At 46.1% G+C, this 72,089-nt stretch overlaps 1 long non-coding RNA gene across 1 annotated transcript; it reads left to right on the top strand.

Moving 5' to 3' along the window:
- The first annotated feature begins 16,703 nt into the window (after window positions 1-16,703).
- On the top strand, window positions 16,704-20,667 carry LOC117067535. Its single transcript, XR_004430773.1, has 3 exons — window positions 16,704-16,860; window positions 16,951-17,011; window positions 20,257-20,667. It is a non-coding gene; the product is annotated as an uncharacterized LOC117067535 (long non-coding RNA).
- The last annotated feature ends 51,422 nt before the right edge of the window (window positions 20,668-72,089 follow it).

The following is a 72,089-nucleotide window of genomic DNA, read 5'->3' on the forward strand; positions in this document are numbered from 1 at the left end:
CAGACAACACATCTCGTTTCTCAGACCCAGCCTCAGGCTCCTTTGTAACAACCTTCATTTTCTGGGCACAGCTTGGTGGCAGCTGGTTTGGGAAGGGATGTGGAAGGGAGGAGAACAATGTCTGAGGTTAGAGAGGTGAGTGGCATCACACCTGCAGAGTCAGAAAAGCCATGCTGAAGTTCCCTTGTGAGGACAATATCTGGCTTTTACATCAAAAGGATCCTAATGGCTATGGCATCTCAGAACAACAGTCTAAAAATCCCTCCTACTGAGTTTTGAAGGAAGCACAATGAAGTTTTCAGGGAGAGAGCTAGGGGTACTAGGGGAAGGATGTCTATAATCTAATTATTCTAAGGAGAGGAGCATTTTCTAGGATGGAAGACCAAGCTATGTGTATCTGATTGGGAGTAGACCAGAATCCTAGAGAAGAGAATCTTAGTGGCCATTGATTGGTCATTGGTACAGCCATTGACTTCAAGTTTGACTTGACAAAGGTAGCAGTTTTTTGTCTTGGGTGTCTCTTCCTGTGAAGGTGTTGCTTCTCCACAGCCCCACAGGCGCTGCCTTGGCTCATGTCCTCATCACTCCTCCCCTGGACTAGAGTGAGTCCTAACAACATCCTGACCTCTGGCTGCAGCCTCATCTAGCCCTCCTCCCCACAGCCACCACCATCAGAATCTAGCCCTGCTCCCCACAGCCACCACCATCAGAATCTTTCTGGAATGCAAACCTGATTGTGCAGTACTCTCCTGCTCAAAAATGTTCCCTAGATAACATTTTCGTAATGCTAGATCAGCATACATATTCATGAAAAAGCATCGAAAAGACATCCGACCAAATGTTAACAGCAATTATTTTTTGTAGTAGGTTTGCGTATGATTGTTTTTTTCTTTATACTTTCTTGGTATTCAAGTTTTCTGCAGTGAGTTTAAGACAAATATTGTTTATTTTCTAGGCATAAAGATATCATCCAGAAAAAATAAAAGAAATCCTCCTGCACAGAACAAAGTCCAGATTTCTTAGCTTTGCATTAAGCCCATCCAGAGCTTCAACACATCTTTTCATGTTCTTGTTCTACTACAATTCACGGGTCAGTCACACAAAAACGGTTTCCTACCTAAAATGTAGTCCCCTCTCCACCATCACGACTATCACTTTCCCTACTACTTATACTCCCATGCTCGTCATGGCTTTTTTTGCTTATGAAACTCCTAGCCACACACTGAGGGCCACCGCAAATGTATCTTCTCTAGAAACCATAATCTCTTTACTCAGTAGTTGTTATTTTCTCCACTCTGGGTTCATCATACCTCTTGCTAATATTCTCTCCATTAGATTACAAGGGATGCAATTATCCCTTCTCTAACTGAGGAATCCAAAGCCCAGTAGTAGCCAGTAGGTGATACAGCCAGGACCAAACTCAGGGTGTCTGGCTCTTCAGCCTCTGCTTTTTAACTACTACACAATAGAGCTTTAAAGAAGTTGCTACTGTCCCAGAATGTAAACGAGAGCTATCCCAGTATGTGAATTAGCTATGAGGGTCCCGTGACATCACTGCAGTTGTTTACTGTGATTTGTCCCACCCTGTTCACATCACACATGGTTAGCCCTTTCTTCCCATGATATCGCCTGCCAGTCATTGTCACCCAGCAGAGCCCACCAGCACTCACATAGTAGACCACAGCAGTTACTGTGATCGCAAACTTGCAAAGGAGATATTGCCTTAAAAGTTGACTTTAGAACAACACTGCTTGTGATCCTTCCAGTATATGCGCTCCTCCATAAACTATTTCTGCAATATACACAGAGTAGACAAAGTAATGCTTTATTACTATCTGGACCTCTGGCCCCAAATGACTGTGCAGAACTCCACTGAGCTGGACTGGACCCCATGGAGGGCCTGATTTATCTCAGCTCTTACCTATGACTCTGAAATTCGAATTTCCACTCTGCTGGGATAAGGAGCTGCTCTGAGATGAAAAACCAGAAACACAGAGCCAAAGAAAGCATCTGTCAAAATGCTGGGGGTGAAGCTGTTCCAGGCCTCTGGCTCAAGGCTATCTCAGTGTCCTAGGTTTAGCTGACCCATGAGAAGGGCAGGGAGGTGATAAAGCCCATTGTCACCCAAGTCACTGAGGTGGAGGAGGAAGAAGTGACCAAACACCATGGAGTGAGGGAGGCAGAAGCATTAGGGAGGAGGATGACCACCTCTTTTGGGGAAGAAGATTTAAAACCTGGTCTATCATCCATTATGTTGGACAGATTTCCCTAAAGGAGGAAAGAACAGGACTGTAGATTTAGAACCCAGGAAAGTATTTTCATAATGCCAAGGATCTGAACTCTTCATTTGAAAAACAAGCGTGCCCACCCAACAGCCATAGGCAGCATCTGTCAGCCACGATCTAGGCTAATTTGCAAAATGAGCCCTGAAAGGAAGGTCTTGGTCTTGCTAGAATCCCGTGAAGCAGGTTGATGAAGCAGGTAAGAAAAAATTAAGGGAGGAGGTGAGTTTTTAAAGTGATGACCCCATGATTATAGCTTTGAAAAGGAGAGATGGATAGGAATCCTGCTGATTCTTGAGAACCCTGGAATTGCAGACCTGCATGGACCCCAGTCCACAAACACTTCCTGAAAGATCATCATCAGCAAAGCTTTGCTGAGGGCCAGTAGGGGGGTTCCTAAAAAGTGCTAAGATGCACTCTGTCTTCTGCAGCCTGTGTGTTTCTCTTGGTTCTCTGCATGTTCAAAGTATCCTAAAGTGTTGGCGCTAAAAGGACCTTCAGAGGTCTTGCTCCACTCCCATTTTTATTCATTTAATTAACAAACACTTATTGCATGCCTGCCATGTCCCAGGCACTGTTCTAGGTACTGGAGCTGCAATGCATCAAGGAAACATACAGTTCCAGCCTTCGTAGTATACATGTTCAAGTGGAGGAAACAGACAATACAAGAAACAGACAAAACAAGTAAACAAATAAGTACCCAAGATAATCCCATGGTGTTACATGTGGGGGTAAAATAAAGCATTGTGATGTGATAGAGAATAAGAAGGCAACACTAGATTAAGTGGTCAGGGAAGCCCTCTGAGAAGTCATTTGAGCTGAGTTGTGAATGACGGGAAGAAGTCCCACACGAAGCTTCAGCAGAAGAGATTCCAGGCTGAGAAAATGGCAAGTGCAAAGGTCCTATGGTGGTTATGACCTTGAATTGCTTAAGGTACAGCAAGGTCAGCATGGCTAGAGTGGAATGGGCAAGGCAGAGAATCTTGGAAAAACAGCAAGGGCCTGACCATAACTGACCAGATAGTAGGGATTTGGAATTTATGCAATGGTAAGGGCAGCCGTGAGCTGTTTTAAGCATGGTAAATACCCATGGCGAATTGAGAGCAGAGCAGGAGAGGAACGCCCTGGCCTGTAGACTCCCAGTCCAGTGCTCTCTCCCACTTCAATGCATGGCCAGTGTGCAGTAATACCCCTCACTTGCTCGCTCTGACTTCCATTCTAGTTTTCTAGAATTGCAGATTGAAGGACTTTGTCCTTTCTTCTAATTAAACATTGAGCGGAACAAGCAAGGAAATGTACTTTTGCACAGAGCCATGTCTCCTCCTGAGCATATCTTTAGCCCATAAAGGGGAACGAAATGTGATAATTAGTAGCCAATTAATGTGCATTTCAACAAACTATATTTTAATTATTCTGTCATAGGTTGTCTGCCTGTGAAGTATTCCATGTTAATTAAATCCTTTTAATAATCCAGTGAAAGCACCTATTTTCCTTGATGTGCTGCTTAAAAGGGAGACGACAGCAGACTCGGCTCATGTAATTTGAGTTAATGGCATGAATCCCGCTTTGAGCTTTCATATGCTTATTGAACTAGTGATCTCTTAATACTTGCTAAACTTTTTAATATATAATTATCACACAATTTCCCTGTTATGTCTGAGAGACTGCATGCTGATAAGCTCCAAGAACTTTGCTGGAGAGACACTGAACCTGTATCTTGTGCCTGGCTGTGATGGCTGGCTGCATCAGCTGCCACCTGTCATTCCTCTTTTCCTGAACTCTTCCTCAGAATTGGTACCTGTAGTTTTGATTTTAGGCAACGAGCACCTACTATGTGCCTGGGAAGTGCTGGAACTGAGGAACTGGGTATGAGGTGAGGAGACTGATCTAGCATTCTGTATCCTAGCAATCTAGCATTCTGCAAGAGGACTGGGGGTTCTCAGATGCAGGTGCAGCATGGGCAGAAGCTGATAAGGGTAGCAACCGGGGCAATTAATTAGCATGGGGGGATGAGTTGTCCCAGTCAGGGAGAGGCCAAAAGTCCTCACTCCCAAGTCCAGTGGGTTGGAAGTCACTCTAGGCTTCTGCAGAATGGGGTGACCATCCATAGGTTCAATGGCAGACAGCAGGAGGGCTTGTAGGAGATCAGAACTCTCAGTTTCTGAGTAATGGCCCAGAGACTCTTGTGATCAGATACTTGGGAGGGTATGAGGGACTCCAAAGCTGGGTCCAGATCAACAGGAAAGACAGCCAGCAAATGGGCAATGCAATGGGTCTGGACTCCAGCCTCATGAATAGCTGGAATAGTGCTTTGAAGGATAGATTAACCCATTCTAAAGTATATAGACTCACCAAAATCTATAAATTCTCAAACACAGTAAAAGTTTATTTCTTAATCATTTAATAGTGGCAGATGAATATACCTGATTGACAGACCCACCCCCTCTGCTGCTCCATCCATGGTCATTAGGTACCTAGGCCCTTTCCATGTTGTGTCTGTGCCGTCTCCTAGGACAGTGCTTCTCAAACTGTAGTTCCCATACCAACAGCACCAGTGTCACCCTGGAACTTGTTAGAAATGCACAAGCTCAGGCCCCTCTCTGGGACTACCAGATCAGAAATATTGGAGGTAGGGCTGGCAACCTGTTTTAACAAGCCTTCCAGGTGGTTTTGATGCACCCTCAAGTTTGAGAAGCACTAGCCTAGGTCCTAGTTGTCATCTGCATTCAGCCAGCAAATGAAATAGGAGACCCCGGAGAGGTACTTGCAAATTAAAAGACTTGACCCCAAGGTAGCACCTGTCACTTCCATTCACATTGCTTTAGTGAGAACCAGTCACCTGGCCATGTTGAGCTGCAGGAGGATCTGGGAGTGAGGTCCTGTGCTAGCAAGTTGCTTCCCAGCTACATGTATATAATCTGGAAGAGGAGAGAGAAATTTTTCAAGCCCTGTCTCTGCCACAAAACGTGAAGCAAGGGCAGGAGGAGAAAAGGTGAGGGACAGAATTGCCCCACCCATGAGGACTCAGGAAGGCACTTGGCAGTTTTCCCAGCATTTCTTCTCTATGGAGAAGGGGTTCCACAAGGTGTTTGGAGGGCTTACATTGGCTCAGGACCTTCAGGAAACACAAGTCAAGGAGGTTACATTTTATGCCCAAGGTCACATAGATAGAAAGTGACAGGACTGCAGCTTGTCTCACTATTGCCTGATGCCAGGTTCTAGATGTCTTTCATCATACTCGGGTGCCTCCAAAATTCTAGCACTCTCAGTCTGTGTAACTGAATTAATTGTTGAAATAGGCCTATGCAGCCCTCCTGTCTCCACTTTACAGCAAAAGATGCTGCAATGGAAGGTACAAGCAGCTGTTGACATGAAGGAAGGAATCCAACTAAAAAGCACAAAGAAAATTCCATAGAGGACATAGCAACTAAGAGTGAATAAGATGAATGTATGTGATTGTGTCTATTTGTGCATATGTGTGTATACACATATATACATATACATATTTATATATATTTACATATATATGCACCTATATGTGAGAAAACTTTACCCATAAATGCATCATGCTAATACAACCAGAATGAGCATTATGCTTCATTTCTATGAACAGCCTTCAGTAGGAAGAGAAGGAATTCTAGACAAAAGCATAAACAGAATTCCAGAATGGAAAAGTCCCAGCAGGGGAAAGTCCAAGGCACGTTTGGAGAACACCAAATAGTTGGGTGTGCCTGGAGTGGGAAATGGTGGAGAATAATTCTGGGGCAAAATGTAGGACCCAGAATATAGAAGAAATTGAACGTCAAGCTAAGGAGGTTGTATTTATTCTTTAAATAATGAGTACCCAAGAAAGAGTTTTAGGAAGAAGAATCACATGTTTGGATTTGTATAGGAGCAAGATTACTCTGGGAATAATAAATAGGACTGATTGAAGGAGAAGACATTTCTAGAAGGCAATTAGAGAAGTGAAGAAGTTTTTGCAATAGCTATGGTAAAGAGAATGGGCATTGAATGAATGTGACAGAAGTGGGTAAGAAGAGGAGAATAATTGTGATTGGAGGTGGTTGGGGAGGAAGAAGTTGCCAAAAATGAAGCAGATGTTTCTCTTGTCTATTATGGGAATTTGGGGGATATTGAAAAATAGAGCACAGTAGAAATCCACGTCTTGGGTAAAATATGCTGCATTTAACGAGTTCTAGGATGCACACATTTTTTTCAATTTTAATGTCCCTAAAATCAGACTGTCTCCTACAAATGAAGACATCTTTCAATCACTGTCAGACAGCAAGTCACGAGGAAGTCATCACAGCCCATACGTGTGTGGACTGGGTCTCATGGCCATGAGTGTTGTCAAAACTTCAGTTGGGTTATGTGCATTGCTTAACATATAGAACCAACAGCCATTGAAGGCAGGAAAAATTGTCATATTTCTTTAAAAAAGAGATTAATGAAATTGTAAAGCAATAGAGGCTGGTGGGACTGATTTATCTATGGAGCAGGGCTATCTTTAAGGCAACAAATATCAATTTGCCAAAAAACATTTTACTAAATTTGAACAGAAGCTACTTAACTTCTGGTGATACATAATTCAACTGGGTGGGGAGAGGGGTGTAAAATATGAGTGTAGTCAAGTAAGACAGTTCCTAGCACTGAGATTTGCTTGAAAATAATTCTTGGAGACAGTAACAGAGCACTTTTTTAAAAATGCTGCACCATCAACAGGCTGATGGCACACAGGGAAACTCCGGAAGACAAAAATATAAATACTGAGGACTGGGAATCAAAAAAAATTCAGAAGATTCTAAAGGTGAATACGCATTCTAGGAATACCCAACCTATTTTTTTTGCGTTTGTATTTTCCATTTTATGTATGTATACGGGTGATATATGGGCTATTTTAATAAGTATGCAAAATTTTTTCTAAGTGATATAAAAGCATGTGTCATCATTTGTGAAATGCTTTTCTTTCTTAGCAGTATGTAAAATAATGGTGCATCTTAAAATTGATGGCATCTTAGAGTCAATGAAATGTAGCATTCATTATTTTCAACCTCCCGGCTCAGAATGAGGTAGATGTTGAGCCTAACATTTTTAAATGTAGCTGAACAAAACCTTTAGTGCAATGCTGATGAGAATTCAAAAAGCTACAGGAAGTTTGGAAAATGTTTCAGTAGGTTCTTGCAAAGGTAAACATACACTTAACCTGAGACCCAGGAATTTCCACTCATGTGTATTTACCCAGGATAAATGAAAACATATGTTACACAAAGATTTGTATACAAATGGTCATAGCAGCTTCATTCATAATAGCCACAAACTAAAAACAATCCAAATGTCCATCAGCTGGTGCGTGGATGAACAAAGTAGCGTATATCTTATTCACACAATGGTCTACTACTCAGAACTTAAAAGGAACAGACTGGTGACACAGGTGACCACATGGATGAATCTCAAAACCATTCTCATAAGGGAAAGAAGTCAAATACAAAAGACTACAAACTATAAGATTCCATTCATACATCACCCTAGGAAAGGCAAAAGCATAGTCACAGAAAACAAATCATTGACTACAGGCTCCCAGGGGTTGAGGTTGAAAGGAACAGATCGACTGTAAAGGACCAAGAGGGAACTCCTGGGTTAGGGAAAGGTTCTCTAGCTTTACTGTAGGGTGCTTATGCAACTACATACTTTCTCAAAATTTACTGGACTCTCCTCCCAAAAAAGTAAACTTTACTGTATATAAATTATTCTTCTGTAAGCCTGTTTAAAAATGTGACTGAAAGACTGAAACAGATCTGGGTTCAAATCCCAGCTTTTCCTTTTACTTGCTCTGTGCCCTGGGCAGCTATCTTAATCTCTCTAAACTGACCCCAGGCTCCTCATGCTTAGAGCAGAATAACAAGGTTTGCGTAATAAGACTTTATTGAGAGTACTAAGCGAGGTAATGTATGTAAAGTACTTGGGGAACTTGACAGAGAATAAATGCTCAATAATGGTAGCTCTCATGCTAGCAGGGACCACAGGCAGTTTCATTACTGATGAATTAATCAGTTGTTGGGATGACAGAATTGTATAGGCCAATAAATTGCTTGTGGCTGAAACCAACATTCTGGTCAAAACAATGTTGAAATAGGGGCTGCAGGGAGATGCAGCTTGAACCATTTATAGTCTGTGCTTTCAAGCTTTCACTGTTGCTTCTGACACTACCCTCACATGAAAGGGAGAGAGTGCTGGGTGAAAGTTATTTTGCATAGAGGCCCCAAAGACACTTGGGAGTCTGGGCACAGTCCCTGGCACACAAACTGAGGATTGATTTGAAGTGACTTTTGCTTTCCACTAATTGGAATCTACACACACAGCCAAAGGAATCAAGTATTTAAGTATACAACAGAGAATGTGTTCAGCATTTTGCACTCATTGGTCTTGTTGTCTTTGTTAGAACTCTATGAGATAGAAACTTTCAATATTCCCATGAAGCTGATGAGGAAACAAACTTAGAGAGATAAAGAAACTTGCCTAAGATCACAGCTTGTAAGGGAAGAGCTTGGATTCAAACTCCCCAAATTCTTGTCCAATGGGTCTTAACTCTGCACTAGACCAAGCAAAGGACCTGGGAAACCAGGTGAAGGATGCATGGAAGCAGAGCACCTGGGATCCACGCCTGGAGATGGAGTACCTGTAGCAGTGATGTGCTTGAGAAGTGGCCACTTGGGAAGGGGCACTTGCATTAGAGTCTCTGGGAGTAGGTAAATGCAGGAAGGCAGCTCACTCCTTTCCATGAGGCTTCTGGGGAGCCAGAAATTTCCAAAGTCCTGAGAAAGTGGAAGCCTTAATGATACAGTCCTCACCTTACTGCAGATAGGATATGCTTTGCAGCTAAGGCTCGAGTTTCCGTTGAGCCTCCCTGTTCCTGGGCTCAGCTGAGTCCCTGCTCCCCCATGAACCTCGTTTGCCCCAGTGGTAAAACGAGTGGACAGAGCTAGATGTTTGTTGGCTCCCCTGCAGTTTGGATGCTATAATATCACAAGCTGCACTTCATTTTCACGTGTCAACAGATTCGTCAGCCACTCAATCACTCTGTTCAGGGGGACATTCTGGGGTTCCTGATCTCCCATTTTGCAGAAGTCCAAAGACTGGGTCCAGGGCTACAAAATCCTGCTTTTCTCAGAGCAAACCTGTAGGAGTAAAATTTAAGAGAGAGAGAGACTCAGGCAGATCTTAAATCCTAGAAGTAGATCATTAAACTTTTACAAGCCCTAACAATGTTGGGGTTGAATAAACCCTGTCTTAAGTATTAAACTTGTCAACCTTAAGATGGCAAAACCAATTCTACTACTTCCCTCTACATTAAAGACACACAAATGAGTCATTGATTTTTTTTCCCTGAGAAAAAAAACAACATGCCCAGTCAGATCTCTTTTGTAAACCACATAAGACACAGGAGTCTGGACGAATGTAATGAAGGATTCTCTTTTTAAGAAGATGAAAATAACATTTCAGCCTGAGAAATCAAGAATATACATGAAGATATGCAAAAGGGATTGTGTCTGTTGCAACAACGATGTGAAATGTCTGAAAAGCACATATAAATGAAGGGACAGCTCTGCAGTGGGCTGATGCAGTAACTGACCTAAATGTGTAAGATTCACAAACACTTACTAAGCATGTCCTGTGTGCTCATCTCTGTGCTGGTGGGTCCCAGTGAATAATAAGACTTGGAAGACCTGGTGCCTATGCTCAATGAATGCACCGTCAAGTAGGGAAACCTATACCCGCCCACCTATGAAAGTGCTCTCGAGAGCCTCACCGGAGTGAATCCGAGACTCACGGGAGCGACTAACTAACTCTATGTGAGGGCAATGAAAACAGGTCACCCTTTGCCCTTATAATAAATTGCAAAGTCTTCATCATGGCTGAGGAACTCTCCCTAAGAGGGTCCAGGTAGACCGGCTAGCCTGACCTCCCCTTGTTGTCCTCCCCCTCAATCTTTATGCCACCTTCCATTCTTTGGGTAGCACTGTGATGGGTTAAATTGTGCCCCCCTCCAAAAGATGTTGAAGTCCTAACCCCTACTGCCTATGCTGAGTGTGACCTTATTTGGAAATAGGATCTTAGCTGATGATCAAATTAAAATGAGGTCATTAGAGTGAATCCTAATTCAATACGATTTGTGTCCTTAGAGAAAAGGGGGAAATATGGGTATAGAGACAGACACGTACAGAGGGAAGAGGATGTGAAGATACACAGTGAATGACATCCACAATCCAAGGAACACCTGGAGCTACCAAAAGTTAGAAGAGAGGCCTGGAACAGATGCCCCCTCAGAGGCCACAGAAGAACCAGCTCTACCGACACCTCGATATTGGACTTCCAGCCTCCAGAACTGTGAGACAATACCTGTCTGTTGTTGAAGGCGCCCAACCTGGGGTACTTTCGTATGGCAGCCCCAGGAAATGAACACAAGTGCTGAGTGCCTTCAGTCCTAGGCTCTTACAAATACTGTTTCTCGACCCAGAACACTCCTCTGTCCCTGCCCCTTCACCTGGCTAACTCCTCAGCCTGGATAGCACCTTTTCGAGAGAAGTCCCTTGTTACTCATTCCCACGACATCGCACGGGTCTCATGTTGTTCCCTGCACTCTCCCATGTAATTCCCTGCTATGTGTCTGTCTCCCATCTGGACTGCGAGCTACCGAAGGTCAGCACCTGGCACAGTTGGAAGCCAGTAAATACTCGAACTAGTCAAGGATTGAGCTGAGCTTCTTACGAGAATCAAATGAGAGAGCAGTTGTGAACATGCTGTGCAGGCGATGAGGGCACAGGCACAGGGGCTGGGTTTTAATTATTTGTGTCCGTACTGTTATGTGTGATGATGCACCATGGTTGCAATTCTGCAAGGCATTGAATATTAAAGTTGTCTACATGTTTCCCTGGCAAACAGGAAAGAATGTTCATTTGGGCCTTCAGATCTTTGCATTTGGAGCTGTCCTGCTTGTGCTTCCAGCTTTCCTGCCCTCCACCTTGGAATCCAGCCCAGAGCCCTGAAAGGGGCTCAGAAGGAGGAAGTTATTAGCATGGAAGGTGCTAGAACCATTGTAGGGCAAGAAAAGCAGGAGCCAACGGCAGGCGCAGCCTTGACTGGCCCCAGGGAAAGTCCAGAAGGCCTCTCCATCTGGCTGTCCATTTAGAAACTTGACCTCTTTGCAAGCAATAAGCATCTGGGGTCCATTAAAATGCAAGGCACCTGCTGGATGTCTGAGAAAGAATCTGCTAGTGAGAAATTAACCTCTTTGGGGGCATTGCAGGCTCCATCTGCAGGTGACAGGAGTGTGTACTACAGTAGCCAATAGTCACCCCTTCTCAGACTCTAGCTTAAGGCCATGTGGCTCATCAGAGGCAATTGTGTTCCCTCTCTGTGCCTCAGTCTCTTAAACTGCAAATGGGACATTAACCTCTTCCGAGTCCATCCACAGGCTTGCTTGCTGGGAGGAAGGGGGAAAATAAGAGTCTGAATGGGTTTTATGGGCTAAAATATACTTTATAGATTTAGGATATTGTTATCCTATTCCTAATAAGTATTCATTACTAGACTCAAATTTCACAGTTCTATTTCTAAATCTACCTGAGCCTCCAAGTATCTCATCCTCACAGGCTCACGCCATGGGCATGCGTCTCCAAAAGACAGCATGGATCTACCTTGCAGAAAAATCCTGCCCTTGAATTAATTCCATTCCACAGGCATTGGCTGAACAACTGTTAATGTGGATATACTAACAGGGGATGACAGATCACGCTCTGGAGCAGCTGATGCCCCTCTGGAAAAGCAGCTCCTACATGAGGTGATACAGGGTAGAAGGTGGAATAGACAGTGCTGGGCTGAGTCAGAAAAACTGGGTTTCTATAGTGGCTTTGCCAAGCGCTGGCCTTGTGACCTTGGTAAGTCTCCACCGCATCCCTTCTTGGTGTTCTCCTCCAGGCTGTGAGTCTCAGTAAAAAAGGCCTCCAGGTAGAAGATGCTACTTCAGAAAACAAATTGGGGATCCCATTGTGGATGTCATGGGGAATGAGGACTGTCCCCAGATCCTCCCACTGGCCATGTCTGTATGAAGGCTGTGATACTTCCTGCCCTAATCTCATTAGCCATCCCAACTCTGCCTACGGGGCAGGCGATGAGACCTAATCATTCACCGTTTTCACCTCTAAGTCCTGTTTAGCTTCCATACCCTGCCTCTCCTGTCTCTAAGGTCCAACTGAAGGATATTGACAATAAAAAGACTGATCATTTACAGGCAGGAAGGTTAAAAAGAGTATGGAAATTTGCAGTTATGAAGCATTTATTGAACACTTACTGCATGCCAAGCATTTTACTCGAGGCTTTTAATATTCTATTCCTTTAGTGCTCCAACCAGCAATAGGAGGTTGTTATTAATCTTTTCTACAAAAAAAAAAAGAGAGAATCAGAGAGGTTAACTAACTTGCCTGAAGTCACATAGCGAAAAAGTTATAGATAGGGATTAACTTTCTCTGGTGCCCTAACAAAGAGGCTTCAGCTAAATCTATCCAGATTCTATTCCTATTGCCCCTCCTAGACACACACTCTGATGTTTCATTGACAGATATTGACCTGAGGCTCAGCGTACACTCTTCCTCCAGGTACCCTATCAAACTTTCTGTTCTGTTTATATTCTTCCCTCTGTTTCCCCCTTCGCCCTGTGGTCCTTGGACATAGTCAGCCCATCCAACTTTTCAACTATCTTGCAGGCCCTGCTTTCCAGAACCTCCACCTACATTGTGATCTGAGCCTCTGCTGACTTGATCTGGCTACATTCAATCATGTCATATTGAAGATCAGATATGTGTTTGTCAATTTAGCAGTAGGCATATTGAGCATCTTCTGGTGCCAGACACCAGTTCGTGCACTGAGAATACAGTGAACAAAGAAATATTCCCACTCTTAGAAAGTGCATTTTAATAGAAGCAGCAGATTTCACTGGTAAACAGGTGAATACATGCATAACATAACTTCAGGAAGCACATGCTGTGGCAGGGTGGGTGGGAGGTGACTATTTTAGATAGCTCAAGGAAGGCGTCTAGGAGGAGGTGATATTTTAGCAGAGACCTATATAATGTAAAACAGCAAACTATATGAAGATCAAGGGGAAGAGCATTTGAGGCAAAGGGATCAACAAACACAGAGACCCTGACACCAGAACAAACTCACTATGTTTGTAAAACAGAAACACCACCACCCCAGCTGCAGACAAATAAGTGAAACAGGAGTGGCAGAGGCTGAGTCAGAAAGGTGGGCAGATGCTAGATGTGTAAAGTCCTGTAAACTACAGAAAGAAATTTTAATTTTACTCTAAGGGCAATGGGAAGGCCCAGAGAGGGCAGGGAAGTGATGTGGTGTCACTTACATTTTTACTTATTTATGTATTTATTTTTGAGACAAGGTCTCACTCTGTTGCCCAAGCTGGAGTGCAGTGGCATGATCAAGGCTCATTGTAGCCTCAGTATCCCCAGGCTAGGGTGATTTTTCCACCTCAGCAGCGCATGCCCCCTACCCACCCCCCCGCCCCCTGCCCGCCGCCCCAAGTAGCTGGAACTACAGGTGAGTGCTGCCACACCTGGCTAATTTTTTGTATTTTTTGTAGAGACAGGGTTTTGCCATGTGGCCCAGGTTGGTCTTGAATTCCTTGGCTCAAGTAATCCACCCACCTAGGCCTCCCAAACTGCAGGGATTACAGGCATGAGCCACCGCACCTGGCCTCACACTTTTAAAAGATCACTTTGGCTACTGTGTGAGGAGTTAACTGGGAAAGAGCAGAAAATTACAGGAAGACCAGTTAGGAGCCTACTGCAGTCATATATTCAAGATAAGGTGAGATGCTAGTTGCTATGACTTAGGTGCTAACAGTGGAAGTGGTGAGAAAAGGTGAAACTTGGAAAATATTCAGTGATGTGTTGGTGGGCATTTAACAATCTTCTCTCTTGGGAGCAGGGTGACCTTAGTTTGTAGCATTTGTCAATTTCCATAGTGTAAATACCTTCACCATGGGCCACCTAAAACTTTCAGTATGACATCAACTGGCTTGCAATATTCCTAACAATTTGACAATCGGCTCTCACAAGTTGACTTGAGCCAGTTCCAGCATCCTACTGAATTTATTTTTAAGGTAGAGTCTACAGGATTTGTTGAAAGTTAGGATGTGGGGGCAAAGGAAAGACAGAAAACCAAAATGACTGCCAAGCCATTGAGTAGTGCCATTTACTACTGGACTGCTAGTGCCATTTACTGAGATGAGAAGACTGAAGGGAGCGGTCAATTTTGGAAGGGGCTCAGAAGCACATGAACGTCACTCCCACATGCTCCCTAGGCTTCACAGGAGGAAAAAATACCAACACACTTTTGCTCTTGGACTTGGGAATAAGGAGAACATTTTCTACTGTCTCCATAAACTCAAGCAATCCCAAGGCCACTTTGTGGTGTAGCAGTGAAGAGAATGCACCTCGGAAGCAAGACTCTTCTGTATTAGTCAGGGTAAGGCTGGCTACTGTATCAAATACCTCCTGAAATCTCAACGACTTAGTCCGGTTTAAGTTGATGTCTCTTTTATGCATCGTGCAACCAGCAGTGTGTGGGGAGGCTGGAGTAGAGGTGGGAACTCGGTTTCATATGGTCATTCAGGGATCCATGCTGATGGACAATGCCCTCCTCCACACACGGCTTCTTTTTTTATTTTTTAATTTCAGTGTTATCTTTCTTTGTTCTGTTTTTTAGAAGCATTCTAGAATAAGTCTGTAAGATTGCAACACCACACATGGCTTCTGAAGTCAGTCTAGGGATTAAGTTCTATTGGCAGGAGGGCATAGAGAGAGACGAGACGGCACATTAGCTTCATAACCACTTCCACTAAGAAGTGACATTTTTATTCCCACCATATCCATTGCTAAGAACTGGTCAACATGGCCTCTTCTGATGCAGGGGACCTGAGAAATGCAGGTTTTGACCAGACAACCACTTCCCTACACAGCTTCAGTCTTTGCAAGGGAGCAAGAAACCTTGGTGGATGGCCATTCATCTCTGCCTCTGGCCTCACCCCAACTCTGCCTTGAGCAAGTTGCTTAACTACTCTGAGTCTCAGTTCTATCTCTGAAAAATGGGAACAATCCTAATACTTACCCACAGGATTTCTGTGCTGCTAAGGAAAGGAAAGGAAATGATACTCATAATGCACTTAGACTGGTCTGCCACTCTCAATGCATTTGAACCAGGAGTATTATTTGTGATCCATTCCAACCTCCTCATTTTCCAGATAAGCCCACCTCACATCAAGGTGCACTTCTTCCCTCAACTCTAAGCATTCATCTACAATCCGCAGAGAATGAGGCCAAATGATAGGAGCACTTTGAAAGGGATTTATACCTTAGAGGTGACCTCAGTATAGAGCACTGACTTTGGAGCCACAGGACCTGAATTCTAGTCTGAGATTTACCAGCAACATGTTAGGTCATTTGGCAATGTTCTAGAAATTCTCTGAGGCTCCCTTTCCTCCTTTATGGGATGATGGATAACAATAAATACCCGAACTTGCTGGGAGGATGAAGAGAAACATCATATGCAGAGGGCCTTGCATGAATGTCTGTTTCCTTGCCAGGATCTAAAAACACTTTGAAGGCTGCATAGGACATGGCAAGATGAGACACATCACCACACAGACCAATCTCCCACAGATCTGCATCATTTTAAAAATGATCTGTTTGGCAATCAGCACATACTGCTGCTGCCTCGTGAGCAGAGGGTTCTCATCGGCAGGAAGTTGAAGTTGTTCATTTTCTAAGACTGCTCCCTCTCAGCTTGATTCTGCCTGTTCAAGGTTGTCCGGGGTCCCGAGCAATCAGAAATGATTTGTGTCAAAGAGCGCATTACAAGAATCATTTGTCACTTCTGGTTCGCGTTTGAATTTGAAGAATGATGCTGGGGAGTGATCTGAAGACATGATGTGAAGTGTTGTTATGATGAGCAGCAAAACCGTTATGTTAACCTTCTTGTGAGCTGAGCTCTGGGGTTCAATTTTGACAGTGTGTAGCAAGGGCAGAAATTTCCAGCCCCCACAATGAGATGGACTGGGAAGTATTAAGAATACCTCCCCATGAGAATACCTTATGATTAAATGACAATCTTCTCAAAAGAAAATTAGTATTATAGCGGCACAAAGCAGCCTGGAATGATTTTTGGGAAACAGCTGGTTTAGCCCTTCACCTTACAGAGAAACATTGAGGTGCACAGAGGTTTTGTGACCTTGTGGCCACAAAGTTAACTTTTCTGTTGATTAGTGTCTTCATCTTGCAAAAGCTGACAAGTGGATTTAGGATATTGATCTCGGAATTTAGAACACCAAGTTCTAGGAGCAGTTTATTCTCCATCTGGCTATGACTACCGCAAGACACTCCACTTCTTTGCATTTCCGTCTGTCTCCCTGAAAGAAGACATTGATGAATCCCCAGGTGTGCTACAACCCTGAAATTTTATGATTCCAGGCAATCCATGGGGCAGACTTTTTATCCTAATTTGACAGGTAAGATAACTAAATTCCAGAAATCTGGAAAAGCTTCTCAGACAAGACCTTTTATTTGAATCTTGTGACACAGTAGATTTATTTTAATAGATAGAGAAGATGTCATGGCCCTGTAAGTCAAGAGAACAGGATGGCCAAAGGCAACAAAAGGGTAGGGCACTTTAAGAAAACTTCATGTACTTGATTATGGCTACATAATAGAATGCGAGAGACAGGACAGAGGAATAGCATACTGAAACACAGCTTTTCTTTCTTTCTTTCTTTCTTTCTTTCTTTCTTTCTTCCTTCCTTCCTTCCTTCCTCCTTCCTTCCTTCCTTTCTTTCTTTCTTGCTTTGGCTCACTGCCACCTCTGCCTCCTGAGTTCAAGTAGTTCTCCTACCTCAGCCTCCCAAGTAGCTGGGATTACAGGCATGTGGCACCACACCAGGCTAATTTTTGTATTTTTAGTAGAGACGGGGTTTCTCCGTGTTGGCCAGGCTGGTCTTGAACTCCTGACCTCAGGCGATCTGCCTACCTCAGCCTCACAAAGTGCTGGGGTTACAGGTGTGAGCCACCATGCTCGGCCTGAAACACAGCTCAGAATCAGATCATGGAGAGCCTTGAATATCAGCTTCAAGGGCATAATATATCTTAGCCAGTGGTTCCCAAATCATATGGCGTATGGCAATCTTTGGACGTATTTTTGGTTGTCACTACTAATAAGGATGTTGCTAAACATCCTACAACGCACAGGAGAGCCCCAGCCAACAAAGAGTCTAGCTCCAAATTGTCACTAGTCAAAAGGCTGAGAAATACTGCTCTAGGCAGAAAGAGGAGAGGTTCTCTGCAGAGTCCTATCGAGGCTATCTTGGGCTGGGGGAGAGGCAAGACCGGTGGCAGAAGGCTGCCACAATCATCTGGGGAAAAGATGATGCAGGTCTGAGCTGAGACAGGGTCAAGAGGACCAACGTCAGTGACATGGAAGAGATGGAAATGACAGATATGTGGTTTCCCCATCCATTGCATTAGCACCTTCCAGCTCCAAGCCATCTTTTCATACATCTTCTTTCTTTTCTTTCCTATTCACTTGCTCTGCTGTCCCAAGAGTCAGAGGGTGAGAGGAGATTTGGGACTGGATTTCACCTCCCAGATCTTCTAGTGGCCCATCATAGTAGCCTCACTTTTAATCAAACCCAGTCCTAGAAGCAGAAGGAAGGTCAGGAGCTGGCACATGCAGCACTTCCTGCAATTTTATTTTATAATTATTTGTGCCATTATTAGTTTAATAGTTTCTGGTACAAGATTGCAAGTTCTGTGAGCAGGGACCATGTGGATCATGTTCTTCACTGCGTTCCCACAGCCTGGCAAGGTGCATGATATGTAGGAGATGCTTAGGGAAATGGGTTTGATGAATGACCCTTGGCTTCATGGGTGAGGTTGGTTAGCATCAGGCACTTGTTGAGGGCAAACCGTGGAGGTGCCAGGTTAGTGGACTCAGCCTCACCCCTCTGGCTGAAGAATAGGCTGGGTGTTGCTTCTGGTTGCTCTCACTGCATCCAGCCACAGACACAGACCCACCTCCCTGGAAGCAAGAAGAAAGTAGAGGACAGATGGCCAATAAAAAAGACCTGAAAGTGTCTAGTATGATCGCTCAACCCCTCCCATACACACTCCTCTTGGGCATTCCTTCCACTATAATACCCTTTCCCTTTCCACGTGGCCCCTGTCCTCACCTGGAAAACTGAGTGGAAGGCTAAGGGGAGAACAAAGGGCTGGGCACACAGTTTGATCATTTCTGCTCTGAGACAGTCAGGGAAAGGCCTCCCAACCTCAAGCACCCCACCGTCAGAAACTTGAGACAGATTACCGGCACCCCCAGGTAATAGAAAAAGAAACTGGGAGTTGGGGATGTAGAGGATGGAGGAAAGAAGGGCCTCTCTCCTTGGCAGTGGGATGAGCCCTAGGACGTCGTGACCCAGTGGGAGGTGTGTGGATGTATGTAGCCACAAGTGCAATGGAGAAGTCTTTAAACATTGGCTTCCCTGCAATTTGCAGAATTTTTAGCAGTGACTCCAGGAACACCAACCCCACAGCTCAAGGAATCAGGCCAACCTAATTCTAAGAGACCCGGGCAGCCATCTGGCCCTAAATCCTCAGATGGCAACAGCAAGGGCCTCTGCAAGGTCAAACGTGTCTCAAGAAGCAGGGAGGACTGAGGTCCACATGTCTTGACTTTTCAGCACTCTTTCTGCCTGGGGCTTGGTCTGCTCAAGATGTCAGGTCGGCACAGAGGAAGGCAGCTTGGATTTAGTGTAACCCCACCCACTGCCCCCTGCCCAGTTTTATGTACCCCAAGACTATGGAAACAAAGTACCCTCCTTCTCGGTGGCACCTGGTACTGCCGGGAGTTCTATGACCTTGTCCTAAACCATTCTGGAACGTTTGACTTAAAGGACCAGGAGGCCATGCCTGTAAACTCTTTCTACTGATCGAGGCCTGAATCAGAGAGTCTATGGTTCAAATCCTGTCAAGCTGTGTGCTTTTGAGCTAAGTTAATTAATAAGTTAATGAATTAAGTTAAAAATTAGTAATTAATTTTTAATAAATAAAAATAAGTTAAAGATTTTTTCTTTAACTTATTTAAGCCTCTGCTTATCTACTGGTAAAATGGGAAGATAGTAGCTAACTCAGAAAATTCTTGTCTAGTTAAAAGAAATAAAATGGAACAATGTACAGAAAAGTACTTTATATACCTAACACAGAGCAGGGACTGGAAAACCTTTTGCTAAATGAGTGCATGCATAAACTAATAGAAATGATTGACTTTTATCGAAGCTATGAGAGGCAGTCTGCAACCCCTTGGTACTTGTGAGGTTGGTCCTGCATGACCTGGCAAAGCTGGGTCCCTAGGGAGGACTATGAGCTGTTTATTAGTATTTTAGGTTCCAACCTTCTCTCTCTTGAGCCTGGCAGCAACAGTCTTCTTGAAAAAAGTGCTTAGTGCAGGCCCAAGAGGCCTCATCCTCCCATCTTAGCCCCTGACCTGAGCAAAGGTGACCTGTACACTCACCTATGTTCATGCCAATTAAGTGATTTCATTAAAAGGGCTGGCACTGTCTGTGGGCAGCTCCAGGGTGACCCATGAATTAGGAGGGCATTGCTGCCATCTGCCAAGCCTTCTCCTTGCTTGCCATGGGGGGTAACAGCCAAGGGGACTGACCTCTCTCTTTTTTTTTTTCCAGCCCTAGCATGCTAGGAATAAAGGAAGTCTAGAGACAATCTCAAAGTCAGTTTTATTTTTCTACAAGCTCACAGTTTAATTAGGTCCATAGAAATTTAGATTTTGTGTTGGTTGAAATTGACCCAACACACAGAATATTCCATGACATATTTTGTTACCTGCTCTCTACTCACAGACACTGGAAGGGGCCCCTTCCTCCTTCAGAGAGCCTCGTTCTTACCCAAGGGCCAAGAAACAGGACATCTAAGGACTTGGAAGCCCCAGGCACGTGACCCCTGGCCTCTCTGTTCTCCAACTAAGGAACACTTTAAGGCCTTCACATTTATTTATGTATTTCCTGGACTTACTTTTGCTATGCCCAAGGAAGTGAGCTGAATAAGACCCAGCAGGGTTGAGAGACATAAAAATGGCTTATTGAAATTCAATACTCTAAGGGCTGGAGGAGATGGATGAGTAGCGAGCTGGAGAAGCACAAAGGCAGGAGTCCCGCTGTCTGCCTAAGGAATGCTTGAGGAAATAAGAATAGCCCATATTTGTTAAGCACATAGTACAAGCAAGCACTCTATTAAATGTCTTACATGATGTATCTCATTTAATCCTCATATGGAAGGGAAGGGAACCACACATATCTATTGAGAAGTGACTGTTCTAAGCACTGTGTGAAATGCTTAGCAGAAATGATTCTGTCTTCTTGGTAACTGTGGCATATACATATCATTAGTCTCATTTTATATAAAGTGAAACTGAGTTTCAGGGAAGTTGAATAATGTGCCTTAATGCTGGAGTAGAAATAAAACCCCAAATAATCTATTGTCTAAACTATTGCTTCTCAAACTTGGAGGTGAATGAGAATAAACTAAGGATCTTGCAGATTCTACTTGAGTAGTTCTGGGGTGGTGTCTGAGATTCTGCAGTTCTGACAAGCTTCCAGGTGATATTGATGCTGATGCCGCTGGCCCAGGGAGCACATGTGGAGAAGAAACGTGCTCTGTACCATCTTTGGTGGTTCTCAGCCCTAGGTGCACCAGAGAGTCAGCCAGGGAGCTCTTAAAATACATCAGTGTTTGGTTCCTACCCTCCGGAGATTCTGATTGGATTGGAGTGAGGTGGGGCTTGGGCATCACTGTATTTTAAAAGCTCCCCTACAGGCAGTCAGGTTTGAAAATAATTGCTATACTTTTAACTGTCATTTTAAAAGCGAATCTTAAACATTTAGTCCAAACCCAAGATGTCCCCAAAATTCACTCCCCCTGTGGCAGCCCCTAGCCAGTTGGATTCAGCCTTGGAAGCTGACTCATTTGGCCAAACTCTCTATTATTCTTTCCTCCTGAACTGTCCTGGAGTTTCCTGGCCACTCAGCTCTCTTACTGCCTCCAATATTTTAATCCCATTGACTCAGAGCCTGCCTCTATCCTCTTTTCCTCACCATTCCCTGAGCAGCAGGCAGAAGAGACATCCCCATGGCTATCGATTCCCAGGGAATTCACAAGGTGGCTATTTCTTTCTTAATTAAGACCTTCGTGACGAGCAGCTGGTATTGGACCAATTAATCAGCTCTCTGAAGGCACAGGGGGAAAGCAGCAACAAACAGGGTGATTCATACAATGGTTTCTCTAGTAAAAGGGCTGCAACTTGGCTAGATGTGGATGGAAGGGAGGCCTGAACAGAGCAGCACGGCTAGCCTTGCCTTGTCTTTTGCTTTTTTCTTCCCTTTTTGAGTTGGATGCGGGATGATATATTCTAAAGGCCACCTTTACCCAAGCATTATTCTCCCCGCCAGCCAATCCCCCTCACCAGCCACCATTATCTGTCATCAGAGACAAGACAACAGAAGATAATAGAAGCTTCCAATTCACGCTGCTTCTTTCTTCCATTCTCTGGGGAAATTATGTCGAACATCTTTTTCATTGACTTATTTATTATAAGTGTAGGAAATGAATTGCTTACAGGTTCGTGGTGGGGCAGTGCAGATGCTATCAGGGTTGCTGGTGCTCTGGCTGGAGGGAGAGTTCCAGGGGTCTGGTAGGGTATTAATTAAATGGACTGTCCTCCCTTTTTCCCCACAGGAAGCCCATGTGATGGTCCCAAGCTTTGTCTGGATTTAAAACAGAAGCAGTACTGGGAGTCCACTGGCTCCCTGCCTCTCCTGTCCTATAGGATCACAGCCAGAAACCACACACACACACATGCACACACACACATGCACATACACACACACATACACACATGCTCACACACACACACACACATACACAGGTCGGCCAGGCCCAGGTTCAAATCCTCCCTGCCATCTCCTACGGGGGTGTGGTAAGGACACTCACTAACCCTGACACCTTCTCACCTTGGACACATTGCTTAACCATTTCAGCATCACTTCCTTTTGGGGTTACCAAGGCATTGGGTCAAATGAGCATCTGCAATACAGTAGGGCCTCCATGAAGCTCCGCCTTCTTCCTCTTCTTCCCGCAGAAGATGTCAAAGCCAAAAGTGCCCTTGAAGATCACGTAATCCAGTCCTACCCTTTGTCCAATGGGAGTCAGAGGCCTGGATAGGGACAGTGATTTGCTCCAGGTCTCTCAGTGAGAAAGTGGCAGAACCAGGCTCCACGACCCCCTATCCAGTTCTTTCCCCTTCACCACAAAGCCTCTCTGAACCCTGATTAACAGAGGTACTTCATTTTAGGCGCATGTCCCTAAAATGAGTGTGTAAATGCAACTCTGGTAAGCCCACAGATACCAGGCATGTGTCAGAGGGTTCTCTTTAAAGGGATATTCCTGGTATTCCCTTTGTTCACGACGACCCTCTGTGTCACAGTCTGTTGTTTTTGATTCAGTTTTTCCAAGTATGATTTCCATAAAGTGGGACACACAACACCCCACTCCTGGTCGTTTTTCATTCACTGGAGCACTCTCCTCTGCCACCCTGGCTCTACCTCTCAGCCCAGAGTTGATTAGGCTTCTAGCATGGCAATTACTCCAGAGTTGGTTTCTGGTAAGTCACTTGGTTTCAGCTACTTTTGAGAGTCCAATTTGGAACATAAAGGCTTTAGCTGTTCCTTGGTCCTTGAATGGGTTTAGGGCCCTGATTCTGGCTTTCCTTGAAGACTCAGGTAAGCAGTTCTCTTTCCTTAGATCTGCCCACTGGACAGTGCACCCTACTGTCCATTACCTCCTCCCTGGCACACACATCTGTAGAAGAACAGTATCTCTCCTTTCCTCCTGCACCAGACATCCACCTGCATTCTCTATTGTTGGATCGTAGAAGGAAGTAGGCACACAGGGCACCCAGCCCTCCTGCACAGGTAGCAGGTGGGGGCTCTGACCAGTAACATCCTGAGCCAGCCCAGTATCACCCCTGAAACAGAAAATGACTAGCTGGAAAACAGAGATAATCTGTCTCAATTATGTTCAAGTTCAGCAAATTAAGGCCAAGCATGAGGAATCTGCCTGTGTTTTGATCAGGGAACAGATGCATTCGACCATGAGGAATTCTTACAAAAGCTTCCAGCATAGACATCAGATCTGACCTTTCCAGGAGACGCAGTCACAGAACTGTTTACAGTGGGTAATCTGGGGTTTTCTGGGGAGGGGAGGAAAAGTAGTGGGCAGCCCAGGTCTGGTTGACGGACTTTCCATCTCTCAGATGCTAGGCAAGCAGGGTCTCATAACCCGCCCAGAGTACCACCAAAGCCCACCCTTTTTCTGCCCTCATCAGGCCCTTACACAGCCAGGGCCAACCTGGCCCTGACAATGGACAATCCAGCACCCGTTCTCATTGAGTGCCTACTCTGTGTTGGGCACAGGTTTGAGCTAGAATGTATAAGAGAAATACGTGGAGAAAATGCCCCAAAGAAAAAGCAGAAGAGCCTGGATCTGTCAGACTCAGCTCCGGGGGACATGCTGGGAGATTGGAGGTGGACTCCTGGGTAGCCAGCAAGAACAGTCCTCTTTCCAAAGCAATAGAGGAGAAGGAGTGGCTTGATCAGAGTGAGGGAGACATGACTAGTAAGAATTAACCCCATCAAGATCATCAGGGTGAATGACGTCCCCAGCACCTGACTGCTTGGGGTTTCATCCTCTGCCGCTGTGCAAGAAGAAAGAAAAGCATCTCAGAGATCTCACTTAATGGGAATTCTAAGCCAGGATGTTGCCCCAGAAAAGGCTGGTTGGGTACCCTCCACTTTCAAATCTACTATTATTGCTGAATGTGTGCAGTCCCTGTCACATAAAACAGGGACTTGGTTCCTGTCATCTTAGGGCTCACAGTTTACTTGGGGCTGAATTCCTCACACTTTCTGGTCACCATATTGTTCTAGGTGAAGGCTCACACAATCAGAATCTTCAGAAAGAGACTAGAGATTTATATCTGTGAAGTGCAGGAAATTTTGACCTAGGACAAGAAGACACCCATGAGTGGAAAGATAACTTACAACCTAAAGCAAGACAGGACAGGCAGTAAATCCTGCAATAGCTCAGAGTCAGAAGTGACCACTGATGATTAGTGGGGTCTGGGAAAGCTTCCTGGAGGAGGTGAGACTTGAGCTGGGTTCCAAAGGATGGATAGGAGTCATAGGTCACCATCACCCACCACCCATGTTGATACCTCAATTCAAGTTTAGTAAGAAAAGCAAAGCTGCTAAGATACAGAAATAACAAGGTATCTGTTACAGAGACTTGACCTTCTGTTATTGTGGGAGGTGGTCAGTCCATCTAGGTAAGGCAGAGGTATTTGCATTTGATGCTGGATCTCCATGTCTGTAAGGCAGGAGGTAGGGAGGGGAAGATGGAGATAAAGTGAGGGATAACAACAATAAGCTGTACATATTTCCAAGGGGTGGTGGAGCAGTAGCCTCACACAAACAGCCAGCAGCTAAGTGACAAGGTATGTGAGCTACAAAGTGGCTGCTTCACTCTGCCCTCCACAACCCCCGCACGACTCTCTCGTGTCCACCCTACTCAGAAAGACCTGGCAGGGGAGAATGCTAGGAAGTGTCGCACAGTCTAGCCATGCAGGCACACGACTCTGCCAGCATGCACTCCTGTTCCATGCACATGACTGAGGCCAACTACAGGACTCAGCGAGGGGAAGGCAGCCCAAGTAGAGGGAATGTCAAGAATAAGAGCACAGAGACAGGAATGACACAGGTCTCAGTGACGGGGGAACAGAAGAGACTGGAATTCATATTGTTGGTATAATGAAGACGGCCTTTTAGGGGTCACAAGGACCTTTGGCTTTTCCTGTGCCCTGGAGAGCTGCTGGGCTCCCTAGGCGCTGTCTACACTCTCAGCTGGACTCACTTATGACTGAGTTAAATACTTCTGGGAGGAATCCCAGTGCTATAGTGTGCACCTGTAGTCTCTACTACTTGGGAGGCTGAGGCAGGAGGATCACTTGAGACCAAGAGTTCAAGGCCAGTCTGGGCAACATGATACCCTGCCTCTAAATAAACAAACAAACAAATAAAAAACACTTGGGAGGCAGGTGAGAGGATGGAGGTGGAGGGACTCAAACTGGGGACCTCATTCTTGTGAGCTGCAGCATGGCCCAACTCAGCTAAGCTGCCACACCAAGACAGCACCTCTCCACCATCCTTCTTGTTAGCCATATGCATACACCTAACAAGCTGTGACACCCCCTCCCAACCTCCTAATGAGTCTACACTTCACCCAGAACATACAGAAACAATACTGGTAAAAGATCACCTTTCTTGTTTTACATAAATTCTCATTTCCGTGATACCTGTGTGGGGAGGACTCATGATCTCATCTCCAATCAAACAGACCAAGCTCCCACTTCTAGTTCACAATTTGCTGGCTGTGAAATCTTGGGCAAGTCAGCCAATCTCTCTGAGCCTTCGTTTCCTCCTCTGTGAAATGGGAATAATAATACTTACCCTGATGATGTACTGGGAAGGCTAAAATGGAGATTGTATGTAGAGCGTCTCTATATAAGGAACCCAACAACTGTGTATCAGCACATTCTGACTAGAGGGCAAAGATTTTGGAGGCAGGGATTAGCAAGAACTGGGAAGAATCTCAGAGGCTGAGCCTGGGGATGGTGAGAGAAACTCCTGAGCATTGGCCCAGGGGCATGCCGAGTTGCTCCTGAAAGTGAAAGATATCTGCTCAAAGCTGAGAGGAGCTGGAGAAGGTTGAGGCTGACCCCTGAGTGTATGACTGACAGGGACAAGAAGGCCCAGGGGTCATCCGAAGAATTGATTTAGAGAGAGAAGGATCAGATCAATTTCCTGAGACTATTCTATGGATGAGAACTGCATGGAGACAGTGCTTACATCACAAGAGCGGGAACTCACCCTCCGTCCCAGCTGTTCTGAGACTGCAGCCCAGTGAAGGGTGAGCTTCCCCTCCCTGGAGCTACATCAACCGTGAGTAGATGACTGGTTGGCAGAGTGAGCACAGAGACAGAGCACAGAACTGGGTGTCTTCGAGATTATTTATAACAACGGGAAAGTGTCATTCTCTGAGTCAGTGTTCACATGGGAGGGGGAACCTGCCAGAAGCCAAGCCCTGTGCTAGGAGCCATGAATACATCATGCTACTTAAACCTCTAAGCAACCCTCTGCAGAAGGTTTTATGATTCTGGCCAGTCATGGTGGTTCACGCCTGTAAACCCAGCACTTTGGGAGTTCAGGTGGGTGGATCACTTGAGGCCAGGAGTTAGAGACCAGCCTGGCCAACATGGTGAAACCCCATCTCTACTACAAATACAAAACAATTAGCTGGATGTGGTGCGAGGTAACTGTAATTCCAGCTACTCGGGAGGCTGAGGCACAAGAATTGCTTAAATCCGGGAATAGGAGGTTGCAGTGAGTCCAGATGGTGTCACTGCACTCCAGCCTGGGTAACAGAGTGAGACTCCGTCTCAAAAAATACAAAAATAAAACATAAAGAAGGCTTTATGATCCTCGTTTTAGAAATCAAGAAACAAAGTTTCAGAGAGGTCGAGTACTTTCCCAAGATGACAAAGACAGTGAGTCTAGTGCTGGAATTTAACCTCAGAGCTGGGGTCCTTCATCACAGAGTGAAGAAAAAAGCGAAGGATCTTTTCCTTAAGAGAAAAGAGAAGAATCTGCAAAAAGAAGATTGAAGCCCAGCTCAGAAGATGGGTGTCCTGACACTTCTTGTCACCCACTTGCTGAGTAGATCACTTTCCCTCTCTGCGACCTGGCTTGACAGTGCGCTGATCTCTCTTGGGCTTGCAGTGGGTGGGGTAGGGGGAGCCAGGGGTTGCCCTGGCCTTTGTTCTGAGCAGCCCCAGGACTGCATGGTGCAGAGTGGGAGGCAGTTTTCAGGGATACTCCAATGCCGCACGGCTTCGGTGTCTGTGTCTGCGCTGGCAGTGGCACTCTCGTGTGTCCGTTCTTGTGGGAATTCACTGCACTGCAAATAAAAGTGACACTTGGATTTTCAAAACACTTGGATTTTCAAAGTTATAATCTGAGGCAGACAAGAATTCTTATTCCACAGATGAGAAAACTGAAAAACTCAATGAAAGAAACTGATAGTCATTAAGTCCTGTGAGGGACTCTTTACCGCATCCTCTCACTTAACACCCAAGGCAATTCTGAAAGATGGGAATTCTTGTTCCTATTACACAGATGAGGAAACAGAGGGTCAGAGAAGTTTAGTGAGTTGCTCAAAGTCAAAGAACTAGAAAGCAGCAGGATTCCAGCTGTGGTCAGAACTACTGCCAAGCCGCTGCCCCTAAAAAGACACCTCAGGGCCCCCTACGGGTGAGCCTCAGCCCACAGCAGGAGCCTGTGGGCCTTCAGGTCACTCCTGCAGGGTAAGACTTGGTTTCTCAGAGGAGTCCTAATGCTCTGCAAATGTAAGCTTTCAGGAACGGGGGAAATAATTCATTTACCCTTTAATATTCGATATCATATTAGCAGGAGCTAGAATGGGGAGCAGGTAGAACTAGAGGTTTGGGGGGCTGGCAGGGAGCCCAAGAGGGGGTCCTGAGCAGAGGGCACAAGGCCACCTGGCAGGGACAGCAATGACAGGAAGGAGTTGGGGGACTGGGAGAGAGGTGCCATGGGTCAGCATTTTGCCATCCCTGACCCTTCCTGAAAGGATGGTCCTCTATGCAGCCCCGGAACCCACCCAGCCAGCTGGCTTCGCTCAGCCATCCCACAGGCCAGGCGGCGGCTGCCCAGCAGAGGGCCCCCTAGCCCTGGCTGAACCACACTGCCCGCAGTTGCCAGAGAGCCTCCCTGCCCGCAGTTGCCAGAGGGCCTCCCTGCCTGCCCAGGTGCCAGGTGATGGGAGAAGGGGCCTGCCTGCCATACACACCCAGAGGAACAGCCTGGGCCCCCTCTTGTCAGGTGTCTTCAGAGACTCCACATCAGGGCTCTGAGGAACAGGGATGAGGTTTTACAACATGCAGCCTTTGATGGTAGATGATGACCCTGGGGCAAGAATGCTGGGCTTCAGTCCTAGCAGTGCCATCACTAGGAGTGCCATCACATGTGACTTGAGCAATTCCTTCCCCTCCCAGAACTCAAATCCACCCGCACTGTGGACTAGAAGATTCTCAGCAGTACCTCCAGCTCTGCCAGTCAGATCTGACGTCTTCCTTGCCCATCTCTGCCAGCCTCTTAGCAGGCTCTCACGGGACCCCTGCTGGGCTGTGGACCCTGCTGTGCGTACCCACTGGGAGAGGCTGACTCTTTGGTCGTGTGGCTACTTCTGTCTCCAGGATGCTGGGGGCCTTGGCCACATCAGAACTGGACCATCCCTGCCCTGCAATCACCATGGCTACTGTACCTCCTGTGTCCCCGCGTGCCACCCTCAGAGTGAATAACTGTCAGCAAGGCTGGCCCCGAGTTAATGGCTCATTATCCAGGGGCCTTCTTTACCTCCCACCTCCCCATGCAGAGCCAAAGAATTCATTCAATTCCAGCTAATTTGTATCCTTCAAAAGATATCCCTTGGCCTACTGCAGTGTTGAGCCCCTGCTTACCCAGGCCCAGGGGCCTTTATTTGCTACTTCTCCCCAAGAGGCAAAGTGCTGTGTGGACCCAGCCCAGTCTGAGTCCCAAGTCCCGAGACCCAATCGTCATGAGACTGCGTTGAGGTTATTGAACCCCGTCTGTAGAATTCCTGCCTGCCTGGTAGCATCAGGCCCACAGTGAGCATGGTAAGTGTCAGCTGCCTTTATGAAATAATAATAATTATTATTATTCCGATTCCTGGCTGCCATAAGCCAGCAATGCTAACATCAGCACCTTCTTTTTGAAGTTTCTGCTTTTCCAAAGTAGTCCAACATGATTCCAGCACCCACGCACCCAGACAGGTAAGGCAAGCATCCTTTAGCCTGCTGGTTCCACAGGCTTAACCCCAGGGCCTGAATGTCAATTTCCAAAATACCCTCTGTCATTTCCCCCTGGGGAAGAGGCAGATTCCCAGAAACAGAACCCCCTGCTATCTCAGAGCTCCAAACCGGAACACAGGTGAGGCCCAGGGATACATTTGTTGTGAAGCAAATAAAGTTGTAAGCTTCAGGGCTGCTCACTTGCTCCTACACCCTTCACAGCCCTGAGAGGGTCCCTGTCCGTGGATGAGGGGATCAGCCGGACTGTGGACTCACTGCCGCCCTCTCGTGGTCTCTCTCCAAATTGTCCCTCCTAGGGCTCCTCGTGTGCTGAACACAGCTGGGCCCCAAATTAATATGACTGTACTGGACCGGGTGATTAATAATCCCCAGTGGCCATTCACCAAACTATCCTTCCAGCTCCTCGTGTGCTGGACATAGTTAGGCATGCTAATTAAGACAACCTCCCAGTTAACCACTGGACCAGGTATCCCTCTGAGTAAATGCTAGAGCATGGTGTAGCTGTGACTCAAACACTGGCCAACGAGAGTATGTTCTGCAGGTGCAGACGCGAGAATGAACTTGCAAGTGATTTTCATGCTTCCCCACTGACCCTGTCTTTCTATCCCATATCCTCGTTTATTTCTTTCTGCTTGGACAGTGTTTCTTCAAGTGGAACAGCTATACTTCTAATCACAGCAGGATTATTACCCTGTGACTACAATGCATGTATTAATGACCCTTCCCCAAACCTAACAGACAAAGAGGCCCCTGGGGAAAGGCCATAATAAGCCAGAATTCTCGTTGCAAAGATACCTTCCGCTCATAATCAGCTCTTGGGTGGTAGGAATAGCAAGGAATGGCAATAATTAACACATGAATGTTTAACAGCATTTGTTTCTCTGATTCCCGGGCTGTGCTGAACAGTCATAAAAATTGTTTTCTCTCCGAACCATAAAAATGTTCTGAAATCACCTGGTGGGTTCACAGATGTGCTGATTAACTGTGGCCTGGAATGTCACAATGACCACGACCCAGGCTTCGCTCTTGGGCAGTTGAAGTTCCTGGCTAACTCTCGGTGACAACAACCTGAGTGGGTGGCCTGAAGTGAGGTCAAGTTTGACAGACGGTCTAGCAGTGCCTGGGCACAGAGATTATTCCCACTCTCCTTAAAGAGACCTTCCTTAAAGAGGCCTCCTCCTCCCTAAGGAAAGTGCTAAATCCAGGCCTTTCCAAGCCCGATGGTGGTGATTAAGCTGCCTACCTGCTCAAAATGCAGCAGTTTTTCCATGACAGTGAGCCGAGACCTACTTGTGCACTGATTAACATTGAGACTCCTGGACTCTACCCAGAGAGTCTGATCCCATGAACCTGGAAAGTGGCATAGAAATCCATATTTGAATAAAGCATCCCAGATGGTTCAGGTGCATGTGTTTGCAGAGCCTATGTAGAGAAATAAGGGGGTCACAGCTCAGCAAATGTCAGAGCTCAAAAGCAGCTCCACAAGCCCAAGAGGCCAACTGTGTTTAAGGGGGTACTCAGTGGAAAAAGAGGAAAGGAGAACGGTAACAAGCTGGGTGGCCTCCAGCATTCCTCCCTCACTTCCATCAGAGCCACTCTGCTTGTATTTGTATAGCAGAAGGGCCAAGAGCAAGGCCCTATGGTCTCCCTCCATGAGTTCAGGTTACTTACAAGCTGTGTGACCTTGGGTAAGCTACTTCACCTCTCTGTGCTGTGGCTGCCTCCTCTGTAAAATGGGATGATGATTAAAAAGAGTAGTTATCTCACAGGGCCACTGTGGGGATTAAATCAGTGAACATGTCCAAAGCATTTAAGAACAGCTTTAGGAACACACTAAGCATTTATTCTTGCATATTAGCTTTCATAATATTATCTCTTATACATAGTAATGAAGCAGTAACATTGTATTCACTTTATTTGTTGTAAGGTGTAATTTGGAAAATGGAGGTGCCATTGTTTTTTAAAAGCCTCATAAGTAGTGTATCAGTCCAACCAACTCATTTTATGGATGAGTAAACTGAGGCCCCAGGGAGAGAACAACTGGTGGAGGTCACATGGCAAATGGAAGCAGGAAAGGAACCCACCCAGATCTGATGGAGCTTAGTGTTCATGGCGCCCCAGCCCACTGCACCTGCTGCCTCCCTCAGGAAGTCATCTCCAGATGATGGCAAGGTTGGCCTTGCCTCCTACCACATCATGGAGGGGCTGGGACTCCACCCCATGGGACTCACATGGGCAGCATTTCTCAGTCTCTCCTTCACCCGCACTTCCATTGGCTTCAAGCGCCATGGCTATTAAAAATAAGCTCATGTCCTAGAGGTGTTTATTTCTATAGTTTACTCTTAGGTTTCAATTTGCAAATTTCTACAGAGTTCAGGCGTTATTAAGGAGCTCAGGACTGATAGCCAAGAGGACATTTTCTATTAGCCCTTCTCCAAAAATATCAAAAAGAGACCAGGATGGCACTCACCTCTTGCACTGCTCCCGCACATCACAGGAGCAAATAGATATTTGTGTTCAAGAGGATGATGATCAGCGGCTGGGACTGGGACCGGGACCGGGTGCCCTTTCTGGACTTCCAGGCCAGCTCCCAGCATGTGGCCTGCAGTAGTCACACTCCAATACATGGTTCTTTCTCCTTGTGTAGTCCCCATCCACGTTGCAGAAGACTTGGTCTAGGTGACCTGTGAAGGAAGTGACTATTATGTAGTTTTAAAGATCGTGGCCTCTGGCTTGGGTGCTCTCTCACTTGTGTGCATTGACCTTCAGAGTAGATTCTCCAACGCCAGTTAAGTCTTCAAATACTGCAACCCCCAGCTGGCATCTTGACTGCAACCTCAAAAGAGACCTTCGCTAGAATCACTCCACTAAGCTGCCCCCAATTCCTGACCTATAGAAACTGTTTGTTACAAGTTGCTAAAGTGTGGGGTAATTTAATACACAGCAAAAGGCCGGATGCCATGGCTCACGCCTGTAATCCCAGCACTTTGGGAGGCGGAGGTGGTCAGGAGTTTGAGACCAGCCCAGCCAACATGGCTAAACCCTGTCTCTACTAAAAGTACCAAAATTAGCCAGGCATAGTGGTGTGCGCCTGTAATCCCAGCTACTCAGGAGGCTGAGGCAGGAGAATCACTTGAACCTGGGAGACAGAGGTTGCAGTGAGCTGAGATCGCACCACTGCACTCCAGCCTGGGCAACAGAGTGAGACTCTGTCTCAAAATAATAATAATAACAATAATATGCAGCAAAAGGTATGACTAAGATAGAGGTTGTGAGGGTTTGAGAACCATGTCCCAAAGCAAAGACACAATGTCTAGAAGAAAAGAGAGGCTTCGTTAACTACCAGGGAGCTGAAAAGAAGGGATAAGATGTCCTCAGACCCATGTGGCACCAATACATTCTGATGTGTGAGGGTTTTGACAAAGGAGCCAAAGATAAGAATCTGGATCCTACCCTAGGGCAGTCCATTGTCTATTGAAAGAGACAGACAGTAAACAGGAAATCAAACCCAGTGTGGTAAGAACACAACACCTAACCCAGGCATGGGAGGGAGGAGGGTGATCAGGCAAAGTGACCCAGAGACGGGGACTCCTGATCCATTTACATGCACTCAGTACTAAGCCAGGCACCTCTAAGGAGAGGAAATAGATAAAACCAAATCCCTAATGCCAGGGAGCTGACATCAGTTGTTCCCAACACCAGTTGCATACTAGACTTACCTGGAAATGTTAATAGCACTAATAAAAGTAGAAAGCTGAAACTGGATCCTTTCCTTACCCCTTATATGAAAATTAATTCAAGATGGATTAGAGACTTAAATGTTAGACCTAATACCATAAAAACCCTAGAAGAAAATCTAGGTAGTACCATTCAGGACATAGGCATGGGCAAGGACTTCATGTCTAAAACACCAAAAGCAACGGCAGCAAAAGCAAAAATTGACACATGGGATCTAATTAAACTAAAGAGCTTTTGCACAGCTAAAGAAACTACCATCACAGTGAACAGGCAACCTACAGAATGGGAAAAAATTTTTGCAACCTACTCATCTGACAAAGGGCTAATATCCAGAATCTACAAAGAACTCAAACAAATATACAAGAAAAAAACAAACAACCCCATCAAAAAGTGGGCAAAGGATATGAACAGACATTTCTCAAAAGAAGACATCCATACAGCCAACAGACACATGAAAAAATGCTCATCATCACTGGCCATCAGAGAAATGCAAATCAAAACCACAATGAGATACCATCTCACACCAGTTAGAATGGCAATCATTAAGAAGTCAGGAAACAACAGGTGTTGGAGAGGATGTGGAGAAATAGGAACACTTTTACACTGTTGGTGGGATTGTAAACTAGTTCAACCATTATGGAAAACAGTATGGCGATTCCTCAAGGATCTAGAACTAGATGTACCATATGACCCAGCCATCCCACTACTGGGTATATACCCAAAGGATTATAAATTACTCTACTACAAAGACACATGCACACGTTTGTTTATTGCGGCACTATTCACAATAGCAAAGACTTGGAATCAACCCAAATGTCCATCTGTGACAGACTGGATTAAGAAAATGTGGCACATATACACCATGGAATACTATGCAGCCATAAAAAAGGATGAGTTTGCGTCCTTTGTAGGGACATGGATGCAGCTGGAAACCATCATTCTTAGCAAACTATCACAAGAAGAGAAAACCAAACACCGCATGTTCTCACTCATAGGTGGGAACTGAACAATGAGATCACTTGGACTCGGGAAGGGGAACATCACACACTGGGGCCTATCATGGGGAGGGGGGAGGAGGGAGGGATTGCATTGGGGAGTTATACATGATATAAACGTCATGCACATGTACCCTAGAACTTAAAGTATAATAATAAAAAAAAAAAAAAGTCCCAATGTCCAGGGTCCACTCCAGACCAATGAAATCAAAGCCCCTGCCTGAATATTGGCATTTTCAAAAGTCTTTCTAGGAGATTCTAATGTGTAGTTAGGTTGAGTGCCATGACTCTAACTGAAGGAGCAACAAGAGCATCACCACCCCTCCTCCATACACACACACACTCTCACACACTCACACACACTCTCACACACTCACACACACTCACACACACTCTCACACACTCAAACACACACACACACACTCATACACAGACACACACACACTCATACGCTGTGATTAATAACTTTGGTAATTTCCACGTGAGTGATGCAAACTGCAAGTTCTGAGTGTGTGTGAAGAAGGAAGACACCATGGGAGTTGTGGTGGCCTCGGGAGTATCTTTCAGCATAGCTCTGCAGTTCTGGGCTCCACCCAGCTGGACACTGTGCTCTGTGTTCTTGTTTTGTTTTGTTTTGGAGACCGAATCTTGCTCTGTCACCCAGGCTGGAGTGCAGTGGCACTATCTTGGTTCACTGCAGCCTCAACCTCTCCATCTCAAGCTACTCTCCAACTCAGGTTACCCTCCTACTTCAGCCACCCCCCACCCCAAGTAGCTGAGACTACAGGCGCACACCACCACACCCAGCTAATTTTCATATTTTTTTTTTTTAGAGACAGGGTTTTGCCATGTTGCCCAGGCTGGTCTCAAACTCTGAGGTCAAGCAATCCATCCACCTCAGCCTCCCAAAGTGCTAGGATTACAGGCATGAGTCACTGTGCCTGGCCTCTGCATTCTTCAGAACAGGGCGGAGGTTAGGACAGGAGTAGCAAGCGAAGTCGGAGAGTGGGCATCTGGGACTGCTGAAGCCTCAGAATTGGTCCTAGGAGTCACAGGCAGGAGTAAGTTTGCAGCTAAGGATCCAGTAGCCCCAGCCATGGGGAAAGGAAGCAGAAGCTGTGGGTCAGACAAGGCCTGGAAGAGGATGAGTGTCCTTAAAAATAAATAGAAGGGAGGAGAGAGGCACTCACAGGCACTGGACACTCTGCTAACACTGCACATTCCGTGTCTTGAGTTATTCCTACTAGAACACGTGGGTATTCTTATCTCCATTTTACAGAGGAGAAAGCAGGGCTGAAAGAGGGTCAACCCATGGGCCTGAAATACCCATAGGCCATGGAGTGAGGTTAGTGCCAGAGCTGTGCTGAATAAACCAGGCTGTGAATGCCCATGGCTGCCTCAGGGTCTACTCCTGAGGCCCACCTGAGCACCCCAGAGGAAGATCCAGAGCCAGCCAAAGCTGGTTGGGAGAGGCTAGGCAGGGCTGGGGTGTATGGGTATGTCCTGGGAATCTAAAGGGGTTTGGGACAGAATGTGCTCTCCTCCTCCAACCCCTCCCAACCCCAGAGCTTCAGGAACAGCAACGGAGCAATTCCTCTGCCCTGTCTACTTCCCTCCTTGCCCCATCCACCAAGTGCCAGCTAGGCAGCTATAATTCATGATGGATCCATTCATTCCTTTACTCCTTTATTCACTAAATACTCACTGGCACCTATGACAGGCTGGGCACACATCCATTGGCATAGTAGAAAAGAAAGCATGACTTCTCAGACTGTGGTGCTGAGGGCTGGCACAGAGGTTGGCAGGAGGTGAGAAAGAACATCTGGGAGAAAGGACTGAGGTCTTGCTCCTGGAGGATAACACGGGATGACTCCTTAAGGCCCAACAGCTTCTCTATGGCCACACAGCCAAGGGGCTGAGAAAGTCAGTGATTTAGGAAGTGAGCAAAGCCATAAATCAGGGAAGAGGGTGGAGTAGCCCAAGAGGTAGGGGACAGGCAAGGCCGCCTTTCCAAGACCACATGGCCTTTTTAAACTTTAGAATCCTGGTTCCTGGCAGCATGGCCATAAAACTCTTTAAATGATCTATTGTAATGGTATGGGATCCCATTCCAGAAAAAGATCCGTAATTCTTGGTCACTGGGGAAATGCCCTAGAAAGATCAATAAGGGCACGACAGAAGTCCAAACGGGTGACTCTGAAATGCTCGGCATGTAGGAGTCCATTTGTCTTGTTGGTCTTCTGTCCAAAAACAATGCTTTCCTTCTACAATCCCCTCCCCTTTGGCCTGCTCCTGATTCTTCCCACATTCCCCCAAATTTCTCAATTTTACCAGTTAGGAAGGCAAGGACCGCGATGAGGTTGAGGGAGTTGTGGAAGAGAGGATGGGGAGATGGAGGAAGGAGAGAATCAACAAGGCAGGGCCACGAATGTGTGCTTCTCAGTGGTGCTTTTCATTTCAGTTCATCGGGGCCTTACTGTGTCATGCACAGCTAAGTCCCTTGAAATTCAGGGCCTCAGTTCTCTCATCTGAAAATGCTGAGTGAGGAGTGGCAGGTGGGTGAGATTAGGCTAGAGTATGCAGCATGAAGGCAAAGGTTCGAAGCCAGAGAAATCTCTTTGCGTCCAGTTCCCAGCTGTGTACCAGAGAAAACTGCCTACAGCTGGGACTCATCTTCCATCCCTGCCAAATGGGAGTGATGTCTACCCACGAGGTACACAAGATTCCGTGTGTCAAGCCCCTAGCAGTGTCTCTGGCACAGCTGGTGCCCGTATTCGTTGATCCCATTATGTAAGGGCAGTGTTGGTTCCCTCCCTACACCTATGATGGTGTCTAAGGTCACCCCTGAACTGGGGTTAGAAGGAACACAGGTCTGTGCCTAAGGGAAGGCAGCCTCCAAAAAGCCTTGAGCAGATGTGGCTTCCAGCTACAGATGGGAGTGAGCCTTCTGGGAAAGTGCCACCTTTGAACCTGGGCAAAGACAGGAGCCAAGTGTAGGGAACAGAGCAGGAAGCAGTCTCTTTGGTCACAGCCTTAGTGGCAGGCAAGAAAAGAGACACTAAACTGAGGATGTCATGGGGTTCTGTTCCCCAACTTCTTCTCACCTCTTACTGCCCCAAATCCGTAAAGATAGGACAAAAATGCCCAACCTAGCTGGCACCAGACAGAAGTTGGGAAGTTGCCTTTAATTGCTTGTCTCTTCTTTGGCGCCAACTCCTCTTCATTATGTCTCCAATGGCCTCAAAACTCTTAACTACTTTGAAATTAAGAGATATTTTCCTAAGTAATCCTTGGCTCAAAAAAAGAAATAAAAACAGAAGTTATGCATTATCTAGAAAGTAATGAAAAGGAGAACACTCCACATCAAAGCCTATGGGACACAGCTCAAGCTGTACTCAGAGGACATTTTATAGCACTCAATGCCTCTATTATTTCTTGTGAAAAGCTAAAAATGATTGCACTAAGTAATCAACTTAAGAAATTAGATAAGGAATCATAAAATAAATGAAAAACAACACAGGAGAATGATTTAATGAAAATAAAAGCTAAAATTAGTGCAATCGAGAACAACAAAAGTATTCTACTCTTACTCTTACTAGTTTCTCTTCTTCCTAAAGCAGTCCTGCCATGCCAGCACCCTCATCATTTATACCCATCCCCAAGAATCCCATGCTAAAATTTAGCTTGAAAATTCCATTACTTTGTAGAATGATCAATAAAACTATTTCATATAATGCAAAGAGCACAAGACCAGACAACAGGATACATGTTCCTGGAGCCAAGTTCACCATGTTCACCTTGGCTGAGTCACTTCTCTTCCCTTCCCTGGCCCTCAGGTTTCCAGTTTGCACAGAGGCTGGGGCTACCAGCTGGTACTGAGAGATTGTCAGCTGAACTCCATTCATGGCCAAAACTCTTCAGAAGTAAGAGGTCACCGTCCCATGGGTAAATATTGGCAGGCTTTTTTTCTGGAGATGATGGTGTTGGTGAGTGATGGGAGCTATTCCAGGGGTCTGCACCATAGGAGGTCGGCAGGGGAGGCAGTGCCAAGTTGGAAGGATAAACCCAGAAACTGAAGGCAGCCTGGAGCAGCTTCAAGGTTGGACCCGGCTAGAGTAAGCAGGAGTGTAGATGTGATGGTACTAGGGTCCTTTCCCTGGTCTCTTTTTAAATCTGGTGGATTCACTCTCTTCTGAGACTCATTCATCTTCTTCTTCTCCTTTTATTTTTGTAAATGCTCATCTCTTTTCACACTATAACTCTGCAGGCTCAGTACCCAGTGGGAGCAATAATAATAAGTGGAAAGAAGCGTTCTCCTCAGTCTTAAAGTTCTAAGATCAAGGACAACTAATGCTAAGGGACAGGCTGCCTACAGCTATGACCAACTAGCCTTGGAACCTGGTCCAAGGAGAAGCTTCTGTCCCTGCTTTCAAGTCAAAATAATGATGACTCAGTTCTTCCAGGCTCTAGCCTCTAGAGGTGACTTTTTAAGAAATCTTGAGGAGCATTAACAGGTGCTTCTCTTTCAGCACAGAGAGTGACTGCAGAGTTTCACCCTGATCTTGGTCAGACTGAGCTCCTGGAACCATTGAGAACTCTCTGTGGAGGTTTGTTTAAAGAAAAATAATCTGATTTTTTCTGTAACCTCATTACAATACTACCTACTATTAAGCTGAATTTTCCCAAACTCCTCCTTTTACACAGGACACTGAAAATCAGAAATTAAAAGAAGATGTGCAATGGCCTTATTGCAATGACAAGGGCTGGGCAGCCCTCTTGATCTCTGTGGTTTACGTTACCACATGAGCTGCTTCCTGGAAGCCCCAGGCTTGGTTCTCTTGGTGACTGTGAGTTTTGTGGCAAGTGAGAATGCCTCCAAACCTACTGTACACAGAGCACCCACATCCTGCCTTGTTAGGGACTTGGGTCTTTATCTTAAGTGTTGAAAAGATTTTAAATATAGGCTGCCATGATCAGATTTGGGTTTTTCAAAGACCATGCTGGCTTGTGCAATGGGATTGGAGGGTAGTAGACTGAATGTGAATAAGGGGATCCCAAGTTCTCCGGCTATGGCAGGAGTCCAGGCCAGAGGCCGTAATGGCCTTGACTTGGATGTGGGCAGTGAGACTGGGAGGAAGTGGACACCTTCGAAAAGGTGGAATCACCAAAACTTGGTTTTGATGGGCTTTAGAGTATAAGTGAAAGGGAGAAATAGAAGATGACTCCCCATTTTCTGGCTAGGGCAACTGGGTGGTGCTCAGTCATTGAAATAAAGAACAAGGGAAAAGGAGCAAGGATAGAGGTAGAGGAAGTGACAATGAGTCTAGATGGGACATGCGGAGTTGGAGGTGGCAGCCATTATCCAAAGGAGTTTCCAAGAACATAGGTGTGTGTCTAAAGCCAAAAGAGACTGAGCAGGAGACAGAAATAAAAGCAGCATCCAGGAAAGGAACTACCCACTACTGGAGAGTCATTGCTTGTCAGTTTGGTGTGTCCTCATCTTGCTTTTGTATGACGATTGAACACTCTGGATATGGCCGATGAACCAAGAATTACAGTGACAGCCACAGAGTTTTGGAGCCACAGAGCTGGAGGGGTCATGGATGGGGTGGGTGGGGTGGGCACCTGTCTGTGAAAAGGCTCAGCATCTCCAAAAGGGTGCAGTAGCTTGAAAAGGCGTGTTCACTACAGTAACATAAATTTACATGTGAAAATCTGTAATAATTGCTGTGTGTTGTAATACAGTCATCTAAGCAAGTGTGGAGATGCAGACAACAGACTCTATGGCCTTACTGGGGAGGGTGCATGGCCCCCAGGAGGGGTTGGGTCTCCGTCTCAGAGAGCAGGGTGACATGTTCATGCCTACGGGCAGAGAACGTGGGTTCACAAGGCCTTGTGCAAGGGTTGCACTCTCAGATGTTTCCGGAAGCCAGTGACATGAATGAGCCCAGTGTGCAGGGTGGTAATGATGGGAACCGGCAGTGGCCACCAGTCCAAAGGAACATGCCTGTGTGTGCTCCCAGTGTGAATGGGGGCTCAGTGTGACTAAGCCCTTTGTTTCCTTTTTTCAAAAAAAATTTAACATTTAATTTTATTTTGAGACAAGACCTCACTCTATTGCCCAGGCTGGAGTGCAGTGGCACCATCACAGCTCATTGCAGACTCGACCTTCTGGGCTCAAGCAATCCTTCCACCCATTAGTTGGGTATGGCACGCACCACCACACCGAACTAATTCTGTTTAGTTTTTGTAGAGACGGGGTCTCACTATGTTGCCCAGGCTGGCCTCAAACTCCTATTCTCAAGCCATCCTCCCACCCTCAGCATCCCAAAGTGCTGGGATTACAGGCATGAGCCACCATGCCAGGCTACCCTCTGCTTTTTCAAGAAAATCTTGGAATACAGAATTGTATGTGAATTCTTCCAATTTTTACATGTTGGGTCACTTAAAAAATGGGTAAAAATTAGAAAGATGAATCTGTCTGGGAACTAAATGAGTCTCATCCACAGGTCAGATTTAGCTCACAGGTCATCAGTTAGAGATCTCTGCTCTGGCCCAATCCACCTGCTGTACAGATGCAAGAACTCAAGTTCTGAAGCAGGGCTGGAAAACCTCAGGTCACACCGTGAGTTACAGGCAAAGTCCAGATGCAAATGCAGATAGATGCTCATTTCACTGCTCTGTGCTACCGCACAGCTACTACCTCCCTCTGGAGGGCTATTTAAAGAGAAGGGATCGGAAGTTTTCCATAACCCCACTACAGTACTAGCTTCTCTCAAGCTGAATTTTCCCAAACTCTTCGTTTTACACAGAAGGACTCTGAAACCCAGAAATTAAAATAAGATGTGCTTTCTCCCCTATTGTAATGACAAGGCTAGGGTAGAACCCAGGCCTCCTGGTTCCCAGTCTAGCCTTGCTTTTACCAGTTCCCTAAGTACTGAAAGCACTCCCTGGGCAAGGGCTATATTCAGCTTGCAGTGAATTGCTGAAATATTCTGCTCCTAAGCATATCCGACAATCCAAATTATCATACCCAGGACCAGCCCCATAGGCTACATCACCTTAAATCCTCTCTCCACAGGGCCTGACTTGTCGGCCTGGCAGCTCGCTTCTCTTCTCTGATGAATGATAAACACAACTGCAGCAGGCACGCAGCCCCGCCAGCCAGTTCCGATTTGTCTGCTAATTGGAGCCTGGGCAAGGCTGGCATGATGCCGTCTGTCAGTCTGTTAGTGAGCAGTGTGGGAGAGAAGAGCACAGAACACAGAGTTCAGGAAACCAGACTTGGGATTGTGGCTGATGAGTAGATTGGCTTTGAGGAAAAGACTAATCTCCCTAAGCCTCACTTGACTCATCTGTGAAGTGGACATTTTGAAGCTTGTCCCATAGGTTTTGTCAATGTCCATAGTCAAAAAGGGGATTAGAGCCTAAAGGGGGTGAAATCTGAGGTCTTAGCTTATAACCTTTAAATGGTCCCCATTACCTACGTGCTAAAGTCCAAAGTCAGTTCCAGGCAGGTGTGATCTGACCCCAGCATCCTGTCCTGCCCTCCCTCCGTTCTACCTTCCTCCCCTCTCTTGATAGAAACAACTGACATTTACTGGACACTTACCCTGTGCCAGATGCTGTGCTAAGCACTTTATGTCCATTAACTCAACTCTTTCTCCCAACATTCCTATGGCAAGCACTGTTATAACTTAACAACAAAAACCAGCTTGGGAAGCTGAAGGAACTGGCCCAAAGATCCCCACTCTTGAAAGGATTGAGAATGGAACCAACTCCAGCTCTAGAGGTTGGCTCTGACATTTTGTCAGCTGAATTCCATTCATGGCCAAAACTCTTCGGAAGTTTAAGAGGTCACCCTCCCATGGGTAAATATTGACAGGCCTTTATCTGGAGATGATGGTGCTGGTGAGTGATGGGAGCTATTCCAGGGGTCTGCACCATAGGAGGTTGGCATGGAAGGCAGTGCCAAGTTGGAAGGATAAACCCAGAAACTGAAGGCAGCCTAGAGCAACTTCAAGCTTGAGCAAACCTAGTAAATGCTCTTCAGGCTCCTACCTGCCACATCATTCCACCTTCAGGTGTGCTGTGTACCCCACCTGACTTATCAGGAATTCCTTTCACAAATGTACTCTCCTGCTTTCACCCTTTTGCTTAAATGTTTCTGCTGCATGGAAAGCACTATGAGGTAAACTCTTGCTTGAGGTCCAACTTAGATTGGTCCCACCTCCCTGGGATGGCCAACCTCTCCCTAGGCAGGCAGACTCTGTCTTCTCTCTCTACTGGGCTTCCATGGCCTGCAGGCGGTGGCCGGAGATAACGCTGTCACACTGCCCATACAGTGTCAAGGCAGACAGATTGTGATTCCTGTTAGTACACTGGACCATCTACAGTTACAGGCTTCATCTCCTCAAATACTGGAACATCCTTGAGAAGGGTCTTGTTGTACTCATCTTTGTATCCCTGAGTCACAACACAGCACTCCCAAACCTAGTAAATACTCTGTAAATGCTGAAGGTGGAAAGAAGAAAAGGAAGAAGGGAGCAAGGGAGGAGGGGCATGGAGGGAAGAGGAGGGAAGGGAGGAAGTAAAAGGAGGGGAGAAGGAAGCGGAGAGGGGAGGATAGGAAGAGAAAAGATGGAAAGAGAAGGAGAGGGAGGAGGAGTCAGGAAATGGGGCAAAAGGTGGAGGGGGTAGAAATAAATTTGTGATTGCATTTATTTAGTGAATGATGTGAGGAGTCAGCAAACTATGGCCCTCTGATTTGGGGCAATATTCAGACTATGGCATATTTTTATACAATCCCAAACTAAAAATATCATGTATATATATATATTATGTTTTGAGACAGAATCTACCTCTGTTGCCCAGGCTGGAGTGCAGTGGCACAATCTTGGCTGACTGCAACCTCTGCCTGCTGGGTTCAAGCAATTCTCCTGCCTCAGCCTCCTGAGTAGCTGGGATTACAGGCATACGTGCCACCATGCCCTGCTAAATTTTTGTATTTTTAGTAGAGATGGGGTTTCACCATGCTAGCCAAGCTGGTCTCGAACTCCTGACCTTGTGATCCACCCACCTCTGCCTCCCAAAGTGCTGAGATTACAGGCGTGAGCCACCACGCCCAGCCATTTTATATTTTTAAAGGGTTGTAACAAAATAAGAAAACAATGAAAATGAAAGAATATATGACAGAGACCATAGGTGTCCCAAAGCCTAAAATATTTACTCTCTGGTCTTTTACAGAAAAAGTTTGCTGATCCTTGGCATAAGAGGATGCAGACTCCAAACAGAATAATCATCAGAGTCTAGGTAGGAAATCAGAAAATACCAGCCTTGGAAACTTAAACCAATGAGATGAGATGTGTCACTTCCCCAGGATGAAACCACCAGAGCGATGATTTATGGGTGTGCTTGCGGATAAGGCCAAGCTGCGGCTGTCTCTCTATCTCAGCACAGAGTCTGTGGGCCGTCTCTGGGAGGACAGCATAAATTTAAAAAGCAGCTAATGGAATTTAAACTGAAATCTTGGAAGCCCTCCTGCCTGTCAGGAGGCGGCACTGTAAAGAGAGCCATTTTTAGGGACTAATAGAATCATTGCCCTGAGAGGGGAAGATAGAGCATTAGGCATTGGGAGTGAGACTCCAGCCTGTCGCAGAAGAGGATGTGCTGAGCAGCTTGTCCAAGTGTTCCCGGCCCCTTGACCCTGCCCCAGTGAGGACTACAGAAAGAGTTCTTAACGGATCAGGCTGGTAACAGCCTGTCTTCTCCTCTGCTCTCATTTCCTGAAGAACCTTTTGATGACATTCAGCCTCCCTGCAGCGAAGACCATGCTTAGTCCAGCTGGTGTGCTGGGCTTACATTTCCTCAGTGGAACAACTACCATAACCAAGTGCATGCTATTTATTGAGCATCTGCCACACGCCAGGCACAGGGTGAGGTGTTTTCTTATCTACACCGACTCAGAGACAGACACGATTAGCCCCATTTTACAGATGAGAAAACTGAGGATCCGAGAGATCGATGAGCTTATCCAAAGGCATATGGCTGCAAAATAGCAGAAGCAGTATACCCTGGTTTAGTGATTCTTTTCAATAAACCTGATTCTGAAAGCCTGATTCTTTTCATAATGCTACACTACAGATCGTGTGCATGTACACGGTACACACACACACACACACACACACATCCATAATTAGTGCTAATCAAGGAAATTCATATTTTTCCATTGATGTCTAGGGCAGGCCTAGAGATGAAGGTATATTCTCTCTCTTCCTCTCTCTCTGTCACACACATGCACACTCACACACCCTAATGACTTAGGTCTTTGTCCAGCCTCATTTCTATCTTTTACTCCTATATCCCAGTATCCTAGGACTCTGCCCTAACCCCAGACTGCATAGCTGGAAACCACGATATTCATTTCCATCTCATCAAAAGCCTGCTGATCACGTATTATATGCAGTGGTTTTAAAAAAGCAATACCTTTTTTCAAAGAGCTTGAAGTCCAGTAAGGGAGGTACACAAATAAACTCTAATAAAATGCACGATAATGAGTTATGAGGGCTGCTCACCCTGGTGCTGGGGTAGCCAGGCTTTGAACCCTGAGCTCCAGAAAGGCTTCCCTTAAGAGGCTACATCAGGACTAGGATAGCAAGGTTGAGAATTCACAGATGAGCAAGTGCAGGACTAGTAGGTGATCCAGGCAGAGAGATCAGGATGTGCTAAGACTAGGAGGCTAGATTTGATGTCTGCACCTCATTTGGAATAGATTAAGCTTAAGTTGAATCTGAGGATATAGCAGAAGCCAGATCACAGAGGGTCTTTGCAGTATGGGAAAGAGTCTGTACTTCATGCTACCGATGATGGGGAACCATAAAAAGGTTTAGGTCAGACATAAATTTGAAAGATCCGTGTGTTATACAGTGGGAGGGATTGAGAATGCAAGATCAGTTAGTTATCGACAGATTTAGCAATAAACAATAATGTTTAAACTGGAGATAAAACAAAACGTGGAAAGAAAATTAACTGCAAGATAGTTGGATGGTAGCATCAGCAGGTCTTGGTGGTCTATTGGGTGTGAGAGGTGAAGGAAAGAGAGGGGTCTAAGTTAACTCCCTGCCTAATCCTTGAAAATGCTCTTTCCCTTCCAGAGCACTGGACTCTTGCCTCTGTTCTCCCAGCCACTGATTGGGTCTCACTCTTGTTGCTCTGACCCTCTGGAATCTCAGTGCTGTGCCCCTCTGGTATTACACCTGCCTAGGACTACTGCTCACGTGTCCCACCCACCATATTGAACTGCCTTGTACACTATCACCAAACTCAAATTTACCAACCCATAATAAATGTTGTCTATTGTGCTATTTGCCATGCTCTGTACCAGCGCTGAGCCAGACCCATTCCATGAACTCCATTCATCCCCATCCAACTCTCTTCACTTTACTGAGCCATGCCTTGTAACAGCAGCCACCTATCTCAGTTCTGCCACAGTCAGCTCCACTCCCTCACCCTCATAGCCCCACATGAAGCTGGAAGAGAAGGCCGATAGGGTAGATTCAAACTCTGACAGCTAGGAACAATGGACCTGAACCAACAGAATGAAATTTAGCAGAGATAAATGTCAAGTTCTACATACTGAGCTCAGGAATCAATCACAGGGACAGGATGGAAAGAGCTGATTTGCAGTAATGATAAAGAAACATCTAAGAGAAGTGGCTGAGTAGCTGGCCGGAAGCTGAATAGTCACCAGGAGTGTGCGGCAACAAGTACATCAAAGAGCTACTCTCTTTACAGGTCAGGCCAGGTACAGTGACTCACGCCTGTAATCCCAGCACTTTGGGAGGCCAAGGCAGGTTGATCACCTGAGGTCAGGAGTTTGAGACCAGTCTGGCCAACACTGTGAAACCCCATCTCTGCTAAAAATACAAAAATTAGCCAGGTGTGGTGGTGGTGCACCTGTAATCCCAGCTATTTGGGAGGCTGAGGCACGAGAATCTCTTGGACCTGGGAGATGGAGGTTGCAGTGAACCGAGATTGCACCACTGCACTCCAGTCTGGGCAACAAAGTGAGACTCCATCTCAACAGCAACAACAACGAAAAGGATACTAACACAATTTAAGGCTAAGTCAATAGTAGAGTGTCCAGGTATAGAAACAGCAATCTGACAGTCAGGATGGTTTAGACCCCAACTGAAATAGTGTTTAGCTATGGGCAGTATGATACAAGTATGCCCAGGAGAGAAAAAAGAGGTGATGAATACCTAGATACAAATTCTGAAAACTCACAGGGAGAGGGACTGGAAAGCTGGATGTCAGAACTTGGTGCTCAGTTAATGCTAGCTACTGTTGTTATTTTCCCCTTTCCCTGGTTGCCCAGTTCCTAGGAGATTGTCCTGAGGCTGAGGGTCTGCCTCTTGAAAAGCATAAATATCTCCTCCCCAGCTCCAGCTGCATTTCCTCATCTGCCCCTTCCCCATTCTCCTCATGAGGATGGGGTATGGCAACTATTGCTGATGTGTCTGCAATGTGTCCTTCCCATGTCAAGCTCTCTGAACTCAGAGATCAATATTATGGGTCTGATGTAATGTCTCTCCTCATTTCTCATCCTAATCCTGGAATGTGGAGTTGGTAGTGTCCCTAGGGCTGAATCCTGTGTTTTAGAGATGAAAAAAACTGTGCTTCAGAAAAAGACTGTGGTTTTCTCAAGGTCCTGGAGTTATTTGGTGGCGGAGCTAGGATCAGAACTGTAGTCAGTCCAAGGCCGTTTTTGAACTGCCTTCTGGTCCCTTTCCTCCTAATCCAACCACTCACTGAGCTCCAAGAGGTTTTGATTTGAGGAAGGAGGAGGAAAGGGAGAAGGCAAGATGTAGAAGCTCTGTGGGCCAGCAGCAGAGTGCATGAGATTGAGAAGACTAGACCCCGAGGCTCTGTCTTTTATCGACAGGGTTGCCTTTGTTACTGAAGTGAAGTGAGCCAATATCCTAGTTTTTTTCTGGGGAACCCTGACTCCCAGGAAAATCTTTGATTCACTCACCCCTCACTGCTGCCTGGGGAATAAGATAGGACTTACCCGACATCAGGATAATCTTAACCCCTTCCTTGACTCCTTGCAAGGGAGTGGGACAGTAGTATTGCTATGATTTCCAGCAGCAATAGCCCCAGGACAGGTATTGAATAGAGAAAGTAACATTTTGCCTTTAATAACCCCACTTGTCTGTTTATCACAACTTTTAACCTAAAAATCCAGCAATTTTATCATCATCATCACCGTTCTGTCATCCCCAATGCCGTTCCATGTGCACAGCGCACTATAGGGTATATACTTTATATATCCCTAACGTTTCCAATTACCTTGTGAGGTTGCCCATGGGAATGCTGATGCCCAGGGAGGCAGGCATCATGACTTGCTAAGCTCAAGCCAGGTGTGGCTGAATCACAAGGTATTATCAGTTTTGCTTCCTCAGGCAAGCTGTATTTCTCAAATGTGTCTTCCTTGAAAAATGTCTTAAATGCACCTTCCTGTAAAATTTGTTTTTTTTTTTTTTATAATTCTAGGGTGAGAGTCTCATTTTAGATCTACAAAAGAAAGAACAGTGATGTGTGAACTTGTAACACAAGCAGGCAGAAGATCAGTTGAGGGGTGACTCGCATGGCCAGAGAATTTAAAAGTTACCGAGGAAAATCAAGAAATAATTGAGGCCAACCCATTCTAAAGATGCAGACACTGGGACCCAGAAAAAGAACTGATTTCCTGGGAAAATAGAGCTGTTTGGTGGCATCGCTGGGAATGTACCCGGATCTCTGGGTTCCCGCCCTGACGTGAGCCTGGACACTGGTCCACACTAGTTGCTGACAATGAGTATTCAGGAATCTGTCAGCTATAATCTGCTCTTCTCCTGGAAGCACAGATGGACTGGCTAATTGCCTTTGCCCTCTGCCTGGAGTTTGGAAGCCCTCTTTGCTCCAAGCTAGCAGACAGCTCTCCTGGGCCTGCAGGTTACTATGCCCCATATGCGAGTGTAAACCCAGAGGTGTAACCCAGGAGAAGTTGGGCATCCAATTGCTCCACATCTGTCCAGAGCCCCAGGTGCTTGGGATGTCTCTGTCCCCCAGGGCACTGGTGCTCAGACACAGCGGGAACATATCCCTAGTGTCCCCACTGCCTTCCTAGAAGGCATTCCTCCTTACTGTTGCCACCACCCTGTTTGGGGAGTTCGGTACTATTTCCATGCTCTGCCATCCCCTTTTTATAGAAAATCACTCTCCACTTAATGTTAGCTCCCTGCCCCTTGAAGTCATAGCCCTACCTCACCTACCCCTTTTGGATTCCCCATTCCTTCCCCTAGATTTTGACAGTAGCCTGGAACTCACTGGATTTCACCTTCAGTTGTCAGTGTCTACCCTGAAGCCACCTCCTCTGGCCTGGCGCTCTTATCAGTCTGCAAATAAGCAAAGCCATTGATCAAGGAAATGCTCAGGCCCAGGCTTCCCCAATGTTGATTTTCTTGCCACTGGCCCTCTGAGCCCTCACAGCCTCCTCTCTGCTCTCCACTCCTGCCCTACCTGCTCCCCCAACCCCAGCCCTCCACAATGCCACAACTATACAGACAAAGCCAAAGGCTGGCTCTTTCTTCAAGTATAGGTACTGAGAAACTAATTCTTTAGGATGGCCTTTTACAAAAAGGAAGTTCAAGTTACCTGGTCATATAAACTTGGAAAATACTGGTTAAACGGAATGCAACAAGATCCCTTACTGCAAGGTTCTTAGAGCCTTTACCACGCTGATATGCAATGTGCCCCCTCCAAGCACATCATATCGAATAGTGTTTCCAACACGGATTCGACTGTACCTAAAGAGCAGTGCTCTCTACAAATACATTTTAGGAAACATTTAACCCTTTTCTGCACCTTAGTACTAACAAATTTCAACACTGCCACTTATTTGCTGTGTGACTTCAGGCGAGTTGTTTTGCCTCTCTGTGCCAGTGTTTACATGAGTAAAAGCAAATAAAGGCAAGGTAGGGGTTGGACAGGATGCTCACTGGCACTGGCATTTTCCAGTTCCCCCGTCTGTATTTTCTGACACGTTTCTGCCTCCAAACGCACAGGCAGCAGAGATGCTATAGATCGATAACAGCATGGCACTAACAAGACGTGCATACAATGAGACACAATGGATGACTTTGTGAGTGGATGAGATACTTCTGGAGGTTGAAAATTGTTTTTATTTAGCCGGCATCACATGTCCATTAATGGCACTCAGCATCTCCAGAGACTGAGTGTGGCTTGTAACTCAGTGACAGACAAGGCCCATTGGGACTGTAAGGCTCAGGGAATTTCACTGGGGATTCAGATGCCACCCATGATCCCTGCAGACCAGGCGGTGCTCAAAAGTATGGAGGCATCAGAGATCCCATTCTTATCCAGGACACCGCATTGCCTGGGAGGCACCGCATCGATACTAAAACAACTAAGTTAGGGTAGACGTGGTAATATCAGAGAGAGCTGTAGAGGGACGCTAGAAACACATTCACGTACCGCAAGGAACACCAAGCAAGCTGAATTGTGAGGCCCTTTCCAGCCCTGGGCTTCTGGGATTCCCTTGGGTGCCTTCTGTGTGTAATCTACTAGCCTAGATATAGAGGAGAAAACAAATGTGAAGAAAACACACATCTTACCGTTAAGAGGTATAATCCTTTAGACACGCTGGGATAAAGGTGTTTTATCATCAGATAAGTTTCAGAATGTTGCCCACATATTCCCTGCCCCCTGGAAATCCTCAACATACACAATATGTTAAAGGCTCTGAGAAGTCTGGGGTCAAGCTACGTAACTGGGGAATCCAAGATCACCCACATCTATCGGACCGTGCAACTCTTCTTTCTGAACCTCTCCTAACAGATCATAGAATTATTGTTTCCTACAATAAGAATCACGTGTCAGACCTGGAAAGGACCTGATGGTAGCTTTTAGGCAGGTCCCACATCTCAGATAAGGAGGAGCCATTCCACTGTGATGATCTTGAGTGGGTCAATGAAAACCCTCCCCTGGGACTTTCTGAACTGTCTCCGGATCCTTGACAGAGACTTTCAGGATATGATCCCAGAGTTGGCAGTTGCTGCCTTGGCCTGTCACATCATGATGGTGTGGTATGACTTGGCCTGTCACATCATGATGGTGTGGTATGACTGTGCTGCTATGCTGCTGTCATACGTGGAACCCCCTGCCCCTCACCCCCTTCCAAAAAGGAGGAGAGAAAAAAAGAGAATGTGCCAGTCGAGTGTATTCCTACTTACAGTTCCCAAGATTTCTGCAGCTGCTATGATTATTATAGCTTTTCCTTCTTTTTTATTTTTTTTCTGCATGTAGTCTCAGCCTCCTTCTAGGAAATCCTTTCCCCCTTTTTCTTTCTTTCTTTCTTTTTTTTTTAAATTAAACAGTGTAAGTAAAAACACTATCACAAATTAAAGAAAACTTACTCAAACTGACTTATGCAAAAAGTTAACTTCTTGGATCCTATGACTTCATAGTCTAGAAGGAGAGCTAGCTCTGGCCATGGCTGGATACAGGTATGCCAACACCATCATCAGGACCTGGGTTCTTTCTCTCAGTCTCAGCAATGCTTCCTCTCTGTGGCCTCCATTCTCAGAAAGGCTTGCCCTTATGGTGGCCGAAATGGCGGCAGCTGCTCTGACTTCAGGTGCAATCCAACAGAAAGTGGCCAAAGGCGTGGCAGGTGGCACCTGCAAAAGTTATTACGTGTCACTCTGGTTGAACCAGCTTAGGTCTGCTGCCCAACACAGCATCAGTCAGTATCATCAGGTGTTTTCATTCTCCAGGGTCTCCATAACAAAGTACCACAGACTGCGTGCCTTCAACAATAGAAACGTATTGTCTCACAGTTCTGGAGGAAGAAGTCCAATATCAAGGTGTTGGCAGTCCCTTCTGAGGGCTGTGAGGAAGCACCTCTTTCATGCCTTCCTCCTTGGCTTTATAGACGTATCACTCCGATCTGTGCCTTCATGTTTACCTGGCCTTCTCCCCGTGTTTGTGAGTCTATATCTCCCATGATGTTCTTTCATCAGCCCCACCCCCATGCTCTAAATGACCTAATTACATCTGCAAAGACCCCTGTTTCCAAATAAGGTCACATTCTGATGTACAGGGAGTTAACACTGCAACATATAAACTTTTAGGTGATATAATTCGACTTGCAACACGAGGGGAAATGTTTTGCCAGTTGGCTTAGGCATGAATCCTGTGCTTCAGCCTGGAGCTGCTTGTGAAAGTCCCAGCTGGACCAGAGGGACTGAGGGTAGAGGAGATGTAGACACCCTCACTTCAATCAAACAAACACAAAAGGAACCAGCCATGGCTGGAAGAAGGGGGCATGGATGCTGGGGAGGCAAACTACACATGCCCATTACCTATTTTCACTTGGGTTTTCAACACTTGGCAGCCAACAATGGCCTAAGCAGTACCCCTGTCTTTCCCCCATCACCCCAATTCCTCGTCTTCCAGGCAGTTCTATGATTCAGAACCCAGTAAAACCATGCACTTGCTTTAGTCATGATGTCTTTTCTCTTTGGAAAATGTCTGTTTCCTGCATCTCTAACATGTTCCATGCACATCCTCTCATTTCCTGTCCAACGGTACCTTCTCTGGAAGCCTCTCCCCAAGGCCATGGCACACACACACTCATTCCTCTTTGCTTCCACAACGTTAGGAAGAGCATCTATTGCGGTGCTTTCCACGCTGTATCATCCTGCACTTCCACAACCTGTGAGCCCCTGAGAAAGGTTCTGTGCCTTATGCTTCCCACATCCCAGAGCCCAGCGCAGTGCCTGGACCAGAGCAAGGGCTCCTTGAGTCTTCACCCGAGCAGCTCCACGCATTCAAGCCTGGCCCTCTGCACTCTTTCCCCCAGGCTGCCTTCTTTCCTCACAAGCGCTTGTCAGCCCTGGCTCTCCTGTTCTTCCCTCACCCAGGGCAGTTCTCCTAAACAGGCTTCACTGCCTCCTGAATAGTCATGAGTCTCTCTGGGCATAACCATCACTCACCCAAGAGCCTCCAAACTCCCCTGCTCTTTGGTCTCCCACCTACAGCAGCCACACTCCATGCTGCCTGACTCCCTGTCTTGTTCTGAACTGTTTTGATGTTTAGCTCTTTGGGGACAAAATCACTGTCTGTGCTGCTTGAGTTGCCGCGGAATCACAACCAGCTTTGGATTATTGCTCAACAGTTCCCGATGGGAGCTTCCCTAGCCCAGAGGGCAGGGACCCTGGATCACATGGGCACAACAGACACATGAGTGAAGCAACTGTGAGCATATTGCTCAAGTCTCTGGGCCTCAATTTTCTAATCTGAAACAGGGGGATGATTCTATCCGTCTCCAGAAGAGCTTTGTGGACAAAAGACACAGTGCATGTCCTTCTTCATCTCCCTCGGTATCATGCTCCTTGCTCCATGAGAACTGCTTTTGAGCCTGGCCTCCTCTGAGGAATGTCCCTTGACTATAGCCACCCACTGTGATTGTCCTCTTATTTTTATTCCACTAGGATCACTTACCACGTTCCTTTAATTCAGAGCTTGTGGGGAAGAGAGGTGCCTATATCTGGACTTCTAGTGACATACTCTAGGTGCCTACATCTGACCTTCTAGTGACTTTTTCTGACTAGCAGTGTGGCCTTAGGCAAGTGACTTAACCTCTCTGATCCTCCTTTTCTTTATCTGAAAAAAAGTAAGTTGAATATCCTTCCCTCGGGGCTATTGTAAGGTGTGTGGAATGGGTTCGTGAAGTGGGTGATAGGCCAGCACAATGCCACCTTCCTCCCCTCTCCTCTTCACTCCCCCTGCCCTAGGTGGGGCAGGCTCCACAGGAAAAGGGAAGCAGGGATTATTTTAGATAAGAACTAGACTTCTCTGAGTTCCTCCCCTGCTTCAGGGAACTAATGAATCTCAGGAAAGTCTGCTTTCACTGACTGTTTGCCAACTCTTTCCTTCGAGGTCCTTCAACCTTCCCCTCAGGGCCCTTCCTCTGACCTATTCTTGTAAAATGAAAAAAAAAAAAGTTGCATCAAGAAAATTGCCTACTATTTATATATCCCAAGGTGAACCCTACATGGAAGATAAAGGAGGCAGCTGATTGGAAACAGCCCTATGGGCCCTTTCTCCAAATGCCCATCTGGGGCCCAGGGAGGTAAGAACCTTCTTGGATTCCTGACCTAGAACCAGAGGATTTGACCCAGAGCAAGACAGCATTTTAGGGAAGGCTAGGGAAGCTGTCCATTCATTGATTCATTGAAGAAGTGGACATGAATGCTGTGGAGGCAAACCACACATCCACACATGCCCACTACCTATTTTGACTTGGGTTTCTAATACTGCAGCCAGCAATGGCCTAAGCAGTACCCCTGCCTTTCCCTCCATCACATCCAATATGTGTTCACTGAGCATCCATGGTGGGCCAGGCAAAGTGCTGGACACTGAGGGTATCATGGTGAAAAACAGGTGTGGCTGCATTCTCAGGAGACTTACAGAGCACCAGGAGAAACAACACTTAAAAAGCCTACATAGGCCGGGCATGGTGGCTCACACCTGTAATCCCAGCATTTTGGGAGGCTGATGTGGGCAGATCACTCGAGGTCAGGAGTTTGAGACCAGCCTGGCCAACATGGTGAAACCCTGCCTCTACTCAAAATAGAACAATTAGCTGGGCATGATGGTGCACACTTGTAATCCCAGCTACTTGGAGAACTGAGGTATGAGAATTGCTTGAACCAAGGAGGCGGAGGTTACAATGAGCTGAGATCACACCACTGCACTCCAGCCTGGGCGATAGAGCGAAACTCCATCTCAAAAAAAAAAAAAAAAAAGCCTACAGTAACTATTTTCTGCTATTGTCCCCCATTCCAAGCCATGTACTAGAAGCTGCTCAGAAGGTGAGGGCATTTGAATTGTCAGGTGATGGCTGGGAAGCCTCAGTCACGCCAAGTGCCGAACCCTTATAACATTAGATGTGGACTGAGCACTGCTACCTAGCAGGAACTGGTGGTGAGAATTAAAAATAAGACATGGTTTCTATCCTGAGGAAGACAACTGCAGTAGAAGAGGAACCCTGATCCAGCAAAGCACAGGGTGCTGTGGAAGCAGAGCAGGGGCCACTATCCCAGCCTTGAGGGACAAAGGGAAAAACCACTTGGAGAAATTGACTGAGCAGACTTTTGCCATCCTTTCTTTTCATGTTTACTTCCAACAGCCTGGTCCAAGTCCTCATCCTGTCTTTCCTAGACGATGCCAATGGCTTTCTATTCTTCTGCCGTTCCTACCCTTACATCAGTTTGCACAATGCTGCCTGATGTCCTTATAAAGCCAATCAAGTAGCGTCACTCTTCAGCCCAAAGTTCGATAAAACTTGGCCAATGCTTGTAGGGAAAGACCGTGGTGTTCATGCAGTCTGGGTTCAATCTACCTCTCTGGCTACACTGATGGTCTCCTTCCCTTCTTCGTGTCTTCACCTGTCTAGGGCCTTTGTCCGTGCTTTTCTTTGTACCTGGGATGCTCCCATCTGCCTTCAGCCAAGCAAATCCATCCTGAGAACTCTGCTCAACGTCAATTTCTCAGGAGTGACTTTGCTCTTGGATCCATAAGGCTGGTGGATGTTGTGCCTTGCTCTACACTGGCCTGGCTCCCTACGCTCCTCCATGGCAGCCCTCCCCACAGTTCATGGGAATGGATGTGTGCTCAGTGGTGTCTCCCCCATTACCCTGTTAGCTTCAGCAGGGCGGGAGGTAATTTCCTAGGCAGGGCCCAGCCTAGGAAATGCTCCCTCCTACTTACTGAAGGGATTTAAATGGGAACGGGCACTGTGGTCCCCCAACTCAATAGGAAACAGGCACACAAGACCAATCTGAGTTCCCAGAGAGTCATACTTCCAGTTGGAGTGAAGGGGGTTGATTTGGTTTAGCAACTGAGAAAAACAAAGTCAAAGAGGAGACTCGAGACTTGGGATCATTTTCCTTCTTGCTTTCCGAGGCGATGAGAATAACGATGGGAGTTGGCCACGGCACTTGGACGTGGCTTCTTTGCCCAGGACCAGGATCAATGCTGCCTTCATCAAAGCGGTTATGATCAGGGGCCAAACAAGGCAGCAGGTTGGTGTCATCCTCCAGGTACCCATCAGAATCCCTGGCAAGATTTTTAAAATTTGGGTCTAGAGACAGGGACAGAACTAGGACCAAGCTAGCTCCCCAGGGCACAAAATTTAAGGAGGCACTCACTCTCAGGTGCAAAACTTGCAAATGGACAATCCTGATAGCAGATGCCTCCCTCAATTTTGCACCCTGGACCCCTCACTTCTCTCCCTCTTATCCCAGCTTTATGTAGAAACCACAACCTCACTCCAGAAACCTTTAATTCAGTTCTCTTCTTTGCAGGTAGTTCTGATGCACAGTCAGACTTAGGAATCACTTAGCTAGGGAACTTCTGAGAGAACAAGAGTGTAGAGAGAGACCCTGGAGCATAGCAGGTCAGAGGCCTCCAGGATCAGTGAGGAAGATTTCCTGCGAGTGAGCAGGGTGATGCCCTAGACACAGGGCATCATCATTTTCTATCTCCATATCTAACCTGCAGAGCTCATGTGAGCTAATAATGAGCTAGGGAGAGAAAAACTTTCATCAAAAGAAAGCGGAGCTCAGAATGCTCCGAAGTGGGCAGTATGGGCTACCTGCTGTTTTCACAGGCTTAAGTTTTCAGGGAAGTCCTGTCCAGCCCAGCTTTAAGCCCCAGCCCCATTGCTCCTACCTCAGTGTGACCCCACAGTGCGTGCTGCAGTGTATGCTGCTTCCCAGCCGCGAGGGTTTTCTGAGTGGTCTTCACTGCTGTTCTAGGTGCACTTCCTGAGACTCCATCCCTGAGCTAAACCCAGTGCACCTTATTCCATTGACCTATCTCAATACTCATGTGAAGAATGTCTTGTTATGCTCCTTTTGCAAGAGGAGGAAAATGTGGCTTGGAAAGAAAGTGACTCACCCAAAGCCACAATCACTAAGAGTCTGGGATCATTAGTCTTGGCTCCAAACATGCACTCTTCATCACCATAGCAATGACCCATGCATGATGGAGAGGTCACCTATTAACAGGCCCTCATCTCGGAAGTCACTGTCTCTAGGGAACAAAGAAAAATTAAGCATGAGAAAAGACAGGGCCAAGACCTTCCTACTTATCCCCAAACAACAGGCACTCAGAAGGCCTCTGAAGTTGTTGGTTTGGGCTTCCCCCTCCTTTGCTGTCTGGGGAAAGGCAGTGGTGCCTGGTGAGTGAGAGGGGCACTGGATGAGAAATCAGAAGGGCAGGTCCTCGCCAAGCTTACCATTTCCTAGCCACAGGCTATGGGATCTAGACAACCTTCCCTTCAGAGTCTCAATTTTCCAAACTACAAGGGAAAATTGAATGGGGTTGGCTGTAAGAGTCTACCACCTTTAAGATGAGTATCTTAACTATAATGACTTCTACAGAGGGTAGTCCCTGGGAGCCAGGACAGCATTGTATAGGGTATATTTGGGTCAACACTGTTGATACTAATCAGATGGGTAAACCCAATCCTGGAGCCACTCATCCTTTTTGAGTTTTGTGGGCTTGAATGCAGCTGGCCTGGAAGTGTCTCTCCAGCTAAGATCCCAGCACAGTGTGGAGGGAGGGGAGAGTAAGAATGTTATCTTGAGGGGAGGATGGCAGGTTCCCAGCAAGGCGAGGGCAGATCCATTCTGGATTCTCCCCAAGGACACAGCTAAAATAGAAGCTTTAGCAGAGCACTAGTCCTAGTAACACTGGAGGAAAGGGCTATAAAAAAGAGGAGAAAATGGAAGAAAAAAGTAGCTAGTGAGAGAACCTTGACTGACTGAAGGGGGCAAGAAAGAATGAGAGAAAGAAAGGAAGGGAAGTTAGAAGAGAAAGGAAAAGCTATGGAGGCTACAGAGGGTCAAAAACTACCTACGGTAAAGTCTGTTTCCTGGTTGAGAGGTTGTACTGTAGTTATCCGAGATAGGGGATACCCTTGGGGGAAACTGGGTGAAGGGTATCCCAGATCTCTCCATATTATGTCTTACAACAGCATCATTTCAAACCAAAACGTTTAAAGGGAAAGTTATCAGGAAACCATATTTGCAGACACATGACAAGAAGGACAGGAAATTCAAAGGAGGCTCCATTCCCTGCTGAGGGTGTACAGCTCAGTACAGAGCAAAGGTGAAGACTAAGCTCGGCCTTCTGTGTGGTTGAGCCCAGCACATACCCTGGAGCCTGAAGAAACAATAACTCCCCTTTGTTTGCTGGGCCCAGTGACCACAAGTCTTTCCAAAATCCTCTCATCTGTATTTGTGCTTCAAGTGTTTGTTTAAAGAAGTCTGTAGCTACTAAATTAGCAGCCTGTTTTGTATTTCTATAACTGCTCATTTGGAAAACTGGACTGACTATAGTCCTGACATACAAAGAACCAAGGTTCTGGAGAGATTTCAGCTGCCTACAGCTGGAAACATCTGTGGCTTAGAGGGCAGGGCTCCACAGGGACCCTTGACCCCAAATCCACGCAGGCTATGTACAGAGAGGAAAGTGCACCAAGCAGCTATCTGGGCAGTTTTTCCCCACTCCACAAAGCAGCCATCCTCTCCTGAAAGAGCTGAGAACGGAGGTAAAGGGGCTGGGAGTAGTTCCCTGTCACACATGCACATGGATCACAGATGGTAGAGATGTGTCCCCCCAGCTCACCAGTGCCAATGTTAGAAGCCAGCCCACATCATAGGCCCACACTCCCCAGAATCCTCACTCTGGATTATGCAGGACTTCAATTACTCAGGGCCAACTGTTTTAAACGGGACAATGGGAGGAAAGGTAAAGGTATGTTCACTCAAGGAGGCGGTGTGACCTTAGGCAAGAGGAAGGAGAACAAAGAGGAAAGGTATGTTCACTCAAGAGGCGGTGTGACCTTGGGCAAGAGGAAGGAGAACAAAGATTCAGAGTGTGATTTTCTGAATTTCTATGTGGGAAGGATAATGTCAAACTGAAGGACAGCCTTCCCCAAGAAAGGACTGAAGAAAATCTATTCTGACTTTCTACACACTTCCTTTTAGAATACTCACATCTCCATGACATGGAGCTCATCATTCCCAATTACGGTAGAAGAAAGTGAGGCTAAATAACTTGATGAAGGCACCACGACTTATGAGCAGCAGCACCAGGACTCAATTCACAGTTTAGCAATCATGTCCTGTGCTCAGTTTCCTCATCCGTGAAATGGGAACAGTAATAGCTCTCACCGCATGGAATTGCTGTGCAGATTAAATGAATTCCTGGATGTAAAACACTTGGAACCTGCTGCATAATGTACACTTAATACATGCTAGCTGTGTTATTATTACATTACAGGCATTGCAACTTCTACCAAGGCCCTATTTTGACAACAGATCTAGGACTAATGGCAAACGCAAAGTGGTTAAAGGAATTGGAGATATTTCAGCTGCCAGGGAGAAGATTAGAGGGAGACAGGATCTTAATCCTTAAATGTCCAAAAAGCCGCTACGAAAAAGATTAGACTTGCTCAGCTCTTTCCTGGAAGGCAAAATTAGGACCACGAGGAGAAAATATAAGGCACGAGATTCAAGCTTTTCACAAGAGAGACATGTCTAATGAATAAACTCCCTAAATACTGACTCCCTCTTGCCTTTCCCTCTTAGGCACAGCAGGCTGACCATGGCAGAGATGTTCTCGGGGGAGTGAAGCATCAGACAGAGACCTTCTAGCCTCTAGTTTCAGGTTGGGCTTCTGAGAGAGGAACGTGTTCATCGGTCACTAAGAGGGATGAGATCTTTCAGCCAACAGCTTCTAACACAGGGGCCTGGCCTCCCAGAATGATTAGGCTTTTTCCAGGGTACAAATGACTATGTTAGATCAACTCAATGAAAGTAATTGCATATGTTCCTAATGCTGCAATTAAATAAACTCATTGGCATGCAGTGTTCAGCAAAAATCCTTTTTTAGAGTTTTTCCTATTTTATTAGGCGCTCTCCCATAGAAATAGTCTATGTATGCAGTAAATCAGAAGCCAATATATGGAAAGTTTTTGAGGAGCCAGAAACTGTAGGAAATGTGGAAATGAATTGCAGGCAGGGACAACAGCGAGGTCAAAGGCAGGGATTGGTAAATCCTCTTGACAAGTAGCCCTTGGGCCTGGGTGCCCAGCACCATGTTAGAGCCGAGGGGAAGAATCCTGTGATACATCCTTCCCTTCCCCATTGTCTGTGTGTTCTGGCCTGAACCCCACTTTGTTGTACACTAAGATATCTATTCTGGATGCTTGATGTCCTGTGGGTGTGGGAATTGCAAATGAGAGATAAGCAGGAAAATGGCAGAAAATAGAACCATTGTGTAGAGTGGGGTTGGCAGAGGAGGACTGGAGGAATGGAAGTAGGTGTAAACCCAAGCCACAGAGGAAGAGGAGCAGGGGAGATGCAGGGCAGGTCAAGGCAAGTGGGGTAGAGGAACCTCAGTGAACTGAGCAGAAAGGTCTCCTAGAACAGAAATTCAACAGAGGTATTCTGAATTCAGGTGGAGGTATCAGTCGGCCAAGGGTCAGGAAGGTCAATTCATAAAATAGGACCAAGACAAACAAACACAACAGGGACAGAATTTTGACCATCCCCAGCAAAAATGCCAGATGATTTGACCTAAGACTCCATGTGGAAATTTTTCCTAAGGAAATAATTCAACAAACACACAAAAATCTTTGTATTAGTCTGTTCTCACACTGCTAATAAAGACATACCCAAGACTGGGTAATTTATAAAGGGAAGAGGTTTAATTGACTCACAGTTCCAGGTGACTGGGGAGGCCTCACAATCATGGTGGAAGGCAAAACAGAAGCAAAGTCACATCTTAGATGGCGCCAGGCAAGAGAGAGTTTATGCAGGAGAACTCCCCTTTGTAAAATCATCAGATCTCGTGAGACTTATTCACTATCAATGGAACAGCGTGGGAAATACTTGTTCCCATGATTCAGTTATCTCCACGTGGCCCTGCCCTTGACAGGTAGTGACTATTACAATTCAAGGTGAGATTTGAGTGGGAACACAGCCAAACCATATCAGTCTTCACTGCAGTTATCCAGACCAGCAAATTTATCTGACCACATGGAAAGTGATGAATTAAAAATCACAGGTCACCCAACAGGGTATCATGTAGCCATTAATTATTATAACCAGAAAGACTATTCAATATTTTTCAATGCTCTAAATCAAAGGTTAGCAAATTATTTAAGTAATGAGTCAGATAGTAAATATTTTGGGCCTCACAGGCCATATAGTCTCTATTGCAATGACCTAACTGTACCTTATAATGTGAAAGTCACCATAGATAGCATGTAAACGAATGGACATGACTGTATTCTAATAAAACTTTATTTACAAAAACAGGTAGCAGGCTGGATTTGGCTGTTCTAAATGATAAAAGCAAAACACAAAATTGTGTATTCATTGTGTTGCCACTATATGAAATATAAATGCAAATAGTCCAGAAAGAAATGTTTAAATCAGGAATAGGTAGTTCAGTTAAGATCATGGAGTAAAGTGGGTTCGTGTTCTTATGTCAAGGTGAAGCCAAGACTTTCTGATTGCCTGGGCACTCAGGACTAAGATGCACCCTCCAAGGACTGAGCATAAAAGGGTCCAAATTCCCATGTCCCAAACATGGTATGGTCTTGGGGAATTCGCAGTGAATGCTTGGTGAATGAGTGAACACTCAGGAAGGCTGGTCTTCACAGTACTTTGCCAGACTTGGCCAAAAGCTTGACCTGAAAGTTCATTTTTGTCTGCAGGTAGAGCAAATCTAGTTTCAGCTGGAGGTTGGGCCTGGGGCTTCATCCCTTTTAGTAGAGGAAGTGGCCCTGGCCTAGAATATGAGGTCTTAGAGATGGAGTTTCCAGATGGGAAACTGGCAGCTCCAGTGTCCAGGGCCAGTGAGCTGACTTGAGTGGGGGCTGGTGATCATGCACTGAAAAGGAGTATCCAAGGAGATGACAGAGGTGAGGAGACTGAAGAGAGCAAAGCAGAACCAGTTTCACTCTGGTTGCAAGCACTGGCTTTGGAATCAGGCAGTCCTGGGCTTGACTCCCAGGTCCTCTGCTGACCAGTTAAGCATCTACGAACATACCCATTCACTTATTTGAGCCTCAGATTCCTGGTTATATAATGGGGCTAATAATAGCCCCCCTTAGGGTTGTCATGAGCATGAAGTGAGACCATGTGTGTAAAACTCTCAGCAGAGTGCCTGGCTCAGAGGAAGCCCTCAATAATGGTGGCTTTTAGTTATACAGGGGTGGGCAGGAGTCAGAGTGATAGGGTGACGCCAAACCAAGATGCCCATGCCCAAGCATCAGCCAGGGTCAACCAGATGGTTTCCTTGCAGGATTCTCGCTCTGGACTTCTGGACCATCAGGAATGGTATGTGGCCTCTTCTCTTAGGCTGGAAGGTCAGGGACTTTGAAGGCAGAACATTGAAGACACAGTGGCCAAGGGGATCATCTCATCAGGGAGGGGTTGGGACTGTGACCTGTGCTACTGGGTCAGACCAGGTGAAGAGACTTAGGAAACTCAGCATTAGATCCAAGAAGATCCCATCCGAGAGGCCAACTCTGTGCCAAAGTCGTACCATCATGGGGATGGAGAGTGTCATTGGGACTGAAAAAAGAGCAAGGCTGGAGGGCCTGGGAAGTTCACTCTGGAGGTGGCAGATGCCCAAAACTCCTTCTTAATGTGGGTAGGTGGGGCTGTTCTGAGCTAAAGGCTCAGGGTGAGGTAGCATGTGAGTTTTAGGGATGTGATAGGGTCCTAAAAGAATTCTTTACAGGAGAATCTTTTACTGTGACACTTAAAAATAGTTAAGATGATACATTTTATGCTATGTGTGTTTTACCATGATTAGAAATGAAAATAAAATCCAACTATATATTCAGCAAACATAGCAAAAGAACACAAGTACCAAAATAAACATATTTTAGGACTTGCAAATAAAAAGCATTCAAAATAAACACATTTCTGAACTTAAAAATAAAAAAGAATCTTTCACAGAATTTGATAGAGGTGACCCTGATGTGAATGCTAATAATAAAGGATGTGGAGTATGATTTGAAAAATGTTTTTGTAATGTTGGTCGGCCAGCAGAGAAGAAATGAGTTTCCTGACACTAGGGGACGGCCTGTGCGAAGGTGTGGAGGTAAGGAAGTCCCTAATTAGAAAAGCAGTCTCTTTGGAATAGAGGCATGGCAGGGAGGCAAAGGGGCACAACAGAAGGCAAACAGGGTGGGGGAGAGTGACCACATTTCTAATATTGCCTCTGCCTCTCACTTGGCAAATCGATACTGAGCTTTCTAACTCATAGCTCAGCTCCATAGAAAAATAGATGCATTTTCTAAATTATTGTCCACAACAACTGTATTAGTCAAGGTTCTCTAGAGTGACAGAACTAATAGGATCGATGTATATATGAAAGGGAGTTTATCACAAGGTAAAGTCCCATAATAGGCCATCTACAAGTTGAGGAGCAAGGAAGCCAGTAGTGGATCAGTCTGAGTCCCTAGAACCTCCAAAGTAGGGAAGCCAACAGTGCATCCTTCAGTTTTTTGCCAAAGGTCTGAAAGTCCCTGGCAAACCACTGATGTAAGTCCAATAGTCCAAAAACTGAGGAACTTGGAATCTGATGTTCTAGGGCAGGAAGCATCCAGCATGGTGGAAAGATGAAGACTGGAAGACTCAGCAAGTCTGCTCTTCTATCTTCTGCCTGCTTTATTCTAGCCACGCTGGCAGCTGGTTAGATGGTGCCCACCCAGATTGAGGGTGGGTCTGCCTCTCCCAGTCCACTGACTCAAATGTTAATCTCCTTTGGCAACACTGTCACAGATACACCAAGGAATAATGCTTTGCATTCTTCAATCCAATCAAGCTGACACTCAATATTAACCACTACAACAACCTTATAGGAGCTGCTGTGATTGCCCACAGTTTACAAATGAGGAGGCCAAAGCTTAGCGAGGTTGTCACTTGCACTAGGTCACATGGTTCATAAATTGAAGGGCCAGGGTTGAAACTCAGTTCCTCTAACTCCAAAGCCAGTGCTCTTAACTGTGCGACCTTAAAAGGTTAATTTCTTAACCTCTACGAGTCTTGATTTCATCAGTATCATTGAGGGGCCTCTCCTGGCCCTGGCTTTCCTAGTTACCTTGCTGGGGTATCACAGGGATGATAATGGAGAAATGATTACTGGAGGACTTGGATGCCCAGCAGAAGGCTCTGAATTAAACCTAATTGGCAAAAGGGAACCATTGCATGTTCTAGTACTTAGTTTTTAAAAATTCTTCTTGGTCCTAGGAAAAAAAATTCTGCTTCACCTGGAATGCTTGTCTGGAAGTGGCTTTCAAAGAAAGCCTCACAAAATCATATCAGATGGTATTTGTAAAAATCTTATAGCAATAACTAAAAACAAGAACCCCTTCTACTACTGCAGGATGATTTCAAAAGCCAGCCTGTCTGCATCTGCCCCCCTCTTTTCCGCCACACTTCCACCTAGGACTGGGCTGTGGTTGGACGCCACGCATCTCCACCCTGACATCTGCCCTCAGAGAGAAAACTCAGCACTACCCTGGTCCTTCTTGCTTGGTGTTTCTCCTTCCTGTCTTCAGAATAACTTGCCAATGTCTGAATGTGGGGAAAGCTGGCCAGCGAGAAATGGGAGGAATAGCAGCAGCACCATTGCCCCATCCTGTGTCACTGCTCGGGGCACTAAGAAGTCAGTGTCTGAGGCCCACAGGTCAACCAGGGAGCTCTTCAGGCTGTTTGTGTCTCCTCAGGCCCTGTGATATATCAGGACATTCTTCCAAAACAAGGCTTTAATGAGGTATAAGCTGTCATCTTGGAGGGTGGAGCAGTACCCTCCCCAGTCCTGTCCCTGTAGAGAAATCCCCAACAGGCACTGATGAAGTCTCTTGACCACTGGAGCCAGGGCCGTAAGAGTGGCTTGTCCATGCTTTCCTTCAATCAGCTTTTATGGAGCTCAAACCACGTGCCAGGTGCCGGACCAGGCTCCAGGAAATAATGTGAGTAGAGGCAGTTTGATGCGATGAGTAAGCTGACGGACTCTGAAACCAGATTGCCTTGGTTCAAAAGCCAACTCTCTTACAACAGCTGTGTGACCTCACAGTAGTTACCTAACATCTCTAAACTTTGGGGGCATCTATACATAAAATGGGTATCATGCAAATGCCCACAACATAGAGCTAATCTAGGCAAAGCCATGAAAACTCTACCCGTAGGTGTCAGCACTAGTCAGGTGTCAACCATCATCTTTATTATGTCTGGGGATTCCTGAGTCAGGATGAGGGGCAAAGATGAGAGAGGTTCTAGGAGCCAATGGACAGGTAGTCAGTCTGAGTCAGTGTGAGCTACAGCAAATCAGGAAGGGAGAGAGGGGTTGAGCTCTGGGCTGGCAGATGAAGCAGTGAGCTATACACACAGCGGTGAGCCAGGGGCAGGGTGGCAGCAAAGTAGAAGCAGGAAGGAGCATGTTCCCCCTGACACAGTGGACCAGACAGAGCAGGGCTGGCTCTGAGCATGAATTTGGAAGGCTCCAGTCTGGTCACTTCCCCTATTTATTAGCATCCATGAATTAGCAGGTTCTCTCGGGACTGGGGTGCACTACTATAAGCCAAGTTCTGGGTCAGATATTTCACACTGAGTATTTTATTTAAACTCTAAAATATCCTCCAAGTTCCTGAGTTCTCTTGTACACAATCTGTCTCCCAGATTGAAGCAAATTCCTTGAAATGATGAGGATCTTGGAGAGGCAGCCAAGAAGGCAGCAACTGGGAGACTGGATCCCACTTCACTGAGTTGAAGGGAGGTAACAGGGGGCCCGGAGTCCCACTGGCTGTGAAGAAAGATGGAGTGGCCTAAAGGAAAAGATTGTGTCAGCATCTCACAATGTATGGGTTTGATGTCATTTAAGCTTAAGTACTTGAAGGATATTGAAGCACACGGAGCCTACTCACTGTATACATTTCTAAGTGGATAAAAAGTAAGTTACAGGACATTGTGTAAAGTGGGAGCTTCACCGCTCCGAAGCCTCAGCCTCTCCTTCTTGACCTGGCCAGGGAGGCAGTGCCCTTGGATTCTAGCCCTGATTCTCACCGGCTGTTGGCTTGGTCCTGGGCAGCCATTCCTAACCGTGTCTGCTTTGCACTTGATGCAGGGCTTCCATGGCTGCTACCTTCCATGGGCCCTTTATCCACTCAAGGTGAGTTAGAAAGAGTCTGATGAACTGATGATGAACTCTTAGGAGCCAACAGTCTTAACCTTTTAGAACTGTGCTGCTTGGACCTAAGATCAAATCATATTCACATGTGACTATGTTGCAGGGCAGGTGGGCCCCAAAGTGAGGCTTAGCCCATGAGGGTTCTTGGCTTCATCCAGGAAAGAACTGAAGGGTGAGCCAGTGGTGGAGTAGAAGAAAACAGCTTTCTCAAAGCAGCAGTGTTACAACTCCATGATTGCTCCTGCAGAGCAGGGCTACCCCATAGGCAGTGTGCTGAGAGTGGCAGCTCAGGGCAGTTTTACAGTCATTTTTATACCTACTTTTAATTACATGTAGGGATGTATTATGCAGAGTTTCCAGAAAAAGGGTGATAGCTTTTGTGTCATTGCTGTGGAAAGGGGCTGTAACTCCTGGGTGTTGCCATGGCAATGGTAAACTGACATGGCACACTCATGGGCATGTCTTGTGGAAAGCTGCTTCCACCCTGTCCCTGCCTTAGCTAGTCCTCAATTTGGTCCGGTGTCCAAGCCCCACTTCCAGAGTCCAGTCCCACCTCCTACCTCAGTTTGTCTGAGCTGAGATGTGCTGTAAATGTTAAATATACAATTTCAAACACTTGGTCCAGAAAAATGTACAATATCGCAGTAAATTTGTTTTATTGGTAACTAGTTGAAATGGTAGTATTTGGGATATATTGGGTTGAAGAAAATATATTAAAATTAATTTTACCTGTTAATTTGTAGTCTTTTTCATGTGGCTACTAGATAAAATTACCTTTGTAGCTCATGTCATATTTCTACTGGCCAGTGCTGCTGCAGGGAAATGCATTTCAATGGGGATATCATTATTCTTGCCCATAGAAATGTCTTAAATGGGGGCATCTCCCAGAGTGTGGCTTTTGTACACAGGAACTTCCCTATATGCCTTGAATTGGGCTGTATAATATGTTGCTCTTTTTACTTATGAATAAAATCTGTCCTACTATATTAGTTTCCTTTTGCTGCTGTAACAAATTACCACAAACTTAATGTCTTAAAACAACACAAATGTATTCTGTTGTAGTTCTGGAGATCAGAAGCCTGAAATCAGATTAACTGGGCTAAAGTTAAGACATTATCAGCAGGGCTGTTTCTTTCTGGAAGTTCTGAGAAGAGAAAGTGTTTCTTTGCCTTTTTTAGCTTCTCCTGGTTGCCCTCATGGTCCCACGTCACTCCTGTCTCCTGTCTCTCATCTCTGCTCACATCATCACTGTGCCTTCTCTCTGATCTCCTGACTCCCTTTTCCAAGGACCCCTGTGATACCACTGGGCCCACCTGGATAATCTAGGCTAATTTCCCCATGGCAAGATCTTTAATGTAATGACACCTGCAAGAGCCCTTTTGTCATGTAAAGTAATATCCGTTGGTTCTGAGGATTAATATGTGGATAATCTGTGGGCTATTATGCAGCCTACCAGACTTGCTGATTTCATCCCAGCTTCCAATTTAGAGGCCATAAGGTAGAGCATGAATAGTCATCAAACCACAGCAGGATGAGTCATGGCCCTGGAAAGGAAAGTGAAGGAGTCATGTAGTCTTTCTCCTGACTCAGTAAAGTCCTATAATCCCAATCTTTGTGCAGAGGAGGCAGCAGAGGCCCAAAGAGATTTAGTAAAGTGTATGAGCTCACACAGCTAAGAAGGGCCCATGATGGGGAGAAACCTCACCCCACCTGCCAGTGCAGAGCCCCGTTGAGTGAGGCAAGGTAGTTCTGCCTCCTTCCCTTCTTTGTAAAGAGCAATCCTCTGTGACCTTGTCTGAGGATACAGCCCACTCGCTAAGACCATCTTTAGGTTGATGGCACTCCAGCTCCTTCGGAAGCAGTCCAGATGTGTGGCTGTATCAGGGGACCCATTGTGACGAGACTCAGGCAAAACCGCAATCAAAGAAGCAATGGAAAACTTATTAAAAGCAGATGTTGGGCTTGAAGGAGCCCACACTGAAATTCACAACATGTCAGGGCCGGTGATGCTGGTTTTATTAATCAAGGATGGAAGGAAGTCACTTGGGCTGGAGGAGTCAGGAGGCCGTGTAGATCTGTGTGGCATGGGGATGCAGGAGGCCCGCCCAGCAGCAGTTTTTCTTCTCTGACAGGTCTTTCTTCAGCCTAAAGACTTCTCTCCTGCTTCTGCCTCTTTGCCATCTCTCCCCAGTCTCTCCGCCTCATTCATCTCTGTCCTTCCTAGTCACTTATTTTTAGTCATGTCAGCAGATGATTCCCCATTCACTGGGGAAATGGAGTCAAGGAAAAGAAAACACTTCATTTTAAGGAACAAGGAGATTTTGTTGAGGTGTGTTTCCACCCTCTGTTCACTCTCAATTCTCATTGCCAGGCCTGTCTTGAACAGGTGTGTCTGAGAGGAGGCTGGCAAGTGGCCCTCTCAGGGCCTCCCTTGGAAGGTGGGCCTTGGAGGTGATGGGGGAGTGTGAGAAAAGGATGCAGAACAAGGGCACCGCTGGGGTTAGGAGTTAGAGGACTTGGGTTCAAGTCCTAGACCCAGTGTCTATTCACTGTGTGACCTTGGACAAGTCACTGAAACCCTGACCCTCAATCTCCTTCTTTGTGGAATGGAGATACAGCAGATATTCCCATCTCCCAGGGCTGCTGAGAGAATCAAATGAGAAAATGAAGGCGAACATATTTTTTGAACGATAAACTATTTCTCGAGAATATGGGATATTACTGAGAGTTGGCACAAGATTGGGGATGCAAATGCAGTCCAAGTCTAAGATTAGGCATGGTTAGCAGAAGATCTGAAACACTTATGGTTGAGTTAGGGTTGTGGTGCAGAAATCAAGTGAGCTGTTAGGAGCAAAGTGGCAGAGGGTCATATAAACAGAGGGAACAGCATGAGTTTTTGCCCATGTTTGATTAGAGGCAAGTGAATACCACACATCCTGCAGTAGACCAGAGCGCACAGTGACTGAGATGAGGCTTCAGAGGCCCAGCAGGCTGAGTCTCAATAACCACATGGAAAAAATCTGGACATCACCCATGGACAAGAGAGTCATGGCAGAGGGTTCAAGGGGGGTGACATGATCCAATTTGCCTCAGAGCAATCTGGCTAACTGGAGCAAAGAGTGGACTGGAGGAGGAAAACACCTGAGAGGAGAGACCAGAGCAGCAGAAAGTTGAGGGAATGTGGTCATGGATATCAGGAGAAGAGCGTTTTCCAAAGAAAAGAGAGGGCAGCAGGTCAGTCATTGCCAGGAGGACAGGTGCTATAGGCATTAAAAGTATGCACTGTACTTGGCAAAAATGAGGTTATGAAGGGAAGGGAAATTTCCATGGAAGGGTAAAGCCAAGTGGCAGGGGATGGAAGCGTGAATGGGAGGTAATGCAGAGGTGAAAAGGCTGAGGCAGCTCATTCAAGGGCATATGGATAGGGGAGATGAGGCACAGAACTCTAGCCCAAGGAAAAGGTGCACCAGGTCAAGAGGTTTTCACTGTGGTTTTGCTTTGTTTTTGTTTTAAATGGTTTAAAAAAACCTTCAGCAGGTCTAAATGCAAGTGCAAAGAATCAATAGAGGTGTAGAGGTTGAAGGAAGGGAGAAATTATTCAACGACTATTTCTCAAACACCTCATGTGTGCTCAGTACTGTTTTAGGCACTGGGAACACAGCAAGGACAAAGATGTGTGGACTCTATCTTCTTGTGAATGGATGATCAATGGAGCAACCTTCCCACAGAGGGAGGAAACACTGGGATTCAGAGCACAGGTCAACAAAGACGAAGGTGAAAAAGAGCACAAATACAGGTTAATTTGTAGGTGTTGTGCCAGGCAGTCAAGGGAGTTTCTGTCCGATGGTCTGCTAACTCATCTGTTGAGACTCAGGTGGGAGGACGGAAAAGAGAAGTTTAGAGGAGAGTTATGAAGATTTGAAATAACCACTATGAAGAGTAAGCACGCATGAGAAAAAGAGATGGCTAGGGCAACCTCAAACAGGCAGCATTTCAGGCTTAGGAGGCATTGGAGATCATGAATTCACAAAGAGACATGCCTGCAGCATTTACCTTCAGCAACTCAGGCACCGGAAAAGGTGAAAAGTGTTCCCTGAATTGTGCAAGATAGGCACTTTGCAGGATGGGCACAAGAGAGATGAAGACAAGAACAAGGAAAGGTTGGTGGCTGATGATGACTAGTGGTGTCCAAGACAGAGAGGGGAGGAATTAAAAACTGGATGACAGAAGACAGCTGAGAGGTCAAGAACTGAGGCTCTTCAAGAGGTCAAAGAGTGAACCTGGAGAACTAAGTAAGGGACCAGGAGGGAAAGGAAGAAAGGTTGCAGTGGAAGAGAAGCAGGTGTGGGTGTTAGATGCCACAGGTGGAGCCTCTTCTGGTGATGGTCAGGTCCAAGGTGTGGCCTTGAGACTGGGTGGCTGAAGCAGAGTAGAGCGATGTCTGGGGTTCTACAGTCTTTCAGGAGGATGACTGGGATGGGGATAAGGAGCCAGAATAAATCAGATGCCTAAACTCTCCATACCACCTGGCGAACAGGTCTTTACAGAAAGCAAGGAGGTGGTCAATGATCCCTCCTTTCCCTTGCACTCAGGAAAAACCCAGCTCCTCTCCTGGTCTTGGAGATATGACTTGTGCCCAGCCTCCCTCTCCAGCCTATCTCTTGCTTTCTGGCTTCCCTATTTTTCTGCTCCACCACCTCATGGACTTTTTCCAGTTCCTCATTTATGAAGGCTCCTTTCTCCTTCAGGCCGCCACGCAGTCTGCTTCCCTGCAGACTCCACCCCAGTCTCTTCTCATGTATGGCTCCTTCCTGTCCTTCAAGTCTCAACTGGAATTGTCACCTCCTTGGAGAAGACTGAGCCCCACCCCTCCAAATCTGTTCCTGGAGTTACTATTGCTCACAGCACCCTGTTCTTTTTCTTTACGCTTATTTCTTTGTCTATTTAGTTCTGTCTCCCCCACAAGAAAGAAAACCCCACATGGGCAGGAATCATGACATTTTTGTCCTTATATCCCCAGCTCCTTGCAGAGTGCCTGGCACAAAATGATGCCCAGTACAAATTTATTGAATGAATTTTAAAATGGAATGGGAAGATGACATGTGCCTCAAAGGATTGAGATTTGTTTTAGGCATGGGTGGATTTATGGTCTGGGAATGGCTCCGGGAGTGAGGAGCATGTTTTAGGACCCAGTGATTTCTGGGGTATGAAGGCAAAGCGTTCACCATGGGAAGCAGGGGCCTCAGAGGATTACCCCTATTATTTAGCACAAGGAAGCAAAGGGAAGGAGGAGGGTGAAGATATAGAGGGGATGTTTACCATGAACCAGGGTTCCGGGAGCACACAGCTTTAAAGATTGGAAAGGAGGCCCACAGGGAAAGGGTGGAGAGTGGAGTGGGGGCCCAGGGCTCTGCTCATATGAAAGCTTTGGAGAGGGCCCCTTGTGTCCTTGGGAAGGCCTGATCACAGCCTAATCAATCATGGTCCTAGCCAGGCCTACACCATCCAGCTGGGCAAGCAAGCCCCAGCATGGGTTATGCCCAGGGCTTTGACTGCATGGCTTTTGTGAATGTGGAAGGTATTAGGCCCTGGGAAGCACCCCAGAAGGCCCAGTGGTGAACAAACACCCCCATCCAGTGCTCCCTGCAATTCCTCCAGCTCCTGCAAACACAGCAAAGAAACTTAGCTGAACACTGTTGGGTGCAACACAAACAATTTCTTTCTAACTAACTGAGTCCAAACGAGGTCTAGCAAACATCTGCAGAGATTGGGGCCACACATAGCCATAAGAAACCCAGAACATTCACCAAAACATGACCAAATCTTATCATTTAGGCTCTTAAAAAAAATTCTCTTTCCCTTAACAATTATAGAAACAGCTCAAAACATGGTTTTAAAAACTCCTGGGGGCCGGGCGCAGTGGCTCATGCCTGTAATCCCAGCACTTTGGAAGGCTGAGGCAGGTGGATCTCCTGAGGTCGAGAGTTTGAGACCAGCCTGACCAATATGGAGAAAACCCGTCTCTACTAAAAATACAAAAATTAGCTGGGTGTTGTGGCACGCACCTGTAGTTCTAGCTACTCAGGAGGCTGAAGCAGGAGAATCACTTAAACCCGGGAGGCAGAGGTTGCAGTGAGCCAAGATCGCACCACTGCACTCCAGCCTAGTGACAGAGTGAGACTCTGTCTCAAAAAATAAATAAATACAATAAAACTAAACAAAATAAAATAAAATAAAATAAATCCTCCTGGAAGTAATGGTGAACAGCAACCCATCCATGTACTTCCTAACAGTATTACTTTGGCATGCAACCTGACTGAACGTGAAAGTTTTCTTCTAATGAAGTCCATGGTCCTTAGTGGTTCGAGAATAACTTTCAAAAGAATTCTGTTTAGCAGAAGCATGTAGGAACACAGAGTAGAAAACAAAGATTTTAATCCTGATCTCTCTCCACAAACCTATCAACTGATTGCAGAACATTGGGCAAATCAAGTCTCCTAGCTGGGCCTCAGTTTCCCCATCAGAAAACAAAATGGGAGAACTAGAGGACCCAGGGACCCTTCCAGCTCTC

Source organism: Trachypithecus francoisi, unplaced genomic scaffold, assembly GCF_009764315.1.
Source record: "Trachypithecus francoisi isolate TF-2019V2 unplaced genomic scaffold, Tfra_2.0 Lachesis_group20, whole genome shotgun sequence".
Lineage (NCBI taxonomy): Eukaryota > Metazoa > Chordata > Mammalia > Primates > Cercopithecidae > Trachypithecus > Trachypithecus francoisi.